The sequence below is a fragment of the Aplidium turbinatum genome, chromosome 14 (assembly GCF_918807975.1).
Source record: "Aplidium turbinatum chromosome 14, kaAplTurb1.1, whole genome shotgun sequence".
Lineage (NCBI taxonomy): Eukaryota > Metazoa > Chordata > Ascidiacea > Aplousobranchia > Polyclinidae > Aplidium > Aplidium turbinatum.
In genome coordinates this window covers 11,348,929-11,409,876 of record NC_137485.1, presented here as the reverse complement: position 1 = coordinate 11,409,876, position 60,948 = coordinate 11,348,929, and the positions used below count along the sequence as shown (strand labels likewise).

General features: G+C 36.9%; 2 protein-coding genes across 2 annotated transcripts; both read right to left on the bottom strand.

The window, feature by feature from the left end:
* Positions 1-928: 928 nt before the first annotated feature.
* On the bottom strand, positions 929-27,384 carry LOC145783007 (WASH complex subunit 4-like). The gene is made up of 26 exons (XM_082594763.1): positions 27,287-27,384; positions 22,764-22,903; positions 22,052-22,217; positions 21,626-21,779; positions 21,034-21,180; positions 20,599-20,719; positions 20,189-20,306; positions 19,798-19,925; positions 19,330-19,490; positions 12,868-12,982; positions 12,167-12,400; positions 11,569-11,715; positions 11,070-11,261; positions 10,451-10,592; positions 9,435-9,578; positions 8,989-9,113; positions 8,694-8,798; positions 8,019-8,123; positions 7,554-7,643; positions 7,060-7,213; positions 4,954-5,090; positions 4,650-4,814; positions 4,268-4,364; positions 3,787-4,001; positions 2,890-2,983; positions 929-1,713 (listed from the first exon to the last, which is right to left on the bottom strand). Exons 1-26 carry the CDS (start codon positions 27,342-27,344, stop codon positions 1,670-1,672), a joined length of 3,498 nt encoding a protein of 1,165 aa, XP_082450889.1. The 5' UTR covers positions 27,345-27,384; the 3' UTR covers positions 929-1,669.
* Positions 27,385-42,021: 14,637 nt separating this feature from the next.
* On the bottom strand, positions 42,022-50,891 carry LOC145783429 (uncharacterized). Its single transcript, XM_082595304.1, has 9 exons — positions 50,245-50,891; positions 49,479-49,649; positions 48,183-48,324; positions 47,498-47,666; positions 46,468-46,620; positions 44,735-44,992; positions 43,985-44,123; positions 42,697-42,840; positions 42,022-42,261 (listed from the first exon to the last, which is right to left on the bottom strand). The coding sequence occupies exons 1-9, from the start codon at positions 50,831-50,833 to the stop codon at positions 42,200-42,202; spliced, it is 1,827 nt and encodes a 608-aa protein (XP_082451430.1). The 5' UTR covers positions 50,834-50,891; the 3' UTR covers positions 42,022-42,199.
* Positions 50,892-60,948: the final 10,057 nt, after the last annotated feature.

The following is a 60,948-nucleotide window of genomic DNA, read 5'->3' as shown; positions in this document are numbered from 1 at the left end:
TGACGCCTAACATAAGTAAAATTGCGAATTCTGAGAGTACCTTCAGCCAGGAATTTTCTAAACATTTCAGAACCCATAGGCCTAAAGTGAATTAAAGCTTAAAAGGCTTTATACAAAATTGGGTTGTAATACCACACTTTTCAAGTAGCCAACTGTACACAAAACTCTTTCGTGAATGCATGCAATTGTAAACATGTACTAGGCCTAATCTAGTCATCTTTTAGTCGGCAGCAGTGGCCGAGTGGTTAGCGCGTTGGGCTCACAGTCGAGAGCCTGCGTGTTCGACTCCAGCCACCCGCACCTGCTGTTGTTTCTCTGGGCAAGAAACTTTACGACAATTGCCTCTACCCAGTGATCGATTTCGAGTAATGGGTAGTTCCAAATTAAAGTCATAAGCAGAGTAGACAACCGGAAACAGACATTGTCGTCGGCTGCAGCGTGGGTCAGGTGTACGTCGGAAGGCGTACACCGATGCATAGCGCTCAAGTCCGCTTTCCCGCAATGCAGGATAAAGATAAACAAACAAACAAACAAACAAACAAACAAATCTTCGCTCCAAGGCAGCAAAAATGTTTCAGTAGAATGGACATCCCCAGTCCCCACTACATTGTTGATTTTTGTGCGTGTCTGAACCGCTCTGGGTTTTGCAACCAGACGCGAAACATGGTTCTCAAATCAGGATGGGAACGCGGGGTCAGATGTTAGGTGAAATGATTTAGTTCACGAAAGTTCGCAATCTGAACCCTTCCCATCCCTTAACTGCGTAGGCTATGTATTTTATGGACAGCCCTTAATTTCATTTCCACCTGAAGAAAAACTTACCAAACAAGCCTAAAATGTCAAGTCACCTTCGCTGTCATCTGTCTCAAATAACTGATTAAATTTGTAGAATATATATATTTGTTTTGAAGTTATTTTAGTTGGGACTAATCAATGTGTAGCTTTTCGATATGAGCAAAGCACGACAAATCTTGAACAATGAACATAGTCGATAGAGAAATGTAAAATAATAATTGCACATCACATGAAAATCACAAAAAAAACAGTCAAAACAGAAAAACCGACAACAATATGGTAATACAGCAACAATAATGTATTTCAAATGGAGCGCGACTCTATTACTTTTATGCTAAATGAAAGGTTGTAGAGACACAGCAGTGAAGATGATTATTATCAATTGAATTGAATTTTCGAACAGATAATACAAATGCAAAGAATATAGAACTAGGTGGATGTTTAAATATCACATTCTTGCTTGTCTTTGCCCTTGCCAGCAATACATTCCTGCCAAGCTATAAAACTCAATAGGCCTATGTCAGATCTGACAAGCACCCTGCTCCAAGGGGTCTATAATTAAAAAAATAATAAAATCGTAGGCCTACTGGTCACGCATGCGACATGAAAAAGATCCGTCCAAAACTAAGACTCTCTTCAAGCGCATATCTATCACTAACTCATAATAAAAATAATTACACAGGAAAAAAGCAAAGGTAGAACAAAATGTCGGCCAATCACTTATCAAAACTATGTAATCGGCCACCCCACTAGCGGGGACAAAACCGAGTTTGGATGATGATACCAATGAGATTGACAAATAAGAAAATCATCAGCAATTAGTGAGACTCGTTGAATCGCGCAGAATCGTAGCTGAAGAAAACGCTATCAAACTTTATGTAGAAGCAGCAACTTCAGAAGAATCATCGTTGGATTTTCCTGAAATAAAAAACGAAAATATTTCAATAAAAGTACACTTGGAGAATGAGCCCCATTGAGTTGAACGACCTTAGTCGCCTTCTGCATTGCGCTGCGCTTTGACCGACGCCATCTGCTCACCAGAGCTCCGCCGAAGCATCTTCGCAGGGTGAAACAGGATGCGCAGATGGGAAATGACTGCAACAGTCACAGCACTCGCTGCCCAGTGTCCGGGGACTTTCCCTCCAGTTGCAGGATCATGTCCCAGCAACTAGAACAGCAGAACTTCCAAGTGTACCAAACATTGCTGTCCGCTACTTAATAATAGAGTGTGGAAAATTTTTTTTTCATTTGTGGTACCAAAAGAGTTAGAAATTACACATTTCAAAACTCTTGGTAATTTGTTTTTTTTACATGTGGTTGTACTTGTACATTGCAAATAGTAATGATTCTACTCTTATCAAAAAGATTTTCAGCTCCTAGGTCACGTCACCTGTGTGGTATCGCCACGAAACAGACCATGCATGCTTATTGCTTATAACAGCTTAACCGTAAGGCTGGTATAACGAGGGGAAAGACTAGAACATCACACGTCCAGGGCGAAAGAGAAAATTGAATTGAGTCCTGTCTTTGTCATGAGTTACCAAGGGGGATGGGGGGGCTTATATACCAGTCCCAGGTATAACCTGTCCCCCCCACACCCCCATGGTAACTCATGACAAAGACAGGACTCAATTCAATTTTCTCTTTCGCCCTGGGCGTGTGATGTTCTAGTCGTAACCATAACGAGGCACAGAAGCAGGTAACTTCTAACTTGACAACAATATATTTTTCATAACACCTTTTTAAAAGACAAAAATATAGCTGCAAAAATCCGACAGCCACTCCCTTCTTTAGCATCACATGCATGAGAGGATTAATTTATTACCAATAACAGAAAACTTTTATACCATAAAACGATATAACATTATACTGACGGCCACAATATCCTTTTAAAAGTTAAATTACACGAAACAGATTGATTAAAATGTACCGTACCGTACTTTATGATGACACTGAAACAGTCATAGGAAAGGATTGACTCTAAGATATGAAAAGTGATATTGAATAGTTCCATGCCAGGGTGCAACCTGGGCTAAGAATGGCTGTTGACAACCAATCGATCAAGATGATGTTTAAACTCTCATGCATTCTCACCGTCGCTTTCTTGGTTAGCTTCTTCTTTGGCCGACTGATCGGCTCGGAAGAAAATACGAGCGCTACTCAAGGAGTAGTAAAGAAGATCAAACTCCTGAAACCATACCAGCAATTGTGAGTATCAGTGTAACAATCTAAGTGGTTCATGCCAAGACAAAATACAAATTATTTTAACTGAATAACAACCTTTGAATGGTATTTTTTAAACATAAAATAGGCTGCTAAAATGAAAAGTTTTAATGACTTAGTTATTACAATATTACACATATCATGGTATTGAACTACACATGATAGAAATGTACAAGTTTAGTAAAATACAATAAATATTATCTTTCTTGCCTCCGGATAATACTGTATCCTTAAAAGATTATTTCACAAACACATGAAACAAACAAACACATAGCTTTGAACATTCAGCATGGACTAACGGTACAAAATTGCGGGGCGCGGGCACTACGCCATCTATACCAAAACAAGCCACGGTGAAAGACACCAAAGTCCACGATATGTCGGTCTACTGCACAATATTTAAAAAAAATCGGGCCAATCTTGTTGAGGCTCGTCAGCATGACGCAGTCAGCCTGAGAGTAAGCAAGCTAAGTAAAATACTTTATCAAAAAAATCAATCGGACGTACAGCGACGCGTCTAAAGGGCGTCGGTTCAATGTCGCTCAAGAGCATGCGGCTGTCATTGGGCACGCCTGAAGGTGGACACGAAGATTAGCTTTCTTGACTTTCCGTCCAGTTAAACCAAATCTTTAACCGCCAGGCTTAAGCCTGGATTCTACCTAAGAGTCTGAAATAATTTTTTTCATATTGGATGAACAGGCATGATATGTACCTGGCATCTTATTGCACGTAATACACACGACAAGCATTTTTGATTGTAAATTATACCCGCTGGTAAATGTTGATCCTTTTCAAGGCAAGTGCTTTCGTCTGCTGCAGTTTTTCTTCTTCAGCCACACTGGTGCCTCGTTTGGACTTTGGATCGGAGCTAGTGGTTTGCTGACTTCGAATATCAACTTCATATTTTCTACGGACACTTTGGAACCAGTGCAGCGAATCAAACTGAGCATATTGATCAAGTAGCTTGAGAATATAAGCCAAGCCTGCGAAAATAAATAACAAGTTGGCTTAATTCAAAGATTGAAGTATGTGACACCAAACCTGCACTATTTGAGTGCTGCTAATCCACGAACCATTTCTTACATTTCCATGAAACAACATTTTTTTTATACTACAACAGGGAAAATTTTAAATCTTAATTGAGCGGTGAAAATAGAGCATAAAAGCATGGACATAAGGATTTCACAATCAAATAAAGCCCAACAGAAACAATGGTTAAATTGTAGTAATTAATTATCCACTCACTTACCCATCGCAAAACCGTCGTCAGTGAAAGACGCACCTACTTTGTTCTTCTTGCTCATTTTCTCCTTGCAACTGATGATGTACTCCACAAAATTCAGCGTCTTCAGGAAACAATCAGCAAACGTTAACAATACATTAAGTTTCGCTTTCAGCAGCATAATCGTTGTTTACTTCACAAATCTAGATACAAACGACATGTTTTGGTGATGCAGGTTCGTTATAGCACATGGCAAGCGAACTGTGTTCCGAAAGCGAGTGCAAACCGCTACTACCACAGCAAATCCGCAACCAGGTTAATCGTTAGTATCTACATTTATGAAGTAAACGTTAACAAGCTAAGATTACAAGAAACAATAAAGTTGCATTTTAATGGCATGATTTCGCACCAAAGCTGGAATGATGATGTAGAAGTTGCGCAAATGCATGTTCTTTGGGTTGCGAAACTCAGGGCCAAAGACGTCCACCAACATGTGCAGATAGTCCGAGCCCTCCGCAGAGTTCTTCACCAGAGAGCTGATGACGGAGTCGAATTGGGAAAACGACACATTCACCTTGAAAAATTACAAAACAAAAGTTTAGAACATCGAAATAAATGATGCAGAAGATTTTTAGTGAAGTGTCTATGAGTAGTGAAAGTGCTGCACTTTCGTAAGTTTCTGGTTTTAATGTTTTGTTTATTAGCTAACTCACTTCAGAACTCAAATTCTCTTCTTTGGCCAACTCTTCAAAGTTTACAATTTCGTCGAGATCCGGTACAAACCGGATTGCGTTGCTGCAGCAATGTAAGCCGCCCGACCTAACCATTCGAATGTAGCCCATGGCGTTGCCTGCAATGTAATCACAAACGTCAAGTCGTTTTTACCTAAACTTGCTACATTTTAAATCAACACTTCCAATAGCTCATTTAATTTAAAAACTAAATATCAAACTGAGTAGATTTCAAAGTTGAAACTAACTATATCTTAGACGGATGGATGGTCATTTTATTTTTGTTTGGATGCGAAACGCCGAAACATACATAAAACAAAAACTGACAGTGTGCATCCAATGAGAGAGTGCGAAAGACCGTAGCCCTGAAGGCGTAGGAGGTCTTCGAGTCTGCACTCTCTCATTCAAATAGTTACACAAAAGAAAGTATTGCGTTGTTAATATTGTTGCAAATTGACACAAAAAAGAAGAAGGAAGGAAGAACAGAAAAAAACAAAACAAATACAGATACTACAAACAATAATAACAATTAACATAGTCAGGTAGTGGATGTCGTTTTTATAGCTCTTGATTATTGAAGAAGTGTATTTTGCACATTTTACTGAAATATTTGAAGCCTTTGTTCATGTTTTTTTTTCATATTTTGAGGTAAACTGTCCCATACCTTGATTCCCATGCATTTTAAACTTTTTTGAAATAATTGGGTATTTGCTAGTTTAGTATAAAGTGAATTGGAACTTGAACGTCGGGTGTTATACGAATGAATAGATGATACATGTGTAAATTAAGACCTAGATGAAATAGATCATTGGCTTAATTCAGACCTGACGTGGGTCAACGAATGCATTGATTTTCGGTTAGAAGAATATGCTAAAATTATCCAATAAGTTTAAAAGATACAGTGGGTTACATGTGAGTAATTTTTGCTCAGTGTTCATTTTGAGAGTTGAAGTGTCAGAAGGCTTGACAATTCTTTGAAAAAGGCTTGTGAAGACAAAAAACGTCGAGAACTACTTGAAAAATAAAATAATCGTTCATTGGAAGAATTGTTTGTTACTCCTGAGAGCTTTAGCTTTGAAGTAGCAAAACATCTTAGTGACTATCTTACCCATAGGCGCCGACTTTTATTTTTGCACGGGGTGGCGGATAGCACAATATGGCAACCTAAAAACTTTCAACCTGCATGTTCTTGTTTGATTTTTACTAAGCGTGTTTCGTAGATGCAATTGTCTTTTCACACCTGATTTGTAGCTCGACAATTTACAAAGCAACTTTAAAACAAGCACAGGAGGTATGTCGTGAATTTTATTGTTACGTTGCTGCTCTGACACTTAACATTTGGCAAAAGTATTTTTGCGAACAGCAGCTCTGTCAATCCAACTGGTAATCAACTGGTCAAGTTGTAACCGTGAAGCTTCAGCTTGATAATCATTAAAAATTAGGACGTGGTTCAATCGCTGTTGCGCCATGGTAGATCGCAAGTAGGTTTTTATGCGCGTGAGTGCACTAAACGATCGCTCCGCCTCGCAGGTGGTGGAAGGCAACGATAAGTATATTTTCACAATGCAGACCACGTTTGGAAGCATTAATGAAATTGTTACATTGCTTGCAAATAGATCAAGCAGTTGCGACAATCATATGGACTCTATGCTGTAGATTAAAATTTTTCAAAAAAGATTTTTGAGGGAGGGAAAATCTTATCTTATTGATTAATAAATCCCATTGTAAACCTAACAAATGTAACAATGACTTATGACAAGTAACAAATAAAACGATCGCAACAACAACAAGGAAAAAACTCGTAGCCACGTGTTGCGTAATCTTCACGTAGCTTGCTTGATGTTACGCGAGTATCATGCTTGTGACAAAAACAATCATTTTCTTCGCAATACTGTATTGGTTCACCTCTTGCTTTACGTTGACTTGAAGCGAAAACCAATGATCAAAAAAAGATTTAAACGTCCGTTCAAATTATATTTGTTTGCAGTAAGTAATGTAACCTAAACGGGGTGGCCGCCACCCCGTCACAGCGGTTACGGGGTGGCGTGGCCACCCCGTAACCCCGTAAGTCGGCACCAGTGATCTTACCGATATGAGACACAAGCAGTCGAAACTGATCAAGATAGCTGCTACCATCTTGCGACAAGCCAAGCTTCCGAATACCTCGGTTGAACTTATCGGCTTTCTCGTAAGGATAGAGTTGGTTGAGGGCTTCCCTGTTCTCTTTGAAGTCACGAATGTCCTGCCAGTGCACGATAAACTAATTTAAAACACAAATATATTGTGTTTTATAAACAAAATTGATACGTGACACAGTTGATTGCGGAGTGGCGCCCCTTCGACTATAGCCCTTGATTTTTCTCATGTAAAAACAGTATGCTGGTGTCGAGAGAAATGCCTACCGCCATTCGTAGGGCTATGGCCTGCTGAACTGATACAAGAGAAGAATTCAATAATGGACATTTGAAAAGTTGCTGATTTCCTTTCTTAGTTTTTTTTTCTTGGATTTATTTTCGTTTTCAATTCTTACTTTATTTCAGTTTTTTTGTCCTATTATCTTACTTTAATAACAAGAAGCTTACTTTGATCAAGCGAGACTTGATGTGTTCGTCGAAGAGAAATTGAGAAAAAATGTAGAATTTCTTTTTCAGAAATTGAAACGTGAAGTTGACCTGTGCCGTGCCAATATAAGTCAAAATTAATGTCAATGATGATGGATGATGAGTGTCAATAATACTTGCCACACTTCTTCAAACGAAATATGAGATAGTTAAAAAAAAACAACAATAAAGTTTCATAAAACTGATATTTTTATTCGGAATCTTGCTATTCTGCCTAACTTTCATAAACCTTTTAAACAGAATAGCAGAGATTCAGAAAAGAAATACCAAAAATCAACTATCCGAAAAATGTTATGCAGAACAGCAAAATTTCATATTACCAATATCAAAAATTGACCGTTAGAAAACTGAGGCAGACTTGCAAAGCTTTACTTGGTCAAAATATGTCCACTTCACGAAGATAACAAGACTTCTGTAGTGACTTACAGTTGTGTTCATGATCCCAGTGCCATGGGTTCGGATGGAGTTGGCAATATGGCGGATGTTGATGGTGTTCAAATGCTTGTTGTTGCTGGAGCTCTCAACAAAAATCTATTAAAAGAAATGCAGATGCACATCAGTGGCAACACGCATGAGGAATTTGCATAGTGCAGCGAGATGTGAAGAAATAAACAGAAGGCTTTGCAAGACCCTAGGCCAGTTCGTCGGAACAAAGGCATTAATCAAATTGCAGTTTAAATACATTTTTAAAGTTAAACAATACTTCAGAAAACTATTCCCTTCCCTATGGTAGTTTTTTCTTCGATAAAGCCTCGTTTCGGTGAATTTAGAAAGAACAAATACTTCGGTGAAATGTCCGGTTACAGTCGAACAAAAAGCGAGATTGTATGAAGCAGAGTTTGTTAAGTTAATGTTGCGATACACAATTCATTTCAAAAGTGCTTCGTTTGAGCATTGAAGTTGACATTGCACCAAAAATATAGGCATTCGTTTGCCGTTATTTTGCAAGTTTTAAAACTACTTTGTGCAGTACGCATAGTGCGTTAGCCAACGCGCATTACAAACAAGCAAAATGAAAGTTGTTGAAATTGATTGCATTCATCGTAAACTTAGGTCTATTTGCATCTCAAGACTCAGTAGCGTTCAGTACACATTTGTTACCTGGTTGTTGAGGTTGTAAAGGTACTTGGAAACAAACACGTGAATATTTCTCATGATCTCCAGCACATCAAGACCTTGTTCCAATTGTTGGTTGGGTAAATGGACCTGAAGTTGGTTACAGCGGTACAATAAAAACCAATGTTTTATGTGTGAATTGGCAAATCAAAAATTTACATCGATGCATTGCTAAGAGACTTCATGGGCGGCGTATTAAAAATGGTTTTGAAATCTTTTAGAAAACTGAACTAACGACAAAAAGTAGCTAAAACATAAAGCAAACGCAGTGAAATGAGACCTCTTGCATTTCCAGTTGATATTTCTGAGCAGCAAGATTCCGCATCTGTCCATATGTCCGCCAATCGTGCAATGCGACCGTTGTGAGGTTGTAGAAGGTTTGATCCAAGTAGTGAGTTACATAACCTGGTTAAAATGAGACGCCCGTCACTGTTAAATGTAACTCGAATGCTTTATTTATTCTGAGCGTTATAGCTCCATTGTGCATTAATTTTTATTCCTGTTCTTGGTAATGATTAGCGAAAGTGGATGATAGACCTGCCGACAGCTATTCGCACTTTTGAAAAAAGTATCAAAGGCTTAAAATCATGCGTTTTATGATCTTTATAAACTTTGCTGTTCAATTCCATTGTAGGTAACTGCGGCTGGCATTCCTTGAATTGACAAGGTGACGTTTCAAAGCGAAATCTGAGACAAAGCTCCATTCAATGCAAAGCGGCGTTCTACCTCTAACATCGATGAAGTTTGACAGGAATCGGATCGGAGGAATGGCAAGAAGTTGTCGGAGTGACTTGATACCAATCTTAAATGGGTTGCGATCATCCAGCTTCAAGTGTGTGTGGACCGATAACCTCAAATCCATTTCAATTTCTACAAGTAAAACATAAATGTTATCAAACGATGAGTTACATCTCTTCGTAAGATGTCGTAATCGGATTACAAAAACGCGTATTACCAAAATAAAGGTAAAAGCGTCTACAACGGAGCACTGAAAAGCAAAAAGAATACGTTCTAGCGGAAAAAAAATTCTTAACAGGGATGACTTTTTGGTTCATTGCACAAAATAAACAGTTAAACACCTGGCTACTTTGTCGTCCTGATTACTAGGCAATATTTCAAGCTTTACTTGCAATAAAGAATTAGACTAATTATGCCGGATGTACAGCTAAGGTCTTTTCGGTTTTTAAATAAAATGAAAGGTAAAATTAAAGCCAAGAATTCTAACATTCTCAAAATAAACGCAAGACATTGTGTAAATAAGTGGCGGTGGCGGTCCACGACAATATGACGCGGTCCGAATAACTTTAACCTGAATGCCATCATACTAGAAAACTACAATTCTGTTCTTACTAGCCGCAAGAGTCCCACCTCCTCCCTGTTGTTCATGGAATAGCGCCGTATGAAATTAATAGAGGTAAGCCAGACTTACCCTGAGTTTGCCAATATCCTGAGTCCTGACAGACTGTTCCAATTATTATAATTGTTTTACTTTAGACATGCAATGATGGAAGTAAAAAATACAAATTAACTGTTGGAATCTATGTAACATTGCTTTGATTAAAGTTAGAGATTTAATTTTGCTATACTTGCATGAACAACGCACGAACAAAAGCTACAAGAAACAACCAAGCATCGCGGCATTCAGGTATGCCCAGACTGCAAAATCCATAATACGAAACTTTGTTGTCTGGGTAGTGGCTAACGAATCGCGTAATGAAGGCTTGCGTCAAAGAGGTAGTTACCCTTGCAGATCTTGTCCAACAGATTCTGCTTCAAGCAAGTCTGCATTTCATCCTGGTAACTTTTCACGAGCAGTTGTGGAGACGAGAGATGCTTCACTCGCTTCAACTGGGCAACGCAATCTTCCAGTGCAGAAAAGATGTACTGAAGTAATTGTAAAACACAGTTCGCTAAAACTTCTATGCTTTCGTATATATAATGGATAATTCAAACTTACATTCAATTTTACATGGGTGAAAGGTTTGATCTTTTAAGGTATGTTTATTGTAGATTAATGTACTGATGGAAGCAACACTTGCGATTTAGCCTCTTGCGGAAGTCAGTCGTTTCTGATAGACGGTACGTCAGAATAAGACACTTTGTAATAGTTTAGCTAACTTTACCCCAAAAGAGTATCATATTATTGAATTAGTGTGATACTCTCAATTTTTTTCATTGGTATTTGTCTATATGTTCTTTCGTACAGAAACACAACAGAGCCAGAACCAATCCCGAAGATACAATCCGGCCACGATTAAAAAAGTTAGAAAATACAGAGCGCGTTTATGTTGCCCCTGCTCCCACTTATGTGACTATGCTGGACATGACAATAACAAAACATATAGTTAATGAAAAAATTACATGCAATCTTGAAGCATCTGCAGGGTCGTGTAGCAAGCCGTCCAAGTAGTTGGCAAACAGCGCTTTATGCCAATACAAGGAAGATTGGTCGGAAGCGAGAATTGAAGCCTCTAACATGCCGACGGTACCGATGGTTTGCAGCCGCTCCAACTTGGTTAGAATGGTTATCAGTTCGTCTTCGCGGAGTACTTTCTAGAAAATAAAATTTCACATTAAATTTACAGCTTTACATATTACATATTAATGTAATAATGACTGGGCTGGATACAGCTTTGCGAAATTAACCCTTTTAACAACAATTTAATGACTTCACCAATAAATTTAATTGAGTATCACTTTTAGGTACCACAGCGTGTTATTTTTTTCAACAAGCTCAAAGACTACCATCATGCTATAACCAAGACAATTTCAATACAGTTAAACGCAGAAATCGATGAACAGAACCGTACAAAAACCTTTAAGGCGAGAATAGGCATAGGGCACGAATATGGTCCCTTACCGCCTGGTTAGCAACAGAGAGAGCAAGCTTTGAGACTATCAATCTCTGGCTAGTTGGAGGACCATTGACGCATTGTTCGCACAAGACGAGTGCAGATAATATGTCAAGCCGACGTTCGCTGTATTTCTTGTCAGTAACAACCTTCCTCTGTAAAAAGTTAAAAAAAGGTGTAAGATCTTATAAGGAAAAACTGGACGTGTCCCGCACCTGTTGGTTCGTAGACGTTTTACCATAGTTTAAAATTCTAGTTAACAGTTTAACTTATAAATATTTAATTTAACTAAAGCTTTAATAGATAACAATTTTAATCATCATTATTAAGTTGATGATTAAAATTGTAATAAACAATTTTAATTCTAGTTAACAATGCTAGTTTAAAATTAGTCTTACATATACTAAAGACCAAAATAAGCATAGAGTGGACATCAAGCGATGCAGTAAAAAGATGGCGGGATGACATTGAAGATTGGCATCACCTGAATGAGAACAACGAAAAACAGAACGGTGTGGAAACGTATGTGGATGCCATCTTCCAGCAGTGGCCTGATGAGTTGATGATAATACTAAAAACTATATTACATGAGCAAACAACAGTCACCTTTGCCCCTTGTAGAATGTTTAGTATTTGATATTGTATGTGCTGAATGATGTGCAGGCTACTCTCAGCAACGGACACTGAATGACGGTAAAAACATTCCACTACGGACTTCGCTAGCGCCATCATGCGGAAGAGCGAAAGCACTTCGTTGGTGGTCATGGGCTTGTTGGTATTGGCGTGCAAATTCATAACCGTTTCAATCGTATGACGTAGACCGTGTGCGAGGGAAATCCCCTGAAATCAAAACAAGAATCAGACGATTGAAGAAAAACCAGTTCAAACTAGAAAAAAGCAGTTCTTTATCCAAGTCAAGGTTTTAAACCACTGAGACATGATCATGTTTAAACAGACAGTTTAACGTTTTCGGAAGTTGTTGCCAATCAATGCTGTTGGTCTAAGTTCTGCTGAATGGAAACTGGTGCTGTTCTATAAGCGTGCTGTTGCTTAACCAGGGCTGTGGAGTCGGAGGGATTTTGGTGTCTGTAGTCAGCCAATTATAAATCGAGCAGTCAGAGCGGTATATTTTTCGCTTGACCCCACAGCCCTGTGCTTAACTACTAACTCCAAACGTTAAACAGCCGCTTCTTGTATGGTACTGGTATTGCACCCATGGGACATTGTTGGTATGTAATATATCATCAATGTAAACACGCGAGGTATACTGGATATATTGACAACATAAACAACACACAGTTCCATACTTCTCTAAATGTTTTGGCCTTTTCTGCTAAGTGCTCCAAAGATTGGTCTCGTTTTGGACAAGAAACCATCTTCACAAGCCAATTGTTGACAGCTCCATAATAGCTCTGGCACTCTCTATCAAAGTATGGAGAAGCCCATCAAACGCAAAAGTGCAAAACCCAAATTAAGCAAGGCTACTTTGAAGGGTGTATGACCGTATCTAGTGTCTGAACTCCAACGATCATATACGATAACAATTAGTGAATAAATGTACTTAATTACTTATTGATTTGTCGTCGAACAAAAATAAATACATCATGTGCAATAGGGTGGTCCTTAAAAATTTTTTTTTTGAAAATTGAATGGGCTACCCCTGATTATTGTTACATATGATGAAAAAACACCTACAAAAAAATTTCATCCGAATCGGAAAAAATTTAGAACGTGCTACCGCACATTAAAAATCTGGAAAATTCAAGAAATTTTGCAATTTTCTTGATTTTTTTAGAAAATATTTTAATGCCGCTAATGGATAATAAATGCTCAAACACAACTTTATATGACAGATGAAAGGTCTTAAACACTATTTAAACCTATTTGGGGATCACTGGGTAATGATATGAGCTTGCTGGCGGACTTTGAAAATCGTGGAAAATTCAAGGAATTTGGCGATTTTTATGAATTTTTAGAAGTTTTTTTAATGGCACAAGCTAACAGCAATAGGTTCAAATGCAAATTTATGTGATATAAATTTTATTATTTCTCCAGGAAAAGGTGTACTTTAAGCATTAGCATTGTATTGAATTCTTCAAATTTATGACTTCAAAGACAGTTGGTCGTCATCAAGATGAGATATGGCTTGTAGGCAACTACAAACGTTGTCTCACTGGAGTGAAGCTGCTATCAAAAAAAGAAGGTTAGAGAGAGTTCCTCTGCACCATCTGACATGGTATTAGATTTCTGGAAAAGAGCGAAAATTCCTTGCAAATTGAAAAAAAAAATTGATTGTTACTATTGAAAAACTTGTGAACAACTGGCAGAAACTGAAGAAAAATAAAGAAAACAAAGCAAAACGTTCAAATACTGCAAAAAACAAGAAAACTAAATTTTCTGAAGACTTAGACAGATTGTTTGATATAGCACATCCAAATGCCTTGGAACTAATGCAAATTCAAGAAGACTGTGAGTTTTTAATTACTCAAAGAGAGAAAGGGCGAAGAGATACCATGGCTGAAAAAGATATGACTTTGGCCCGTAAAGAAGATCGAGTAAGCGCAGAGACGCAGAATCAAATAGGACATTTAGAGAATCAGAGACGAGCGGGTGAGGCTTATCAGTGAGTATCATCACGGCTTCTAGTGAATATGTACCTGAAAATGATACAACTTTTACTCCTAATTCACTGAAATTGGATCATCTGTCCTCACCTAAACAAAAAAGAGCACGAATGTCTTTTGTAACCCCGACAATGGTTGCTACTTTAGATCGCACAAAAGTGAGTGACCGCTCTGCTACATATGTCTTTGCTGAAACAGCAAAGAGCCTTGGATATGAAATAGACAACTTCACCATCAACGAGTCTTCAATACGGCGAGACAGAATACAATGGAGGGAGAGTATGGCAAGTAGCATCAAAAAAAAGTTTTCTCCTCATGTGCCATTGACAATCCATTGGGATGGAAAACTTCTGTGCAATATCACAGGTAAAGACACTGTGGACAGACTGCCAGCATTCGTTCAGTATTTAATCCCGTTACAACAATTGGCAGTCTGTCCACAGTGTTTTTACCTGTGATATTGCACAGAAGTTTTCCATCCCAATGGATTGTCAATGGCACATAAGGAGAAAACTTTTCATACTCTCCCTCCATTGTATTCTGTCTTGCCGTATTGAAGACTTGTTGATGGTGAAGTTGTCTATTTCATATCCAAGGCTCTTTGCTGTTTCAGCAAGGAAATATGTAGCAGAGAGATCACACACTTTTGTGCAATCTAAAGTAGCAGCCATTGTCGGGGTTACAGGAGACATTCGTCCTCTCTTTTGTTTTGGTGAGGACAGATGATCCAATTTCAGTGAATTAGGAGTAAAAGTTGTATCATTTTCAGGTACATATTCACTAGAAGCCGTGATGATACTCACTGATAAGCCTCACCCGCTCGTCTCTGATTCTCTAAATGTCCTATTTGATTCTGCGTCTCTGCGCTTACTCGATCTTCTTTACGGGCCAAAGTCATATCTTTTTCAGCCATGGTATCTCTTCGCCCTTTCTCTCTTTGAGTAATTAAAAACTCACAGTCTTCTTGAATTTGCATTAGTTCCAAGGCATTTGGATGTGCTATATCAAACAATCTGTCTAAGTTTTCAGAAAATTTAGTTTCCTTGTTTTTTGCAGTATTTGAACGTTTTGCTTTGTTTTCTTTATTTTTCTTCAGTTTCTGCCAGTTGTTCACAAGTTTTTCAATAGTAACAATCAATTTTTTTTTTCAATTTGCAAGGAATTTTCGCTCTTTTCCAGAAATCTAATACCATGTCAGATGGTGCAGAGGAACTCTCTCTAACCTTCCTTTTTTTTCAACACAATGCAAGTAGAAATAAACTAGCAGAACTGCTCTTTTTGATGGCAGCTTCGCTCCAGTGAGACAACGTTTGTAGTTGCCTACGAGCCATATCTCATCTTGATGACGACCAACTGTCTTTGAAGTCATAAATTTGAAGAATTCAATACAATGCTAATGCTTAAAGTAGGCTACACCTTTTCCTGGAGAAATAATAAAATTTATATCACATAAATTTGCATTTGAGCCTATTGCTGTTAGCTTGTGCCATTAAAAAAAATTCATAAAAATCGCCAAATTCCTTGAATTTTCCACGATTTTTAAAGTCCGCCAGCAAGCTTATATCATTACCCAGTGATCTCAAAATAGGTTTAAATAGTGTTTAAGACCTTTCATCTGTCATATAAAGTTGTGTTTGAGCATTTGTTATCCATTAGCGGCATTAAAATATTTTCTAAAAAAATCATGAAAATTGCAAAATTTCTTGAATTTTCCAGATTTTTAATGTGCGGTAGCACGTTCTAAATTTTTTCCGATTCGGATGAAATTTTTTTGTAGGTGTTTTTTCATCATATGTAAAAATAATCAGGGGTAGCCCGTTCAATTTTCAAAAAAAAAAAATTTTAAGGACCACCCTAATGTGCAAACGTACACACAATATCATGAACAAAGAATGGACGACAAAGTAATTGCGTTGAATGACATCATTCAAACAAAACAAATCGTCGGTCGTCAGTTGCCAACGCCAAGTGGTGGAAGTCCTGCAGGAATAGGCTACTCGAAAGGTTCGAAAAGTATTGGGAGAAAGCGGTTATGCTCTTGGTAAGGCGATTAATGACGTGGTTCAAGGTGCACAAGAAGATTGACTTCCTCATCTTTGACATCTTATCTTCTATTTAATTAAATATTCAACCGCCGGGTGGCAGCCAAGATGAGCAAAAAACATACAACTGAGGAAATTAGAAGTTTTTTAGGTAGAGCTGTGGGTTTGACTGAAGACCAGAATTCAACAATAAACTATAACTAAAGAAAATATTAATAACCATAAATAAATTACTTGAATTACCAAAGTTATACACAATATTGATTGAGGATGTTCGGTAACCACGAAAAATATAAAACAAACTAACTGCTAGGTCATTTTTAAAAAAATACTGTTTTAGCACCACAAATGAAAAATATATTTTCGGTATTGTTTTTTTTTCAAGAAAGAAACAGCAACGTTTGGTACACTTGGAAGTTCTGCTGTTCTAGTTGCTGGGACATGATTAGAGATGTAAAAAAACGTTTTTTTTTGTTTTTAAAAAAAACGAGCTCGTTTTTTTTTTGTTTTTTATCGTTTTTTTTGTTTGTTTTACCTATTTTTTTATTAAATGTCACAATATGCAGCAATTAGGGTAAACTCATTGCAATAGCGTCTCTTTCAACAAAAAAATAGTCTCATAACTCGTATAACATCTTTCAAATGAGACAATATGTCTCTCAAGTCTCAACACACGAGCCATAAAGGTTTCTCATCGTCTCAAATAGTAACACAGTGTCCTATGGTTGGCACATCTCAAGTATTGTCTGTAATTTGGTTCAGCCAGTTGTTAAATGCAGTACCACACTCGTGTACAGTTTCGAAGCCACCTGGGATTTTGGTTAATGGGCATGTTACGTTAGGACCAGGTGGTCAGGGTCCTGTTTCTCTACTTCACAAAGGCACTTTTCACCAGCACACCACACCATTACCAGTACAACGTCAAGAGATTGTTCCAGTTGATGTGCATTTGGTGCAAACGTGATGAAAATCACACAAGCGGTTCTCGAGTTATAAGTGAAATAACCTTAGCCACTAAGTGGCTTTATAGATAAGGAGCAATAGAAAAACGGCCATATCTCAAGAACCGCTCAACATATTTACATAAGTTTTAGCTCTACCCCCATGTTTTATGGGGTGGGCTATCTGTTTATAAATATTAAAACAAATTTTGGCTACTACTTTTTGAGCTAAAAAGAAATTAACCTCTTGTCGTTACGCACCAATAAAACCATGGTGCGTAAATTAAAAAAAAAAATAATTGGGTAGAAGAAAGATTGATGACAAGTTTGGCAAAAGCAGTGTAGTGCTAAAGTCTCAACTTTTAGCCCAAATCACATTTAAATGTAGTGAAAGATGGAAACGTTTTGATGTTTTTTTATTTTCCCTGAAGAGATTCAATAATCCTTTGTGACGTCATAGTCATGTTTGTTTTCCCTTAATCACACCATTGTGCTGTCATAGACATGTTTAAAAGAAGTATGGTTATTGGTTGCACTTAATCCATCCAATTTGAACTAGTTTGCAGAACTTTGAGACTTTAGCACTTTTTTTGTTTTTGCCTAACTTTTCGTCAATCTTTCCTCTGCCCAATAAAAATTTTAAATTAAAGTTTGCATCATGGTTTTATTGGTGCGTAACGACAAGAGGTCAATTTCTTTTTATCTCAAAAAACAGTAGGCCTAGTTCTCAAATGAAATAAGTTTTCATCTTTGATGTTTGTTTTGTATCTTTATCCTGCATTGTGGGAATATGGGTAAAACTTTATTCTTGTCAGGAAAAGCATTATAAAGCATTTATTCACTATGTGAACACTGAGCAGTGCTGAAAAACTCCACTTTAAAGGAAAAATTTCTTCATTCAAGGTTGGTAGAATGGTAGTTACTAGCAATAGTCAACATGGGTGGTGGGCATTTGAAAGGAACATTAACCTAAACCTTTTCTGACAAATGCACTAACTTTTGACAGCTAAAAATATCAGTGATAAGGTCTCTTGCATTATATGTCCCAAATAATCTGCAAGAAGCATCAATGACGAAGTGTCCAATCCAAGATCTTACAACACACGAAAAGAATACTTCTGTTTCAACATTTATAAAGCATATACATCGTTGGCAAGCTATCAGTTACAAAAAATGTTTAAACAAGCTATTGGCAATAGCTTGCATTAGTAAATTACCACGTCCACAAACAAGGTAAATGTGTGTACTGAATACTGCCACCTTGTTTTGTCAAAATTTCGTCAACCCATTGAGTGTGTACAAGAATAACCAGTACCACAGTATACTAACATCATAGGCTAACTTCCATAAAAGGAAAAAGAAATTAACTCATCTACATTATGTCATGTATCAAATTTCATTAATTCAATGTTTGTCAGGTCTACTGCCACAAACATGCCAGAGAATGAAGAAGAAAGCGAAACAACATAGGCCCTCATAGGACTATGCAAGAACATATGCTGCCAAACACAAACACTTAGGAATTTCAGCACACCAATAAAACTATTTTTAGTAATTTAATGTTTTTCAAGAGCACTATAATGAAACTAAGCTGTAAATTGCAAAAAAATTGCAACTTTTTCAGAAAAATATGAAAAAAAACAAAAAAAACCAAAAAACGAGTGTTTTTTTTGAAAAAAAACACGTTTTTTTAAAAAAAAAACGGTTCGTTTTTTTTGCATTTACATCTCTAGACATGATCCTGCAACTGGAGGGAAAGTCCCCGGACACTGGGCAGCGAGTGCCTTGACTGTTGCAGTCATTTCCCATCTGTGCAGCCTGTTTCACCCTGCGAAGATGCTTCGGCGGAGCTCTGGTGAGCAGATGGTGTCGGTCAAAGAGCAGAGCAATGCAGAAGGCGACTGAGGTCGTTCAACTCAATGGGGCTCATTCTCCAAGTGTACTTTTGATGATGGAAAAGACTGTTACTATGGAAACTCTGGAAAAATTTTCAACCATAAAAAAGTAGGTTTGTTCTCTGGCTAGACCTCCAAAAATTTTTGAAATGACTTCAACGGCTTTGAAGTTTTTCAAATTGGAATAGAATTCCTTATCTGGCAACACACATGGCGAAAGGCGCGCAAATATTGCTAGTTCTTTTTGATATTATCGACTGTTTGTACCTTGGCACAACTTGAGCTTTGCTCGAAAGCCACACACCACGAGATTGGGCAGCTTGTTCCTTCATTCTGCTGTCTACCGCTTTGCTGGTTGATGGCATCTTTTTGGCAAGAAATTCGTCAGGAAACAGGGTCACGTGACCAGTCAAGCAAATGCATGGAAGCTGAATACACATTTACTGGTAAGAAATAGACGAATCTTGCACGAAATCTAGGTTTGAAATAATATCAAACACATTAAATAACAATGGCGTAGGCAATTTAAAGTATTAGAGAACAACTACACGCCCAGTCAAGGCGGTGCTAGAGAGAAGTTCAATTACGGATCCAAAGAATGCAGTGTTCTGTACTCCAGAAGTGAAGTTCTGCATTCAAAGTAAATGCACGACACAAAGTCGAAATAATATACCATCATAATGAAATATATCTAATAAAAACATATTCCTTTTAAAGCCATATTGACATTGTCACCTTCTTTTGAACATCCCACAATTGTCTAAAAAGTTTTCTATCTAGCGAGTGGAAGATGTTGTAATGTAGCGCAAACAGCGCACACAAACCGACGTACTCCAGACGCTGATTGGCCTCTGATGACTCGCCTAGAAGTTAAAAAATTTGGTCCAGAAAGATTTGCAACTTATAAAATAAATTCAAACAACTGTGGATTCAATATCTTAAATAACTAATAACATCTAAAAACGTAGAATCAATGTAAAAAACAGCGGAATTTGGTAGCTGGAACGATGCAATTTAAAGACATTTGGTTTATAACAAAACAAAAATCATTTGTGGTCACACCTTTTTTACCCAATTTGACTAAAAATACTATATGAATCACTGCAGAAAGTAAGGCATAAAGTACCGATTTTTGGCTCTATTGTGGAGAAGAGGTTCTTCATATTGTAGCTAAACTCCTCCGCAAAGAAAGTATTTTTCGACACAGGAATACCAGCGTCATCAAAATCTTGGTCAAAACAACTCTAAAGACAAAATCATTTAAATTGTGTAATCATCAATAGCAAATTCAGTTTATTCACGGTGTGTTATATCCCAAGTAAAAGGAACAGCTGTCCGCAGCACATCCCCTGTGCAGTGTGCACCTCAAGTATCAAAATTTTGTCTGTGACCTTCATTTGTTTGTTTGCTCTTATTATGCAGCGTTTGTGAGATGTTCATACTAGGGAGGCCGTTTGCAACATCTATTTTTAGCGCAGTCAGGTTAAGTCAGATCAAAACAGTAGAGCTGGTAAAACAACATTTTTTAATACTTACATACAACATTCTGCTATTGATCAGTTGCTTTTCCAGATGGTTTAAAAGCTTTTCCAATGATTTCAACTTGTCTGGAGCAACTCCAAAGTTCTCTGGGCTATGGTGCACTGATTTCATCATTCTAAAAATAAAAAAAATTATTAAAATGAGAGTAAACTAATTATAATATATAGTTGACGAATAAGTGGGATAATACATTAAAATCTTCTCATAAGCAATCAGTTTCATTACTTTCGTAGCAATTTCTAACATAATGCGAATGCGATGCAAAGTCTTAACGTCATGTCGATTATGACAAAGAAAATGAAGTAAAATACTTAATTATCATGAAAGACAGTTGTGATAGAAAAAGTTGCATTTTATGCGTTGCATTCTTCTGTGAAACAGATAAAAACACTTGCAAGTGCCATTCAAACAAGGAATACCACGACTTACAGTTTATAAGCAGCCCAATCATCATGCAGAAACGAATTGCTTGCAACAATTTCATCCAAAGTGACCACCACTCTCAGTAAAATACAAATATGTTCAAATACGGGAGTGAAATGGACATACGTGCTGTCAATCACCTTCGGCATTGTTCTGAAAAGAATATGTAAGTAATAAATCTATGTTTATCGTAAAATGGTAATTGGCACCAATAGTAATTTAATAAACCTTGTTATGATAACTTGCATTCAACTAACCTTATATTTGCTTTACGCCTAGCCTACTGCAAAGGCTTTGTTAAGAAAAACAGCTTACTGATGACCTTTCAACTGTGTTTTCAAACAAGTATACACATTCTTTAAAATATGCTCTACATAACATTTGCTAACTGTCTTCTGCAGCTGACTTTACTAGCAGCACTACAAACTTTCGCAATTTAAAAAAGATCAACATGTTTAACGCAGAACCAACTATCACTCTTCCAGTGTCGTCAGAATAAGGCAATCGCTGCAAGCCTTCATATCCCCTTGTTTAGATATCCCTGGCTAGAACTAAAAATATCAATTTATGATTAAAGATGGAACGCTATGCCACTTACTTGTTATGGAGGGCAGCCAGTTGTTGTATCACATTCTTGAAAACTTCCCTGCAACGCTGAATAAAGCAAGATAGCTTCTGGAGCAAGGGAAGCATTCGGCCCATTTGTAGCTGTCTACTTCCATCCAACTTTTGCTCACCATCCTCAGTTCCAACTAAAAACAGCATCCTTGTACTATTTCACTTTGGCAAAGTTATTGTTTATGGTATTTGATGTACTAAAATAAAATTAAAATACAAATTATCACTAATCCAAATTCTTTGGCACAACATATTCTGGTCTGCAAAGTTAAAGCAATATTATCATCAGGCATGATTTAAAGTAATGTTGAACCGTGAGGTTGAAGTTTACATACTTTAATCGAACCTTCACACATGTGGCTAAAAATAAAAAAGCACATTGTGTCATATATATACAGACTTTTACCTCCTTCTCCATAAAACATTAAAGGACAATAAAAGTCCACTTTAGCCTCTTTTTCCAGTTTAACAATTTCAGAACATAATGCAGATAAAGCAATCAAAACCTTATTCAAAATTCGATTGTCTGTTCGAATCAAATCAGGTAGAGACACCTTTTCCACAGGAGCAGTCTGCAAGCACAAATCTCAATTGAAAAGTACATTCCATCATTCACGATACCTTCAATGAAACTTTTTCAATGGAATTGCTCAAAATAAGCTTGGATATCAAAACTAATTTTCCACCTACTTGATGACAACTTTAATCTCTCTTGACAGAAACATTGCCAAGTGAACAAACAATCTGATTTATGCATGTAAGCTTGTGCAATGACTTTACACGAAATAGCGATTCATATGGCAGTCTCAAAATGACATGCCACACAATACACAAAAAGATTAATTCTGTTTTCAAACTAAACATTAATTACAATAATGTGCATTTTCATATAGCTTTGTATCTATCACAGATATGCATTGATCTCAGTGCTTTACAACGCAGACTACGTCAGAGCAGCTGTATAGATGCACAGTCAAATACATTGCATGATGCACTGTATGTCAAGCCTTTATTGTGTGAATATGGATAGGCAGCCAAGAACCTTTCAGGCTTCATAAAAAATAAAAAGCACAAAATGAGCAAATAGCTACGAAGTACCAAATCTATTATTTCGTTACTTGTATTGTGATTGAATTCAATCTTTTATCCCATAACTTTGCTTCATCACATCCTAAGGCATCTTCAATGTCAGACAATTGTTGTGCATAGTCTCCAGTAAACTTTACATAATTCTTTAGTTGAAGTTCACCAACTAGTTCTGTTACAATACAAGAAATAAAATCAAAAAGATAATTACATATCTACAGATACCACATAGCAATACACACACACAGCAATTAGTCATAGCTGAAGGTGTATATATATATTTAGTATCTATTCTAGAATTTTTGTTACCAACAAGCAGTCATCCCTGCAAGCAGTGGTGCCAACGTTTAGTTTTCATGCTTGAATGGTTGTTACATAAATCTGCACTCATTCTGCAGGCAACCCTTTAGTTACTTATAAAATAATAGATTTGTTGTAGAATATGATGACTGTATGTATACGGTCAACTGTTCTAATTATGTTAAATACCATTGGGCTGGTTTTTAGAAGCCTACCAACAATTGTGTAACATATAATGCTGGAACTGGTGTACAAGTCTCCGCCTTGGACAAAAATACAATGACATCATAGATTGGAATCGACCAAAAATATAGAGTGAAACAGCTGTTTTGTGTCTTGACTACTTAACTCTGCTTTAGGCTACTATTTTCTAACTCTAACCAAAACCCTCACCTAACACTAAAAATTAGAGTTAGAAAATAGTGAAGTAAAGGGAGTGTATTCATAAACAGCTTTTGATTGGTTGAATGCTGTTCAGTGTTCACACACTTCATCCTATGTATCTTGGATTCTTGGTTGATTCCAATCTTTGACATATAGGCTATATCGCTCACCTAGAACCGAACTATGTTATGTCCGTTTTTCAAGTTTTGAGAAAAACAGAAAAATAGATTTTGAATTGGGTTTTTGTAAATTATCTCCCGATATATATGCAATATTTTATACCAGTGTGACTAGTAATATCTTGCTGGTTGTTGGGCATCATTTATGATACTTTTTAACCACTAGGGTGAGCAATATAGTGTTTTTTTAAGTATCGGACGGACTTAACATTGTTTGGTTTTGAAAATTCTAACTGGTAATTTCATAAAATAACGGACATAGCATATTTATAAAATCGAATGAAGTATTGTAACCACTGTTTTTACATTGAAACAATTTTAGATGGAGCTATAAATTGAGATGGAAGCATCCAGGTAGCAGTTGTAAACTTTTTTACAGTGTAGAACCATGATTTCCTGTTTTGGTACTACACAATCTTTTCACTTGTGTGATATTATGTTCAATTGTTTCTTTGCCATACTCTTACACATCTTCTGCAATAGTGCTATAAAATGTGCCAGGTCTTATTTGGACTTTGGTACATGGCCTCCACAAAAAACCTAGCTAGTAAATAGCTGAAAGATTTATTGCTCAAGGCCGCAATCACGTTTGTTAGATAAAACCATAACTGAGATTTCTGAATATCAAATTTAGCTGCCTAATCACCAACTTTCATCAGACTTTGAAATAATTTCCAACAGCTCAACTAAATTAACATCTGGACATTAAAAAACATCCCAATCATAACACTGTAAGTTATTAAACAATACTGTGTTTACTAAATTAGTTGATCTGACAACCTTAATCATTGTCACAAACCAGTGATGCATTCATGAAACTAGAATTCAAGGAATGGTTAAATAAAATCTCTATGCTAATTTCTAACAGTATCTACAGAACGAACAAACAACATAATGAAATTATAATTAATATGAAATTATAATTATTGTTGTTCGTTATTTGTGCATTTGCAGTTTGTGTATTATTTTGTTGTTTTGTTTTGGATATGGACAGCTTTGTCTGATGCAAATAAATTATTATTATTATAAGGAAAGATAAGAACTCTGCAACCTAAATATCAGCAAAATTGATACTTAGTGTCTCAGAATTTTCAACAGTTCTTTTGAGTACTGTAGTCAAGATGAGTCCAGCTGAAACAAAAGCAAAACTAGCATTGGTGTTCACTGTTCAGCTACTTCTGGAATGTCTGCATAAAAGTGGTGGTGGTGTGGAGGAATGAGGTTTTTTTGCATAATTTTATCAAATCGGCTTTTTTGTCCTTTTTTACTGCCAGCTGTGATTTGCAACATTTGGGTAGTTCCACAACGGCAATGAAAATTCAGTTGCAAGTCGTCTGCTGCTCTGTCGACTTGATTTTATGAAGTCTATCTCACTGAAAGACGACTCTGAATATTTGTACTTGAAGTATAGCTTGACTGGATTTACCTAGCAAAACTTTAATTGCATAATCTTGGTCCACAGTATTTTTTCACCGTCAGAATCAGTGAGCAAGTCTTTTAGGCGCAGACAGTTAGGCGTTGGACCGTTGGTCAAATAGGCGACAACACTGGCATCAGGATATTTAGGTGCGGAGCACTGTGGCACCCGTTCATTTACATGCTATTCTTAGAAAAGTCTGCAGATTGTATCAGCTTGGCAGGTAGGGCAATGCTTTTCACACAAAATGTTATATTGAAAAAAAAATATGTTGTTTCGTTAATGCGCGTGCATTTATTTGTGGTTAGTCATGGCTTCAGTGAGTGAAGCTGCTGTATCTGGCAATGCTTTAGTAAAAAATATACCGTAGGCTATATTCAAGCGGGTGGTAGGCTTGAGTGAAGAATAACTTAGTTTTTCGTCAAAACTCCGACTAGGTTTTTCCAAACCTGAGCTGATACAATCTGCAGACTTTACTAGGAATAGCACCTAAATGAGTGGACGCCACAGTGCTGTGCACCTAAATATCCTGATGCCACAGTGTGCGCACCTATTTGACCGGCGCTTAACTGTCTGCGCCTAAAAGACGTGGACCCCAGAATCAAAAGTTGAGCCTCGAATGATATGTGAGTATTGTGGTGAATCATTCACAAATTTTTTGAAGTCAACAACTTGGCTAAAATCAGTGATTGTCACTATGATAGGATTGGTTTTAAATGACCCATAGCAACCAGCCTTACACAGCCTGTGTCATCCCTGAGCGACACAATGTCAAAAATAAGCTGAGAATTTATCATCAATACATCAACCAGAAGATCACCTTTTCACAACATGTATTATGTCCAGCATTTTCAATCAGTCAAAAGTAGCAACTAGTTTAAGTCCAACATACTATGTTATGTCCAGACACAGTTAATAGGTTGACATTATGTTAAGTCCAGGGAAGGACATAGCACAGTTCTGTTTGAAAATTTTGAAATTTCTGCTGGACTTAACATAGGCTAAAAGCTAAAATAATTGACATAAGAGAAATCTGAGCATGCCATCAGATAGAGCTATGTCCAAAACCCAAGAAAAGTTGAAAAAGTGATTTTTGCAAAAATTGGACATAACATAGTTCGGTTCTAGGTGAGCGATATATTCACATTATAGCATTTAAGACCACAGTGGAGAGACTCCACTGGAGACTTGTACACCAGCTTTGAAATGCTTTCATTTTGTCAGTATGTTTGACACAGATAGGAGTGAAATTTAACATAGGTAGGTGGGGTGGCCTAATTAGATTGCCTTTTTAATTCAATTCATGCCTTTCAATGCTGGCTCGAAGACATTTCATTGCAGGAATTGCAAAAGAAAATTAAACCAAAACTATTCAAAGAAAATGTTTTTACTAAAAAAATTATTTATTGGTGTAAAGCATTTGCAATTTCAATAGCATTCAAAACTTAGTGTTTTTTAAAGGCAGTGGCTATTTGACCGGCTCCGGTCTTTGAATCTGAAACACTATTTGACCGGTCATGACGTCACTACATAAGCGCTTTTTTCTTTTTCTCTTTCAAAGCAACAGACGAGAAGCGCCGATATAAGTTCTAACTTCAACACGTGTTCTTCAACTCAGTCCGTGGCGCGTGCGATACATCTCCGGCTGCCAATCTAGAGGGGATGAGTTCGATACCATCCGGAAGCATTCTTTTTTTTTTTTATCAAAATTTTGACCCGAAGCGCATTTTTGTGGTCAATTTTTAATTTGAGTAGCCTACAGCCCATTTTTTATGTCTTTTCAAATGAGAACTATTAACTAACTTGGACTGTAGGCTACTCAAATTAAAAATTGACCACAAAAATGCGCTTCGGGTCAAAATTTAGATAAAAAAAAAAGAATGCTTCCGGATGGTATCGAACTCATCCCCTCTAGATTGGCAGCCGGAGACGTATCGCACGCGCCACAGACTGAGTTGAAGAATACGTGTTGAATTTAGAACTTATCTCGGCACTTCTCGTCTTTTGCTTTGAAAGAGAAAAAGAATAAAGTGCTTATGCAGTGACGTCATGACCGGTCAAATAGTGTTCAGATTCAAAGACCGGAGCCGGTCAAATAGCCACTGCCTTTTTTAAAGTCTCTGTTTTTGACAAAAGAAACACTACGATAAGCTATTACTATAAAATGGACAAAAATGCCGCTGGCATCAGGGTTAATATATATTTTTTAAAACTAAAAAGTAATTAACTGTTTAACTATACTGGTGTAATGGAAGTGGCTAGTGAGATGACATACTTGCAGAGCTGTCATCGATACGGTCATAAGTTCCATCTTGAGGTAAGTTTCCACTCATTTTCAAACTCTAGGTCAATAAACAACCTGAAACTACAAACTGATAATTTTTTTAAGTTATGATCAATATCACAAAATTAATTGCATCAATATTATGATAAACTAAATTTAACTTTTTAGTTAATATTTACTGGCATTTCAAGCAAGAGCCAAATCACTTTATGTTGAGTCTGAATCAAGGGGTAATTCCGGACAGAATTTCCGTTTTCGGATTACCATTGCTCACGTGTTGCTTTTAAATCGACCCCAATGCAAATTTAAGACATTCACGCATATGTTAATAGTATGCTACAGCAATTTTCTAAAATTATTTTAAGATGGCCACAAGATGAGGCCTACATTTCCAGTGCCTAACTGTCCGGAATTACCCCGTCTGTGGGGTAATTCCGGACATGCACACCTTTAATGCAAAAAACGGAATTTCCCCGTAGCCTTACCGTTACAGGTAATTCCGGACAGCACAGAAACTTTATTTTTTCAGTTTTTCACCACATTTGGCACTCGAATACTAAATTATATATATATAAAAAAAGAACATTTTGCTCACTCTGAAAAAGATTGTGTTTGAATGTTTTTTTATCCTCTGACTGCGGAAGTCACTTTATGAACGCATTAATGTATTTTGTTTGCATTATGTTGTTTACTTACTTTGTTATTTTGTATTTGGGTCAGATGCATCAATTTTGTACCCTGTAGTCTCCAGAACGCATTTTTGCAGTTTTGGTATTTCTTAAGGTTTCAGTCTACTTTTTTAGGCTTTAAGTTACAGTTTAGATATGTGCCCCCCCTATGTAATGCTAATTTTCAATGGAAATTGTTAACTTCTTAGCAAAAATTTTGGATTTATCACAAAATTGCCCACTTTTTTTGGATTTTTCACGTTTTTACTTCTGTAATTCCCTTGTGATTTTTCACAGGCAAATACTGCAGTGCTAAACTGACTTTTATTTAACACTGTGCAGCTTTAGCTACATTTTAATGTTGAAATGACACTGGCTTTACAATTTTGGCCTTGTATTTTTCTCAATTTTACGAATCTGCAATTTTGGCTCCACTATGTTGTAGTCTCCAGAACGACCCATGGTACTACTCTACCAATGCCTACTCTGTGCTCCTGTTTGGATGTAGAATGATGCAAATTTATATATAAACAAACCTACAAAACAAAAAAACAGATTTACTAAAAAGTGTGATAATAGTTCACTCTTCTATGGAAGCTATTTAGCCTGGCTCCAAAATTGTGTAGTCTCCAGAACAAACTTTAACAAAAAATGTAAGCTTCCCTGTTTAAAATGGCAAACATTCTTCCAGTATGTGATGGACTAGTATGCTCACTTAGCAGGATTTCATAGAGAGGACTCGGAATAAATAAAAGATTAGGAATTTCTTTCTTATTGAATTTGTCTGTAGTCTCCAGAACACTGTAGTCTCCAGAACTTTTTTTTTTTCTTTTTTTGTTGTAAAACTAGTAAGCACTCCTTTGTACAGTTATTTTTACATGTAATGTTACTATAAAAGTTGCTCATAAGAAATGATACCTGTTGAAGCATTCTGTAACCTATTTTTGATCTTAGAGAACATAGATACAGTTAAAGTTGTTAAATTTTAATTTAGCTGTGATTGTGAGGTGCTTTTTACGCATATTTGATTGGCAATGGCTCCATATGAAAAAAGTATTGCTATTACTATTGCTAGCATATGATTTATTACTACCTTGAGGTCAAACAATACATGACTTTGGCTGAAGTATCAGAATATTTAGGTACATTATCGCACAACTGCAGTAAACCTGCTAGAAACTGATAAAATAGGTATACTCACACTGATATTTAATTTTCAGTATAAAAACATGATATTTTTTGGGGGCAGTCTTTTGATTTAGTTGGTAGAGAAGTATCTCAAGACTTTTAAATCAAAATTTTATGACACCAAGCATTCTGAATTTTTTCTCCGTTCTGGAGACTACAGGTACAAAATTGATGCATCTGACCCATTTACGTGTGCATTTATTCTTTATAGCCTACTTCTGTTTTGAAATAAAATATACTGATAATATGATTAGAACAGGAATTACCCCAGGCTGTCCGGAATTACCCCATGTCCGGAATTACCCCATGTCCGGAATTACCCCATTATACCCTACTGTAATTGCATTGCATTTTGCCTGAACTCCATGATACTATCGCAACAAAAAAATTACAAACATGATCCAGGTCTCTTCAAATGCTTATTGTAAAGCATGTAAAGCATCATTGGGTTTGATAGAGATCAAGAATATATACCAATGATGTTGTGCCTTAAAGATGTCATGCAGAACATGTCAACCTGTTTTATCACAAAAGCTTGAAATTACAAAGTGGCTATTTTGTCATATGCTTGTTGCCAAGGTTGCGATTAAAAAGTATTGTTTCGTGGCATGTATTGCAAGAGATAGGATTAAGGTTGAGGTTCGATTGAGAGTAACGGTTAGGGCTAAGATAAATGTTAAACTTTTTTCTCTGCACTCGATTCTTCAAAATTTGCAAATCACAAGTTTTTATGTTTGATAACTTGACGCTAAATGACATTTTTCTCAAATTATTGCAAAACTCCTTATCTGGCAACACTTCTGTGGGACAAATAGCCACAACCTTGAAATTATGTCCACATAGGCCTACAAAAGTTTGTCTGCTGCATACCTAAGTGGCAGGGTTGTTGGTATTTTACCCGACCCAAAAAAACCCGGGTGAGTTTTTTTAATAAAACCCACTTAAAAAAACCCAAAAAAACCCATAAAAAAACCCAGAGCATCATATTTGTCCAGTTTTTATTGGAAAATTAAAAAAATTTACAAAAACACTACAAGGCACTTACAACAAACTTTAAATTAGGACTTAAGGATGTGATTGTGCAGTAATTTCCAAGAATAAACTGAAAACGCAGTGGATATTGCACAGTACACAAAAATCAAGTAATGCCACTTTGTGTATACTACACTAAAACTCATTTCTGCAAGAAGGCCTTATAGTTAAATTGGTGAAAGTACTACTCTACTGTAGTCTGTATATATGATGTGAAATGCAATTTAGGAGGCTATTTACCAATTACAGATTCTGGATTCTAACGCATGGCTGTTTCAGAGCATTTGCCTAATTGGCCACGCAATCGCTCAATTGCTCATCCATTACTATATATAATATATATATAAATGATAAAAAATATTTAAACATGATGGCATAAATGCTCCTTGCCTTCAAATCTAAACAAATGATGCAATAATGTGATTTCTACCACAGTAGCATCAACTTGGTATAGAAATCAGTGGATGATGCAACATCCAACTTGATCTTGAAACTAATGGATGATGCAACATTCAAGCAACAACAGCCCTAGTGCATTATTTTATTGAGTTATGCAAGCATGTACTGTGAGTGAAAGGCACTTCACTCGTAAAAAGTAGTTTTGAGGTGAAATAAGCATGAATCTACCTTTTTTTGCATCTATTTTAAAAAAACCCAATAAAACCCAAAAAAACCCGGGTTTTTTTAAAAAAACCCGGGCGGGTTGGGCTTTTTTAAAAAAACCCGGGTTTTTCTCAACCCTGCTAAGTGGTGAGAACCCTGGTTCAACACCGCTCAAGAGCATATGCCTGTGCATTTTTATTTCGCAAAACACTTAAAGGCATGATATCGACTGCAGAGTGGCAACCCCTTTGACAATGGTCCTTGATTTCTCTTATGCTTATGAACAGTAAGTTGCTCTATAGAAAAAAATGCCGATGGCCCTTCATAGGGCTATGGCCTACCGAACAACTATGGCACCTACAATAAAAATCCTTAACTTTTATTCATTTTCTTACTCTTCTTCACATTTCAGTAGGCCTATCTTCTCCGATGCCCTTATCAGTATAAATAGCAATCAATGCGAAATAAGCTATTAATTTTTTTTTTGTGAAGTGAAACCAACTGATTATGCAATTAGTTTTTGGTAAGTCAATGACAAAAAATACCAGGGTAATAATAGCCTCAATAGTGTTGCAAGATAAGGAATTCTGCCCTAATTTGAGAAAAGTTTAAAGCTGATGAAAACAAAAACTTGTATTTTGGAATTTTTTTTAGTCCTGGGCAAAGATCAAAACCCTAATCTTATTCCTAACTCTAACCCTTCCTAACTTTGGCAACACTTGATTGTAACCATGGCATTAAGTGTGGAAAAATAGCCACTACCAAAAATAAAGCAAATTGTAAGTTTAATGCAAACTAAGTATATATAGTATGGTAGGTTGATAAAGTGAATGTCATCTGAGACACCGAGACCTAACCCTGGCACGCCGTCAGCAAGAAGCGGTTGACTTGATCACATCGAAATAAGTTGAGAATTAAAATAGGCAGTGGCTATTTGACCGGCTCCGGTCTTTGAATCTGAAACACTATTTGACCGGTCATGACGTCACTATACAGGCACTTTTTTCTCTTTCAGAGGAAAAGACGAGAAGCGCCTATATAAGTACTAAATATGAAAGTTTTATTCAACATGTTCTGTGGCGCGTGCGATACGTCTTCGGCTCCCACTCTAGAGGGAATGAGATCGATACTACCCGGAAGCAACTTTTGAAAAGGTACCATTAAAAAATCCCCTTTCAACTTTGTTTGGTAATTACAGAAGAAAAAGGAGACATGACAGTGGTGGGAATCAAACCCACGTCAATGTAATGACTACCATCGCCCTAACCCAATGCGCCAAGCCAGGCGATGGTGAATCGAAGACTAAATTTAGCTAGGAATTACGTTTTCGTTTGTTGCTCAAAGGGGATTTTTTTATGGTACCTTTTACAAAGTTGCTACCCGGAAGCGTTCTTTTTCTTTTTTTTTCTTTTAACTAAATTTTGACCCGAAGTGCATTTTTGTAGTCAATTTTTAATTTGAGTTGCCTACAGCGCTATTTTTTATGTCTTTTCAAATGTGAGTAATATTAATAAAGTTAGAGTGTTTTTAATTTGCTGGGATTTGAGAATTTTTCTGGGTAATTTTCCGTTCGTCATAAGAGGATGTTAATAATGGTAATGGTATGTAAATGTAATGCGTCGTTCGGCAAACACAGCCACATCCTCTTATGACGAACGGACAATTACCCAGAGAAATTCTCAAATTTCAGCAAATTAAAAAAACTCTAACTTTATTACTCACATTTGAAAAGACATAAAAAATTGCGCTGTAGGTAACTCAAATTAAAAATTGACTACAAAAATGCACTTCGGGTCAAAATTTAGTTAGAAAAAAAAAGAAGAAAAAGAACGCTTCCGGGTAGTATCAAACTCATTTCCTCTAGAGTGGGAGCCGGAGACGTATCGCAAGCGCCACAGAACGTGTTGAATAAAACTGTCAAATTTAGTACTTACCGGTATATAAGCGCTTCTCGTCTTTTGCTCTGAAAAAGAAAAAAAGTGCCTGTATAGTGACGTCATGACCGGTCAAATAGTGTTTCAGATTCAAAGACCGGAGCCGGTCAAATAGCCACTGCCATTAAAATACATGAGGCTGGTTGCACTTTATTTTAATTCTCAACTTAGTATGGTAGGTAAAATAAAAGGAATGCGAGCCTCAGACTGCTAGTTTTCAACAAGTTAAGGCCTGCCCCACTTCCTCCTACAAAAGATGTTCACTGATCAACGGATCTAAAACTTGCAAAATCTAAAGATGAGCGGAGACTGCGGAGTCACATATTTTTGACTCCAATCATGTATACAGTAGCAAGAATAGATCCCGAAGCCGTCTGAAAATATACTTACAATTACAAAATGCCAACTCCGACTCCTATTATAGCCTACCGGTACTATATAATATAAAAGTTTCTGGAAAAATTCTTGGAATTTTGTTTTTCTTGTTTTTCAAAAATTCGCAATCCTGCTCCGGAATATTTCAGATCCTGTTTCCAAACTCACCAAAAACTCCGTATCCGCTTTGTGTGTGGTTTGCGGACAATCTCCGCAAAGATCATGGAATGGATTAAAAAGTTTTTTTCGGCAGACCAAAGATGCAACACGGAGTATGAAATTATTCACGATGGTGTACCAGATTTTATTCTTTACATGAAATGAGTTTTTTGATTAATTGATTGAGTAAAGGGAGTTTTATCCTCGGACTCAGAAAGCTTGTTTGAAAGCTTGATCCTGGCGGTTTTCAAACTGGTAGACGCTTTGAATCACTGAGTCGCAGGCCCGGTCACCGAATTTGACAGAGTAGCCTTAAGTTTCCGATTGTTGAAGTGTTGTTTTCTGTGAATTATTCCATCCCCTATGTGCCACAGAATGAAGATTGGAGACCTGTCCTTGATGGGTGTGGTAAAAACTGTAACTTTGGAAAGTTTTCCGCCCGAACCAGCTACCGCTGCCGGTGAGAAGGGTAAGATATTTTTTTTTATAAACCTATGATACTGCTGATCAGCATCCCCACCCATACACAGCCGTCAGTGGGACGGCAACACTCCTGGGCATGATTGAATGGCAAGGAGTGACCGGGACACGAGGTCTTCACTATTGATTCGTTTATTGACTTACTTTAACTCATTAACTGAATAGCGCTAAACGACAGAATCCAACAAGAACCCCAAATGAACACACCAGAAAACAAACGATTCCACCATCAGAACTCAGTAGCCTACAATACGCTGTCGTCTTAGGCTACATGATTAGCTTGACTTCAGAAATTTAGAATTCTTCTGAGTAATAGCCAGAGGTGGGCAAAGTTACTTTCAAAAGTAACTGAGTTACAGTTACCGGTACAGTTACTTGGCCAAAATAGTAACTGAGTTACCGTTACAGTTACCGATTTCAAAAATGTAACTAGTTACAGTTACTAGTTACAGTTACTAGTTACTTTCAGTCAGGCCCGCAACCAGCAAATATTTTCGGGGGGGCATTTAATTTTTATCAAAGAACAAACATTAAAATGATGCATTGTGACATTTTTATGTTAATGTCCACGCCCATTGATAAGGGACAAGAGTGTGTGGCACTACCATGTTACGGTTCAGTGGTCATAACTTATGTCAATCACGTTTTTGTTTAGTACAGCATTAAAGGAAACTAGCCTTTGTAACCTTTTCTCATTTAGCTATGACTACCCAAGGAAGAAAATTACGATAATACAGTAATGTGTTCAGTCGATTACAAATAAAATACAACATCTGTAGGCTAATGTGGGCAAATGCCCCCATTTCGGGGGGGCAAATGCCCCCAATGCCCCCCTGATTGCGGGCTTGCTTTCAGTTACTCATAAATCTCAACATAAACGCTGTAATCCAAATTTAAACAAACAATTATTTGCGGGAGGCGCATCCATTCTCCTCAACATTTATTAGATGTATCACGCACACTGTGGTGCAAATTCTTTTCTAGTTACGCAGTTGCCTTTTCCTAATGTAATTTGTTTTCCGTCTGTCTGTTTTCCACACTATTGCTTATAATCGTTGCGTGTTTCTTGATGCTTATAGTCAGTTAGTTAGTTACTTTCAAAAAGTTTAAATTTATTGCAATTTATACATATTTTCAGATTCCTGATGAGGGCTTAAGTTAAGCCGAAAACGTTTGACTGTTAAACTACCGTACTTGTAAATATGTAAAATATTTTGTTGTAATGCTCAACCCTGTGGTATTGTTGTGTTTTGCCTGTCTTTGGTACGAAAAAGCAAACTCTCTCCCGAAACTATATTCTCTTTAAATGCTCGAAACAAAGGAAATATTTGTTTTCCCTGCTATGACTCGAAGTTACGTAGACATAGACTTCCGATTTTGAATAGAGAAAGCAATGATGTAATAAGGTTGCGAACAGTGAACGTAACACCGAGACTCCGGGTCCTAAATACTCCAAAACTACGGCTCCTGTACACCTCTGGCAGCTATACGACAAGCATGAACTGAGCTATCAAGTGTTGCCAAACACTTTTGCTAAACATTGCATAGAAAGTCACATATTGATCAATCACCAAAAGCAATTAATTTAGCCAAATCGGTTCTCAAAAATCGCCAAAAAAGAGCCAAATCGCCAAACCATAAATATGAAGCCAAACGTCTTAAAAAATCGCCAGATTTCTGGATTTTGGCGATGAATTCGCCAATATGGCAATCCTGCTCCATAAGATCACAAAACAAGAGCGCCGCGTATAAGCAGTGCTGCTCCGATACAGCAGAAGAATGCATTATTGCGCAACGCGCAGCAAACACGCATAAAGCGTGACACAAACATGTGCAGAGAAATGGACGGCAATTAGAAACAGAAATTTCAATACAAAAGTAACTTGTAACTGTAACTGCTGAAAAAGTGCTAAAATAGGAACTAGTTACCGCGTTTCGTTACTTTTGGAAAATAGTAACGAAGTTACCGTTACAGTTACTCAAAAAGTAACTAGTTACAGTAACTAGTTACTTTTGTAACTAGTTACTGCCCACCTCTGGATAGCCTAGCCTACTGAGTAAAACTGAATAACCTACCGCTAAGTCAGACTATAAGTGACAAAAGTGAGTCAGGAATCATGGTTATAGTTGCTTAAAAAGAATCCTAGTCTTGATTGCGAAAGCGCTACTGTGAGCATTGCAAACGCTGTGCACAACCATACAATGTAACATATAGCAGCAAATCTACGTGTCTATGAAGCACTAGTCAGAATGCGATTAGGCATTCTTCCGAAAATTCATTGCTTACCGCAATTCCATAAATTTCTAAGCGAGACTCAGAATTGCGTTAAGAGCCGTGGTAGCCTATTTGTAGCCTACAAATCAAGTAGATTCCAGCGCACCTGACGTAAGAGAGAGTGCTCGGCCCTACAAACCATGTGATTGCAGTTATTGCGATCGTTGTTGCACTCAGTTCAATAATTGATCTTTAGCCTACGCACTGTAAACTTTTTGTTAATTACAAAAGAAAAAAGAATAGGCTAATAGCTTTGATGGAAATCAAAACCACAAATGACTACCGGTAGGCTTCATCTTACTACATCGAAATTACTACTTCCCTTGCCAGTGGCGCACCCAGAAAAAAATTTGGGGGGAGGGCAAATTCAGAAATGTCGGCCGAGTGATTTGCGACAATAGTGACAATAGGCCAATGCCCAGCCCATCCCTTTGATTAATCTTGAAAGGCACTCACGCCCACAACTCATCGGTTGCCGATATATCAAGATTCGTTCTCTCAATCAGATTAGAAGTTGGCCTAGTGGACCCCATGCTACTATATAGCACCGCCACCATCAGCATCCTCATCTCTACGTCCACTCTCGCAATCTTCTATAGATCTTGACTTTTTTTGTCTATGACTAAACTAAAGTCTTAGACGCCTTCGTCTCTCTGCTCAAATGTCCTATACAGTTTTACATGTCCGTGTGATTTGGCATTGACGTACGGTACATCGGTATGTCCACCAGACATTTGACCACAATCGAGAGTAGCCTACGGGAGCATCTGAACTTTAGGGAGTTAAAGAAAAGTGCCATCAAAGACCATATCATTGAGTGTTCTTTTTGCACAGATCGAAAATTCTCCAGTCACTCATTTAAAATGTTACGCAAAGGCAAATCCCAATTTGACACCAAAATTCCGGAAGCGCGACTTTTCCTAATGTAATTTTACCTTCAAGAAGTTGAAATTTATTGCGTTTTTATAAATATTCTTAGGTTCCCGATGAGGGCTTCAGTTAAGCTGAAAACGTTAGACTGTTAAAACTATTTGTAAATATGTAAAATATATTGTTATAATGCTCAGCTCTGTTGTATTGTTGTGTCTTATTCATATCTAACCTGTAAGCAAAGGTATAAATGGAGAACATACAAAAGCTTTATTTTTGGTGGCGGATTTGGGGGAGGGGGGCTTGAGCTCCATTAGCCCCATGCTGGGTGCGCTACAGTCCCTTGCCCTAATTCTCAAACCACTGGGTTACGCTTCCGATGGCTAACCGTTTGTTTGATTTCGTTTCTATCACAAAATTTTCAAGAAGATTGCTCACAGTACCACGTGTAGGACCTATACCAATGACCTGTGTTGCTCAAGCGCACACCTCGAGAGTCGAACCAACGCGGCTTAGTATTTTTGGTGCACACCCGAGTTCTCGCAAAACCACACATGGTGTGCACATCTCACATGCGGTTGCTCAAAATGTCCCAATTATGCTGTTTTATAGCAGTAGACCTACAAGCGTGTTTACTGATAGGCCTAAGTCTGTTAGCTGTCATCATTCTTGTCTGTAGTCTACTTGTTATATGGAATCCAGGAAGAGCTGTTGTTAAATCGGTGATGAGATCTCCTCCTCTTGGCAAGTCTGCATGCGAGTGTTGGTTCCATTTGGAATGAGAATCAAAATTGTTGCAGGCTAACTGGAAATTTTATGGTTGAGTTTTCTTGATTTTTAAATAGCTTATTGGTTTTGGGGTTTGTGTTATTATTTTTGTAAAGAGTTTATTTTTTGGTAGAAGATGCAGTTTTTTATTGATCATCTTCACTGTTGCGGCTTTTCTTCTATTGTCAAGTGGGGTTACATCAGGCTACTCATAGTAGAAAAACATCGGTAGGTTAGTGGTATAGATTTTCATTTGCTGGATACCACCCAGCAAGCCCAACTGGGGCCCAATGAAAATTAAAGTGGATACCTGGGCTTGCGGACATACCATGTGAGTTGTTTATGGGTCACAAATGGGTTAACACAAGTCCAGTTTTTCATATTTGTCTAATTAATTACCCCAAACCGAGCCCCATCTCCTAGTTTCAACTTTATATTATATTTTTTAACTTGAAAAAGAAAGCAGGAAATATTAGCACTAGCCTAATGGGGTTAAATCTGGGTATAGCCCAGTTAATTTGGAGTAGCCCAAATCATCTAAACATGGGACATGGCAGATGGGTTGCCCAAGATTAAAATAATGTTTTTACAAACCAAAAATATTTGCATTGGCTCTATAAAAACAACTTTGTCAGTGTTGTTTTTATACTGCCAATGATTATTATTGCGAGATGTAGCCTATGCGAGAGCTCATGAGGATTCAGTTTGGGCAGCCCATTTGCACAACAACATTTTACAAAATTCAGACTACTGCTCAAGCTGCTGATTTTTCTACATAGTTCAGAATATTAGTAATTTAAATTAATGCACCATTTGTTATAATGACAACATAGATATTTTTATGCATTTTCCTTTTTCACCTTCTCTTTAACTACAAAGAAAAGCTGCTTTCATTACCTCAGAACGACAAGTTTTTTGGAGTGTGTTTCAGTGACGTATCGCATCCGTTTGTGATCCAGATCGCAAAGGACATCAATTTGACACCACTCGAAAGGTTTTTTTCAAACATTTTCAAACTGGACTGCCCAGTTTGGTAGGAGCTTGACCCCGCGGACAAATACAACTGGGATTAAGTCGGGCAGCCCAATTGGGGCCTGATAACTTATATAGTGCCGTTTGGTACCTCGATAGGCCCCAGTTGTCATTGCTGGCTGAGATATGATCCGCATTGATGTATTGTAGGTTATTGAGTTGCAGGAACTCCGAGGGGAATTCGGGGAACTTTTCCTTCTAGCATAACACTGTTAAGGAAAAACGAGTCTTTTTTCGTCTTTTTTTCACTTCTGAGGAAGGCCCATATTTTTACTAACATACCTACGGTACGAAAGTAAACATGTAGCCCACCACCTTAATTTTGGGTTTTGTAACTGTAGCCTACTAACTGCAGACATATAGCCTACCAGTACACGTAAACTAAGTTATAGGCCTATTCAGGCACGCTTCAAGCCTTTAAATGTTTTGCCACATTTTTTGTTTCATTGGTGTATGTAGCCTATCTTTTTGTCCCGGACGCAGTAATGACTGAAAGTAAAACGAGGATTTGTAGATGATACTTTTTTTCGAACAAAAACAATTTATTCTCGTGTTGATGCAGGCCATTATTGACTTTTTCAAGACAAAAAATCTGATCCTGTGCTGTTTTCTATATCACTGGACAGTTTATTTTGTTTGTTAGTTTCAGTTTGAAAACCGGTGCTGCTTTGACTAGGCGTGTATAGCCTAAGGTAACCTACTCTTTTTGCTTTACAAATGAACCCTGAATTCAAAAACTGCGTTGGTCAGATAGCCTAGCCATGGACTTCTAAATAGTAGCATCTGGACTGGAAACTCAGTGGGCAACATGAGGCCAAACAGTTGGTACAACAGTGGATCAACAGTGGGCCAACAGCCAAATAACTAACCCTGTTGGCCCACTGTTCGCCCACTGTTGTACCAACTGTTTGGCCTCATGTTGCCCACTGAGTTTCCAGTCCAGATGCTACTATTTAGAAGTCCATGGCCTAGCCTACACCAGAGGTGACCAATTTTTCATCGTTTGTGACTCATAGACAAGAAAATTTCATATTTAGGCCTATTAGCGGTGAACCGGTAGATGACAATTTCAATAAGCAACATTTTTCTTGCCGCACTTTTAGTGTAAGCTTAATGGATTTACAATCATCACACATTTACCATCGTCAACACTGAGCGATAAGCTACAGGCTATTCATAGTTGGAATTAATTTAGTTCTTTAAAATAAAACACGAAAAGAATCTTTCACAACTAAATTAGCCTACTGAAAATTTCTTTAAATGAGTCAGTGAGCTGTTTCAAATCATTTGTTCGTCAGCTTGTTCAAGCATAGCCTAGCTAGCTAATATCTCGTCAAAGACAGCTCTAAGCAATCGTCCAACCGGCGTTCGGTTCGTAATGAAATGCAATCTTAACGCAACTTATAAAAACGTCTTTGTATTCTACTGATAAAATAAAATATTATTACTAATCCACAGGAGAAACCGACAAAATACCGCGTACAACATTGTGGACAGTGGGTGACATTAACAATTTACATTGCATTACCAACTCAACCAACAAATTTGTAACGAAAAGTGTTGCGCTCTTAGCAGCAGTGGCTCCGAGAGGGGGGGGAAGTCGGGCCAGTTTCCCCCCTAGCAAAACATTGTAAAGGAAAAACGAGTAGTTTTTTGTTTTTGCACTTTTGAGGGGGCCCATTTTTAGTACGGTACTAAAGTAAAAATGTACCAACTAAATAATCAACAAATTCTTAAATGAAGTGCGTAGTTCCAAGTATTTCTCAATCATTGTAAATGTCACTCTCGATGCTTCTCATCAAGAACAAATTATTTTCGTGTTAAGGTAGGCGATGTTAACAGCTTCAAGACGTAAAATCTGAAGCTGAAATGATTTCTGTATCACTGAACGGTTTCTATTGTATTGATAGTTTCAACTTGAAAACTGGTGCTGTTTTAGCTAAGCGGGAACTATTTTTGCTTGACAACTGAACCTTAACTTCAAAATCTGCGTTGGCCAGGCATAGGATGTTGTATCCAACATACGTTATCTGGGAAAGTTAAAGGTATCAGTCCAAGCACGATTAAAGAAAGTAAATCCTGTATAGTTTTTGTTTATGAATCATCACCATCATCAGTCATCATCTCCGTCTGCAGCAAATTGCGCATCAACATGAGTTGTTTGCTTCCAAGAGTGGCGATTTTGAGCCAGCTCGCCCAGTGTCGCCAAGTTGAGTCCGGTCCATGATTGGATGTTGTCTTGCCATCGTTTTGGTTGTCTGCCAGGTTTTCTTTTTTCTTCTACTTTTCTTTCTGTGCAAACTTTGCTGATTCCGAATTGTGATCTTTTAGTGTAGCCGAACAGTTTTAAAACTTTTGATTTTATTATTGCTGCAATTGAATGTAATTTTGTCATAGTTAAAAGATCTTCTGTTTTCTTGTGGTCAAGTAGCCTTTTGGTGGTCATGCTTTTCATGATGTGATTTTGGAAGGTAGTAGTGTATCAAATGTATCAACAAACTCAAACATATCGTCGATGAGTTTGAAGTTCCATGAAAATTTCATCGTATGTCTGTTGTGCAGTTGCGGGCACGTGGGACAAATTTAAACCATTTGTAGGCTACAACAATGACATTTTGGATGAGTTGGTACTTTTGACAGAAAGCCACACAGCAACTTTCAGCTGCAAACCAGAACGAACCACCCCATAATCTCTACACAAGGAATCATTGATTGCAACTTTCGAAAGGTTTTTTCAAATAGTTTTGTTATCATTTTTTTGTGTTCCGGTAGCTACCTCCAACGGTTGCGCTTTGAGAACGTGGTTTTAGCAGCTACTGAAATTTGTAAAGAATTGTTTGCGCTCCAGTAGGCCTAGGCCTAGGATTGAAAAGCCTAACTATACTATACATGTTGTGCATCAATTCAGATGTCGCAAAATTTTATCATTTGATGCTGTGATTTGTAACTTTGAATTGCAAAAAGTCCAGAAAGGGTTGAATTAAATCAGGGATGTCCAAAGTCCAGCCCGCGGGCCAACTCCGACCCACGAGACGTTTTTGTATGGCCCGCGCCTGTTGTTATACAATGTGTTATTTTTGGCCTGCAGAGTGCATACACACAAAAATCATATAAATTCAACTTGCAGTTTTCAGAAAAATTATTGTGGCTGTTGGCCCGCGAACACTTATTATCAAATCTGGCTCGCGTGGGGAAAAAGTTTGGACACTCCTGAATTAAATGTTTGGTTGAACTATTTTCGTTGCCTGTATGGTGTGTTTACGAAGCTTTCTAGACAAAATAGTTTGCCTCAATGGCATTTTTGCTGCAAGTGTAATCCAGTGATTATTGATAATTTTTACATTGAACGAAGTTTTTTTCATGCTGAAGAAAGTAGGCTAATTTCAGCTTAACACGAACATGCAACGCAAGATACAAATTAGATGTATATTTGCTAAAAAATAATTATGGGGCCCAATTTTCGTATTGTTTCCCGACCAGTGCTGACTTCTCTCGGAGGCCCTGCTTAGCAGAAGCAACATCAATGCATCTTCCAACTATTCTTCATGGGCAAACGCGCTTCACTACAACCAGTCAAAGCATCTGCAATAAACATAAAACATGCGAAGTAAATAGGTAAGTTACGCATCAGGGGCGTAGCCACGAGGGAGGGGAGCTTGATGGAACAACCGTTCCCACAAAATATTATCCATCCGAACCCCAGAATATGTTTTAGTATTATTAAAATATTTTAATGACATTTTACTGCGGTAGGCGTACCGGTAGGCTACATGTTGAATGACGTTTCATAAATGTTATGTTTAGTTTCACTCTGCTATACTGTTAAACAAAACAAAAAATATTTGCCACTCCCTCAACAATTGTTCTTACTCTCCTAAAATTTTATTTCTAAATACGTTACTAGTAAATAAACATGGCACGCATGCTACTAAAACGTAGCTTATCAACCTTATAAAATTATCTTGAAAGGCTGCATATGCTAACGTATCCTATCAAACATAGAAAAAATATTCTAACCGTAATTTAAACTTTTTTTGCAGTGGGAGATCCATCCTCTTTTGTAGAGAAAAAAAGTACCAACTCCAACAACAAGAAAAGCACCAAACGTCACAAGAACTCCAATTACCACCTTTGAGGTTTGTCTCTTAGAAGTATCATGAACTGTAAAAGACGTTCCTGAGTAGCCTACTGTTACCTTGAGAACTAGAGAGTGAGTATTGTTAGATATGTTGAAAACACCGCTCACTTCAACCTATGGGGTGTAATAAATTGGGTGGGCATAATTGCTGCAGGAAAGGCGGCTGAGAGAAAGGAACTGACCACCCTACCCTTTTTAGTGCCGAAGGCTTAGTAGCCTACAATGAGAACCCTATCTTTCCATACCTGACACTTGAATCAAGTATGGGACCATCTTTACCTATTGTTAGACTAGCCTAAGCTGCGCTGCAGTGCAGCGCAGGATTAATTCATACAAACAAGGTATTTTCGAACAATGAAAGAAGGAAATATAATTAGAGTTAGCCAATTAATTGATTTGGGTAGAATAATACTGCTTTCTGCTAATAATGCTGCTTTGTTCTAAAAAAACAAACAATTGGGGGTGTTGCAACCCCTGCAGTCCTTATGAACGAGCCGCCACTGGCTACAGCAGAGGTCGGAAACCGTTTAGGTATGAGAGCAATGAAAGCTACATTTTTAGAAATGTATTTTCGTAAAAGCCATATAGGCTAATGCTTTAACACTTGATACAACTAACGTGTAGTAGCGGTTGGTAAGTTGTAAAAGTGTCTTCGCTGAAGCCGAGAAAAACAGCGAGAGTCTGTGCAATGCATCCTTCACCAGAAAAATGTCGGCTGCATAGTCGAGTGGTGAGAACACTGGAACGGCAATCGAAAGGGCGCCGGTTCGACACCGCTCAAGAGCATGCGGCTGTGTCTGTGGCAGGACACTTAAAGGCATGCCTGAAGGTGGACACGAAAATTGGCTTCCTTGCCTTCCCGTCCACTTAATCTAAATCTTCAACCGCCGGGCGTAAGCGTGGATACGACAAACAAAAATTAAAAAAATTACATTTAACTTGGTCCATTGTGAGCGTATTTTCAGCTCTAAATTATAATGAAATGTTAAGATAAACATTCGCAATTTGAACTTTAGAAGATTTGATTTTTCTGCGAGCCAGATGACGTCATCACAAGAGCTATGCATGGCTCGCGAGGCATGGGTTCCCGACCCCTGGGCTACATGAAAGTTGAATTTGTAATGATAAGCTACCCATTTCACATATGCATTCTACAACAAAACTTACTTGGGTGGAAGATTTCTTCAAGTATAACTTTATTACTTGCACTTCCAAATTTATTCTTAGCCATGCATGTGTAAATTCCATAGTCGTTTGGCTTTACCACTTTAATGAAAAGTGTTCCATTTCGTAAATTTTTGGAATGCTGTAAAGTACAGTGTCACTAATTGGTTCTATTTAGAATGAGATGCACCCTTAAAATAAATTAGTTTATGAGAGTGTCAGAAAATTTGTTAACCGTACGGTAGTCTACTTGCACTATAGGCCCACTGCTTCATAGTTCTTCGTACGGTACATATGTGCCCATGATCGGAACAAACGTTAAGGTTTCAAAGTAGACGGAGAGATTCATCATTTTACCCACCTGAGCTAAGAACTAAATTTGCGAGGCCGCAAAACTTTTTTTTTTGAAACTGCCTATACCGCATGAAGCACAGCAGTGTTATTAGATTAGGCTTGTACGAAACAAAGATATTTCGAAATTTCAAAATACTTTGTTTACAAACAAAATTCCTTAAAATGTATCCGTTTCGACATGCTTTTCTAGAGAGGAATTTCGTTTTTGAGTGTCAATTCATTTCGTTTTGTTATCCATTCGAAACGCACCAGAATCTCAAAATAAACAAAAATTTACTTTTTGAACTGATCTTGCATCGTTAAAGTGTAGGTCTACATTTCCTCCGCTTGCTTCCATTGAGGATACTCTGTTATAGACCATTATCGTTGACATAGTGATGATAAATGTATACACACTACCTTACTTTCTTCTGCAGCTTTTCCACTTGGCAACCTCCATGTTGCTTTTGGTGAAGGGACCCCCTGTTCAGGAGAGCAAGGAAGCCAAGCCCTGCTTCCTACCTTTGCTGTTACTGACACCAACTTCTGCTCGTCAGAAAACAAAGGAGCTTCACAAATAAATCTCCTTGGTGGAAGAACCACGATATCTGTGCCATTGTATTTGATAGGGTCGCTGCACTTTCCTTTGAGAGTGAAATGTTCTCGAATTTTAATTTCCTGTAAAATAAGAAAAATTAATACGAAGATTTTTTTGTCTTGATTTGTTCGAAACATTCAGAAAATTATTAGTTTTTGACGTCACAAAACTATTCTTTTATCAAACATCTTGCCATAAAAGTTCATCACCCTAAGTGAGTTGAAATTAAATCCCAAACAAGTCAGCTGTTTGCATTGATACTTCAGAAAATGTGCATGCCATTTTTGAATAAACACTTTGCCTATATTCAGACTCTATAGCCGCAAGAGATGGCGGGGCAGAGGGGAATCGCTTCCCGCTGACAAAAAACGTCGCAAATTCGGGTAAAAATGTCCAGTCCTATTTGGGGAAATTAATCTTGCTATGATGTTTTATTAACGTCTCACCAGTTGAAAAACTTTCCGTAATTGGTGAGATACACTAAAATTTTCCAATAAATGTAAAATGTATTATCGATTTTGGAAACTATTGTATGTGGTATTGCAATCTGGGCAGAATGATAAATTTCAATTCCACAACTGCAAAAAGTAAGTGTAAAAGAGCACAGTTGGCGAACTGAGGTAAGCTTATTACATATAGGCCATTCATTCGGATATACACACTAGCCTACATTTTTTCATCGGCAGAATTTGGAAACCCTGCAGGGTTCTAATAACCTTATCATGTTTTTTGCTTTTTTTGTATCTTACTAATGTAGTATAGTTTGTAAAAATATTTGGGCAAAAATATCCAGTTATTGGATAAATCAATCTTATCATGAGTTATGCTATGCTCACAAAACTTAATTCAAATAGCACAAAATTGGCCAACAATTTTTAATAGATCAAAGATCTAAAATCTTAAAATAACGTGTGTTTCATTTCTTCTTGCCTTCAACCGCATTGCAGTATATCACTTTGTACTTTTTATTTTGGTAATTATATTTATATAACTTTGTAATTTTACATAAATAAATACATTCAATATGGTGTTGGTACTAAGATGACAGTGAAAGACCACAGGTTCAACGAAGTCAGGTGCCACTTCATGCAAATAAAAAAAAAACTACAAAAAGAAGAGGCAAAACGGCAAACAAACCAACAAAGTTAGATATAAGAACAGGCAGCGAGGTGGTGGTAGGCTAAACAAGATAGTAAGTACAATTGCCACACCTAGTTTTTGTATTGTTTAAAATGCTATTACTATAGCAAAATCAATTCTTAATAAATTACACTAAGAGGTTAAATTGTTGTGCAAATGCCAGCACTTGATGAATGGAAAATAACAGTTGTTTAAGAAAGTGCTTTTTTGGTTTGGAAACATCTACAGTAAAGGTATTGGTTTTAAGGTCCATGAAAATGGTGCTCCAGAGCTTTGCAGCTAAGTATTCAACTTTTTTTCTTGTCTGTGTTGGATTTACAATTTGTTGCGGTGATGAACTTCATTTAGATTTTTAAAATATTTGGAAAATTTATCAGGCAACATGTTGTGAGCAGATTTATATATAAAAACATACCTGCAGTGACTTCAACCATTTGATGTCGCAATCACAAATCAAATTGTTTCCACTCAGATCGAGAACGTTGAGTTTTGAAAGTGTAAATAAAACTGATTGTGATATCACCTCAATATGGTTGTGCGAAAGGTTTAGTAACCTTAAATTTTCCAACTGTAAAAATACTGTGATTAAAACTATCTTTATTATCTTAAAGAAAAGTTTTTTCTACGACAAGCGTTTTTGATTTGCATATAAGCCTAAATGGTACAACTCAAAATGTAAACAAATGTCATAAAAATAAATAACGCGTAATATGTTCATTCTATAATGCTAAATCGCTCGCTCGTTTTTTTTGGTTAAAAGTGGCTTAGGCTGGTTAAAAAGTAAGCTTACGAATAAGCTTCACGTATCTGGGCGACCATTGCAAGCATATCGTTTTATAAGTAAGGTGAGGTCTACGGTAGTTTTACATCAATATTATGAAGTACTCCAAAGCAACATAGCCTAGTTTTGCCATAGTGAAGCGCCCAATAGTAGGCTACATTAAATTATTGTGATACCAGCATGGTCTGAACCAGGGCTTTGGAGCAGGCGTAAATGTTAAATTGCTCCAGCTCCGGAGCTCTCTTTTATCATAAATTAGCTCCAGCTCCGGAGCTCATTGATACCACTGCTACGGCTTTAGCTCCGGCTCCATGACGTCAAAAAACTGAGGTTTAAGGATGAACGTCAGTCAGTAATAGTCAGTACCATTGGTTGCAGCTATGAACATGTGACTGCTCTGCTGTCAAATCCCCAGCATCGTGGTTAGTTGGAAAAGGTGGCGCCAAAGAGGCAATAATTCTTAATATTGTGAAGGGTTGCTGTTAAATTATGTGAAGTCAGCCAATAATAGTAGCATAGTATTTTATGACACACATCGGAGCCGGAGCTATTTTTCAAACAACTGGCTCCAGCTCCTGCTCCATTTGGATTTCAATGCTGCTTCTTTCTCACTAACATTAAATAAAAAAAATAGTAGGCCTAAAGTTATCAATAGTAAAACTACCTGCAAGAAAATATGGCTTGGCAAGTTTGTGATTTTATTTGCAGATAAATCCAAGCTTTTGAGTTTTGTAAGGAGTTGAAAAGGGCTTTCGTGCAACGAGTGAATACTGATGTTAGAAATATATAGATGTTCTAAGTTATGTAAGTCGTTAAAGTGTTCTCGTTCGATGCTGCAAAAATAAAATAAACTTTCAAATATTTTATATGGAACTGGGAATATATAGGCTATAGCATAGCAGTATAAGCCTATTTATAATTTAGTAGGCCTATAGAGTATTTTCTAAACCACATGAATAAATAAATTTGTAGCCTGCAGAAAGCATCGGCTACTGTACAAGTTTTCTGACTCTCATAAATAGTATAAAATACTCTTTACACTTCAGTCAATACGTTTGTGTATTGTAACCTATATTAGCCTACTAGGCATGAGAGAATACTAAAGAATGTAAACAAAAGCTGTATGAAAGGTGCAAAATGAAAACAAAATGAAGGTAGGCTGGACATGAAAGGTATAAAAGCAGAAAATATTCAAAACATTAAATTTTGTTATGAACGGCATTAATTATTGTGAAATTAAATGGAATACAATAATATGGATGTAAAAAAAAGAAAAAAAAGCAATGGCCTGTTTAGAGGCAGAGAACTAATTTAATGATATACGCTCACTACCATTTCAATTTTCATACCTTCCTATTTGTGGATTGTTACTGAGTTGAAATTCTTTTAAAGACGTCAAGCTTGAAAGAGCTTCAGAAGGCACGGTCTTCAGGTTGCAACGGTACAACGACAAGTACGTCAGAGACAACAACTCAGAAAATGCCGCTGAATCTGAATTTGCAATTGACTAAAATCGGTCACCTTGAAGGCAAACGCAGGTAGCCTACATATTGTAAGTTAGTGCATCTGAGCGATTTTGACCAGGAGTGTCCAAAGTGAGGCCCACAAGAAGAATGTGTGCGGCCTCGTCTAGCCTTAGTACCTACTTTTTGTGGCTTGACATAACATACTGTATGTTAGAGCAAACGCTAAAAAACATATCTTATCACCAATTTTAAGTAAAGATCATTTTAGCATAAGCAATCCAGACAAATGTCTGATGGGTAAAGACCTTGCAGAAGGAAAGTTAGAAGGCGATGTAATTACTTCGTATCTTAAATTGTTTGAAAAATGCGCAAACAAATGAAGATTGTTGATTTTTTTGTGGAATACTCAGCGGTTGGTGTTAGGTGAGATACGCTATACTGCTACACCATATTGAAATAAAGTCGTTGGCCTTAACTTTAATCTACACGACTGGTAGACTACTTTGACTTAAATATTAACAATAACTAGGGTCACTACAATCTAAAAGTTCTTCTTTACCTTTATCCCCTGTCAGTTGTACCAAGTGGCAGATTAACCTGTGGGAATTCAGAAAAAAATTTCCTGTTGAGTGTTTGCAGATCTATAGTAGACCATGGCTCTGTATACGAGGTGAAGACCTTTTTGTGATCAGAGTTTTTTCAACCAAAATACGTAGACATTTTTTGACGATTACAGAGAGCGTAAATTTTTGTGTTTTTAAAAAAATAGTGACAACTTTACATTTGAATTTCCTTTGCGACTGATTCTCTTTCTATTTCGCCTCTACTTGTAGCCCATGTGTGCACCAGGCTCTGAAGCAGGCAGGAAAGTCCTGATTCTCTAATTATTCCTTCTAACTAACCCTAATATTTTAGTATTTCCCCATCGACTAAGAACAGCTCTCGCACCCCCAGTTAAAAGCCCCTGTACTAAACTACGGTTACTTGTTATCTTATTTTTCAAATTTTATTATTCAATTCTTATTATTCAATTTTTATTTTGATAATTAATTGTTCATTCAATTGTTTATTCAATAATCTTCTTATTCAATTGCTTTTTTTTCATAATGGCTGATGTAGCCTACATGCTGAACTAAAACTAGACCAATACACAATAAGCTTAGCCTACATTTCACCAACCTATTCTTCTTAGCAACGGCCAGTCACCAATATGAAGCTTTTCAAGTTTTCTTAAGTGTTGAAACGAACTGGCTTTAATTTCCTTAACGGGAATGTTTAAGATTTCAAGCGATGTCAAGTTTTTTACATTTGTAAAAGCTTCGGTCGGAATTTCTTCGAACAAATTGTCCCCTGCAGAAATAAATAAAAAGAGTTGCTTCAGAAAAAAAAAAAACTATTTGCGAATCATAAAATTGTTTTTCAATTGAATGTGATTTTGTCACTAATCTACAAGGTTGTAAAAAGCAAAGATTTGCAGACAGTTGGTAACTTTTTATTACAGTTCAAACTTTTTAAATGAGTTTATGTTTAATTGCGCGCAAAATGCAACTGTGTTTTTAGATATGTTGCGGTACTTTTAATCTGTTTGTAAGTTTTGACAACAACAGACTAAATATTTTTTGACTTAATTTGTTTTTAAAAACGCTTTGATCTGTTCAGAAATAATATTTTTCTTATTCTTTGCTATAAAATTAAACTCATATAATTTTCACAAAGCTTTAATTTATACAGTACATCACATTTAAATTTAGGCTGCATGCTTTTTTCGTATTCAAACACTTTGATCAAAATAGTCATTTTATCTATTTTGCGCTGCAAAACAGATTATTGCATCTAAAACGTCAGCAGTTCTTTGATTAATTATAACATAAATCAAAAATGTGTTATTGCAAATAAAAAGTGCGCTTTGTAATACAAACAGCATAGCTTATATTTTAAAACTTGCCCAGTGTTAGATTTGCCAGATGATCCAAACCATAAAAAGAATTCGGTTGCAAATGGATGAGTAAATTTCCAAACAAATGCAAGACTTGTAAATTTTTCAAACCGGCAAATGCGTTGCTTTCAATTCTGCTTATTTGATTGCGGCTCAAATCGAGACTTTGAAGCTCTGTCAACCCAGCAAAGGTATTAGCTTTCAAGTCTGTTAATTGATTTCCGAACAACCATAGATTCTTCAAGTTTGTCAATTGGTGAAAGCTGTAAGCAGACATCTTTTTGATGATGTTGTCATATAAGAGTAGCGATTCCAACGTCGAGTTGATGGGAAGCTTTTCAAATGATTTCTCAGATAAACTGGTAAATACATTCTTTGGTAAACCCAACAGCTTTGTTCCATCTGGTAAAGGCAAGGGTACTCGAACAAGGTGTTTTTCTTCACAAATAACAAATTTCTCTGCGCCATCACAGACACATACGCTCGGGCATTGCTTTATTGGTTGATTTGTGAGATCAAGTGCGAAACTAAATCTGACTCCATTTGTTGCTACCAGAAAGACGACAATTTGAACTATTCGGGGATATAAAGTGTCCATCGCTTTTTGCTTGCGTAAATAAATCTTAGCGTTAGCTGTCAGCTTGGCCTACCTGAGCGATGCCCCTTTACTGAGCGTAACACTAATCTGCAGTAGAGATACAAACTTTTTGTCATGCAAAAGACTTGGTTTTAACTTGAAGACGTAGTTTAGAACTAACAGTTATTTAAAGCTATCTTTTTCGAACAGATTTCTTGTTTAGGCTGCTACTCATAAACCTGACCGAAGATTCAGGCATTAAAATAATCTGAAGCATTGGGGAAATAAATAATAATCAATTCTCCTGACTTGAATACAATGCACTTTAATGTTTCAAGTTAGGAATAAAAAAGTGTTTATACACAGTAGTCATACATATTATATTTCCAACCTTATACAATTTTCGTGATACTTTGATCCTAGTTTTCACAATAACCTATCACACTCACAAAAACCACTCGGGGCAAATCAATCATTTAAACTTAAAATTCCCTTTCTATTCTATACTATACGGTACTCAAGAAGTTTACATTTTCCAAGTTTGGTGTTGTCACACAACAAACTATTGTCAAAAGAATTTCACATCCTGTTGGTAGATGCCAACACGTTATCTTGCAAATATGTTATCAAAACTATTCTCGAATACGTTGTCTTACAATTGAACATAACATAGCTTTTGAAAGCTTTTGGAAATATCCGGTTTTGTTCTTTTATTACATTAGAGAAAAGTACTTCAAAACAGTGAGATAATCACATTTGAAGTATGTACTTTAGTAACGTGATGTAATAAATTCAAGAGCTCTTCCTCACTGCCATAACCACAGAAGTTCCAAACTAGAAATCAACATGTATTAGTTTATTTTTCAAATCAATAAAACGTTTTTCACCTTGTGACATGAGGGGTTTGTTTTGAATATTTTTTTCATGCGATCTTGACCGAGATGGCTTGGATTCACGCAATTCACTTATCCAACAGTTTAACTTTGAAGCTGATTCGAATTTCTCTTTTAGGCATTATCTGAGGGTAGAAATCATTAGAAAAACCACCACAGCTTAAATATTGTTTTGTTTTTTAGTACCATGTTTTTTCGGAAACCAACGTTAATTGCAAGGCTAACGTTCCTGATAGAATATTCCACTTTGACCCTTTACGAAGACAATATGTAAAAGCGTTGTCAGTAGGATGATGACCTAAAACCAAAGAATGCCCCTGTTTAACTCAGCTCTTCCTTAGTAGTGCCATAGCACTAGGTCAAAAACTAACGCCGTGCTGGATAGAACTCAAAAGTTTTACAAAGTTAGGCCTTCAATGCTTCTTTTTGTTCTTTTACCACCCGTAAAACTCACCACCAGGATGTTGACAAGATGAGTCTTTCAGTGCTGATATTGGTTAAACATAATAATTTTTATACTCGTCAACTAACAACTAACCAGGAATTCTCAAGTTTTCTTGGTTTGTGGTCTCTTTTATAAACTTTAAGCATTTGTGTTTCTTACGTGTTTTTACTTCTCATTTAATTTCCGTTTGTTATTTAATAATAAAAAAGTCAAAAACAAAAGCCAAAAAATAAATACAGTCCACGTCCAAAAAAATTAAACAAATACAGTCAGTTTGCGTTATATTGGCTTAGCCAGTGCAAAGTTTGTTTCTGTAGTCAATTAAATAGATTTTTCATATTCGACCCTGTCTTGGACTGAGTCAGGCAAATGTCATTGCATACTTCGAGACGATTTCAGGGTTTTGCTTTTATGGACGTCAAATCAGATCCAGCTTCACAAAAGTAGGTAGGTTATAATCGCAAACTAAACAAAATTACGAAAGCCTTCTTGCTGAGCAGTAGATATGAATCATGAAGAGATGATCCAAGTGTTGGATTCTTAAATGCCAGCGTCATTGCATTCGAAACTTTGAACTATGCCAACTAGGCTACTCTGTTTCGCTAGAACTGAGTGAATTTCAATGTTAAACCGTTCTCTGTGCTATGAGACAATGAGACATGCAATAATGCAAGGGTGTGTCGTCAAACAAGATCGACTCATCACCAAAGATTTTTAAGATGTTCTGTGGTGCAGTTGCAAGTTTTGATGTTAGCTTGACACAAAGGCGAATTATGAAATCCCTTATCAAAAATCACACAGTACAGTTTAACTGGCGAATAAGTTATATCGTGACATTTGAGCTTTGCGACATCACGACAAAGCTACCTAGTTAACCCATTAGTGCCCGCACGTCCTTACAAGGACGTGAAAAGTGGGCATTTTAGATTCCGAATTGCTTTCTTCAGATTGCTAATTTTTTTCAACTTTTTTTTTCTTCGGTTAGAATACCATTATAGCTATAGAAACAGCGCAAGAGCGTTTTCATAAATAAGTTTTAGTGTTCACTCGGCAACGTTCAATGTGGACCTTTTGTAAAATATGGAGCCAGCACATGATACAAGAACTGTGACCTGCAAAATCGAGGTATGTAAAATTGTTTTTAATCAACTTTGTGTTTTGATAAATCTATTAATATGTATTGCTATGTGCCCAAAGCGAAATAATTTATTTTTCTCTTATTATTTTTTCTGAATACAAGTTAGAAGTTAGGTGAGTCCCTGTAGGGACGCTTGGGCACTGGCGCGGACGCTTTGTGTCAACTGTAGACATATAGGCAGGTTCGCCTAATGCTATAGGATTTCGTATGTTTTCATTTCTGGGCAAAAACAAACGTTATTTGTAACGCGCTGATATTCAATTTGCAAAACTGGGCGTTTTAGTTCGAGTAGTAGGTTAGGTTAGGTCATCACTTTCGTACGCGGACGGTGGTGCTTTGGGATCTAGGAGTAGGCGCTTTCACAGTTTTTTTACTGTAAATTGAGGTCTTGTTATAAATATTTATGTATCTTTAATTTGCCTTTATTTTTAAAAGTTCATGCATAAGTAATTTTTTTCACTATTTATAGGAAAATTCATTTCACTGTTCAAGAAATTTTGGAAGAGGCTCCACCCAAGGAGCCCACAGATATTGTAATTTTTTCCTCCTGATGAATCCGGCAACGTGAGCGATGAGGACAGTGAAAATGAAGATGAGGGTGTCAAAAACGTGAACAATGTCGGAAAAGAAATCCTGAACCAGAAAGGCGAAATAGTGATTCATCACAATAAAGATACTCAGGACATGGATTTTGTTGAAGATAAGGAGAGGCATACATTTGATAAAGATGAGACAGAGCCGCTACCGGAACCATCCAAAGCCAACCCATTGCGTTGGAACCCAAGAAGAAACGTAAAGAAAGTACAACACAAGAAAGTGGGTCAGTTGCGTTACATGACCTGGAAGAAGAACTATCGTACAACCAGCCTGCCAAGAGAAAGTTTACAGAATTACCCAAACTAATTGGAAAAGTCACACCTGCAACTAAAAAGAGGAAGGGCGTCCATGAAAAACTGTATCTCCTAACTCATCATCGAGTAAAGAAGAGTTATTAGAAAAGAAGAAAAGAAGAAGAAAAGAAGAATAGAAGAAAAGATACTACCTGTACGCGTCAGAAACAAAGATAGGATCCAGTCAACAGCCAAAAATCAACCGAGGAAAAAAATTCCTCCTTTTTCTGAAGCTGAAAAACCATGATAATTTACCCATTGATCCTGATAATGTGAAAACGCCGTATGATGTTATGAAACTCTTTATCTCTGACTGATGGTTTTGTGAACAAAGTAGTGAGAGAGACTCAGAGGTATGCAGCACAACAAAACCAATTGGCCTTCCAGTCAAAGATGGATAATTCCTTAATAAGAGCAAGTCATGCAATAATGTTTATGATAGGATACATCACCCCTTTCACACGCAGGATGTATTGGGAGAGGAGAGATGATACAAGCAATGTGATGGCAAGAAGAGCTATGTCAATGAATATTTTTGATGAGGTAATGCGCTATAGCCATTTTTCCAACTTAAACCACTCTAAAGACTACTCATTTTGAAAAATTACCCTTCTTTTTGAGACTGAATGAGAGAGCAGCCAAATTTGTAGAAAAAAAAAATGAGTGCGTAGCTGTAGACGAATCAATGATCCGTTATTCTGGCCCCCCACCCTTTCAAGTAAATCATAAAGGGCAAACCAACAAGATTTGGGTTCAAAATTTGGTCTATGTGCAGTGTGCACTCCCTCTGGAAAGCTTATCCACTGTGTCCCTACGCTAGAGCAAAAACAAACATATTCAAGTATGGATTGAGTCAGGGGGCCTGACGTTGTTTATGGCCTTATGAAAAGTGCTCGACTGATTCCTGGTTCGAAGGTTGTGTGCGACAATCGTTTCAAGAGCCTGGATTTGATAGATCGATTGTCTTAGAAAGGGATAGGTATTTTGGGGACAATGAGGTGAAATCGAATAAACAATCTATCTTTACCATCAAAGAAAAATACCAATGATATGAAGAAGGGAGATATGAAGCAACTTTACCTTGGAGATGATCAAACCATTGTTGTTGGAAAGATTGGAAAGATTCTTGAACACGGTACTGTCTTTCAGTTATAGTAGGTAATCATTTTATCAAATTTTAGATACTCTCGTGATGCAGTAATGAAAATGGATGTGGATCAGCCTTACTTACTCAAGATCTACAGTAACAACATGGTAGGTGTGGGACTGTTGGACAATCTCAGTTCCTGTTATTCCATCCGCTCAAGAAACCGCAACTGGTACAGGGGTGTGTACAATTGGATTCCAAATATCAGTATAGTGCAAGCTTGGAGGTTTTATAGAAAAAATTGGTGCAATCACGGAAGAAAGAGAGATATGGAAAAGATTAGCCTCCTTGACTTTATCCGATCATGCGTAGAAATGACAGTTATGATCAATGGAATCAAGACATTTCTCTCTTACCATCGACACATGCACTTGTCAACCGTGAAGAGATCAGAAGGGATCAGGGCAATCACCTGATCATCAAGACAGACAAAAAAGGTGTCTGCAAACACTGTCACAAATGAACGTCAATATAAAGATGCCGTCGGTATTATATTCGACTGCACCCAGATTGCTTTGAAATGTATCATAACTGAAAGGAATTTGTAATATTATCTGTTTAGATCGAGTTTCGTTTGTTCGTTTCTCAATAAATCTAATGAAAAAACGATGCATTTTTATTAGAAATTCATTTTTAACTCATCTCAGGGCAGCAGTATTGCATTTTCTGACTTCAAAAATTCCATTACCGGAAAATGCTAATTTCTTTTATTTTACATCAAGCCTTCGTACGAATGCCCAAGCGTCCATAGAGGGACGTACCATTTTCTGCATTCCTGGTACAGATATCAGAAAATTTTCTTTTGAATATTTATATTCAACCCATAAGGACCTTACATGAAACTTTTTGTAAAAATATTCCGACTAGGACGATGACCGGGCACTAATGGGTTAAGACCTTTGCTCGAGGTCTCCCGAAGAACGCTTTGTGGTCCCCTGGAGGGGGGGGGGGCGAGGACCTCATTTTTGAAATCCTGAATTCACCTATGAGTACCAGCAACGTGTACAGGCACATTATCGTAGGTTGCAAAAATGTTTAATCACTAAATAAACAGTAGCCTATAAAAATGTTGTACCTGTATACTTCAGAGGCAAAATTTTGAAAGTAAAATTGACAGCCAAGCAGCCCATAACCACGTTTCTGAAAAGTTCTATGTTTGATAAAAACTGAATCAGTTTGATTCATCAATGCAAGCATCTGCCTGGGAAAATGGAATTTATATTGAAGATAAAGGCACCAAGCTATAAGCAAACTAGAACAAAATTTTCTTCATCGCTTTGTTGTTTTTACACAGTCATATGTTCAAATAATTCCAACTACAACATTTCTTTGAAGTAGGCCTATGTTTTTATAGGCAGATTTATCAAGCTTATTCACTCTTTTCACAACCTTTTTCTGTATGAAAAAACAGTCGGCGAGTTTATGACTTTCTGTTATTTTGCATCGATTAAAATTAAAAGCACATGGTTTTTGCTTTCGCTTTCTGAACGTCATTAACTCACCAACGCCCATCGACTCTTTTTTGTGAACAAGTTTTATGATCAGAAAAAAAAACATGCGGCCTATAAACTATAATTTGTTTTAGTATCTAAATTCTTGATAGACCAAGGGTTCTTAACCAGAGGTAAATTTACTTCTTGAAAATATACTGTATTTGACTTACCAAGAAGGATATTTGATACAGAAGAAAAGAAAAACATCACGTTATAAATGCTCGCAATATGATCTGAAAAAGTTGGTATAGGGTTAAACTTATTCGTATTTTTAGACAGTCGTTAAAAGGTAAACCAGAATAAAAGGCTAAAAATCCCTACTCTAAAAACTAAACTGACTCCTCTTAAAGCAATGAGTTGAAGCGTTTCAGGTGATTGCGAATTTTCGATGTTTACCAAATCTTCTTTTTATTAAATCGGGTGATTATTCATTTTCAGACATTACCCTTTCATTCTTCATTTTCATCACGTCATCCAATTTCCAATGTCATTCACTCTCATCAACTCGCGTGGGGCCGGTCTTTAAACTGCAGTATTAATACTATGCGTTGCATGTGGCCTTAAAATTATTAAGCCTCGACTAGATTTTTGTAGTTCAATTTTTTTTCTCCATACATAAAAAAATAAAAAAATTAGCGACAAACTAATAATAAAAAATTAGCGACAAACTAATTTCCCATTGCTGTAGGCCTATTAGGTTTTCACCGATACCTGTCGAAGCGATGTTTTTTCCACTCAGGAAATATTTTGCATTACTTTCAAAACCTTCATAGCCTAGTCGTTCTCCTGCAGCATTAGTAAGAGTAAATGAACTGCTAAACCACCATCATCAATATCAAATGAATCGGGCCTTTCAAAATAAACCGGCATCATCAACGTATAGATGTATATAGGCTACAATGTGCTGCGCTTCGTGAGATCTGGCTCAAAGGAACTGGTCTTTGAAAATGAAAATCTCTATTATCATAAAAAATATTAACCATTTTGTTTAATATTCTTCAAAGAAATTTTCCTGCTAGTTTATGTATAATCTCAAAGGTCTTTGTAACTAATGAAACCACATCTGACGAGAATTACAATTTGAAAATTTCTTTTGCTGGGGTATCAAGAAATAGAACTATAGCTTGCTGTGCCGTATTCTTATTTTTACGTTGTGGCGCTTTTCTCTTGGATTGTTGGGCTTGGAATATTTCTTGACTGCTTTGACATATGTATCACAGTGTTTGCAAATGTTGATCATTATATGATCGCATTAGCATGATTATTTTATGCATATTACGCTGGCGCATGTAGCTTAATTTGCAAGTTTTTGTATTTTTTTTTGTGACATCCACCGCCGGGTAAAGCACAGCAAAATTCATACATGCAATGTAAATGACATGTATTTACAATGCAATTGGTCTAAAATTATTACTTTTTAATCACACCTTGTTCGTTGGCCTATCTTAAGCATCACAACGTTTTGCACAGTTTTTATTGATTTACAGTTAGGCCTACACAAAGCTTTTTGTCGAAGGCATGCACCTACCCAGCTGAAACACAGAAAATTCATGAACATAATTTTGAACATAAGTGTTGTTATTAAGCCCTAAAAGATATAAATACAACATAATATTAATGGTACCCGGTCATTTGGTCGACAGGACGTTTGGTCGACAGGACGTTAGGTAGACAGAACGATTCATTTTAGGGTTAGGGTTAGTTAACTAACATTAACCCTAATCTAACCCTAACTTTAACCCTAACCCTAAAATGAATCTTTCTATCGACCTAACGTCCTGTCGACCAAATGTCCTGTCGACCAAACGTCCTGTCGACCAAACGACCGTACACCAATAATAATACCACTAAGCACACAATAAAATACACTTTACTTGGAATAAACCGCCGGCACCACAGGGAGGGCTGCTCCTACCTGGCATGCGCTGACACAGAAGGCCAAGCCCTGCCTGTTTACATTCATTTAACGTTTGCAGAGGTTGATTTAATGTAAAAAAGTCGGATATTGCAGTTTGGGTACAAGTCGTGCTCATAATTATTTATCATCAACTTTCAAATCAAATCGTTTTTCGTCGAACTACATTTGTGCTTGTTAATCTATGTTGCGTTGCAAGTAATAATTGAAGCAATACTGAGTTTTTGCAATAAAAACACAAGATTTGGCTACATTGACAACTTCAAAATTCACTATTTCTACAGACTACAATATTACAATTTGTAGCCAACGCAGTAAACTATAGAAATCATATCACAGTTGTTGAAGTGTGTCGACAACAAATTTGAACAAGTTAAATAACTCTGTTTTGTTTCCAAACACAAAAATGTTTCATCTGTGTAATGATAACTACGAGCACCAAACACTCTCGTTAAAACAATTGTCGTTTTCATTCTTCAGTTTTCAAAACCAGTGACGTAGCTAGAAAGAAAGTTTTAGTTGGGCAAAAGCAAATGTTAAGGAGAAAAACGTCACTCAACATGAATTACAATAGTATTAAAACGTTTCCATAGTATAAATATAAAACATATACATTTTTTTTTTAATTTAAGGGGCTACGTCTCTGTTTAACATTATACCTTGTATTTTAAATATGACTTTAGTGCTAAAAAAAGTTTAAAAACGAGTACAACAAATGCTGGTACGCATATGGTAAAATGCCCTCTGCGAAACATTATTTCAATCAGTAGGCCTATGAGATACAACTAAATAGAAAGCTGCCACAAAATTGAGCTGTTTACGCGTAGGTTTGGTTTATACATTATACTGCTACGACAAATATTTATGAGTTCGTGTGTAACTTGATACAGACATTCAAGTAGACACATCTACAGGTACATCATTTTGCAACTTCATCTTTAAGTGTTTGTACCAAGGGAATAGAATGGTCTTCCACTGAGCATTCCCTAACTGTAACAAAAGAAATTCAGCAAAAAGTATTGATCTTAAAAATATGATCATCAAGAAAATATTATTCTTCGTTCTGAAAGACAGTGTGACAGACCCAATACAATCTAAAAGAGCGCTAACAACAGCAATTACAAAGTTTCTTTTCGCCATTTCCATCAAACTCTTCTTTTTTGATGACGATTTTATATCTTTTGAACTTGAAGTTCCAACGCCAGACCTGTTCTTAATTATCGGATAAGCAAACAAGAGAGAAGAGATGATATGAAATAAAATAGCGTTGATTCCCAGGACAGAACCCAAAGCTTTACGGACACTTATACCTTTAGCCACGTAGCAATTGTTGTTGCCATCATGTATGAAATGCACAAACACCTTCGTTAGAATTGCATATACAAATGGAATCCCTGCAGCTAAGAAGAATGACACTCTGCTCACAAATCGTGTGAATGGTGATGTCAGATGCTTCATCAATTTGTTTATATAAAAAGATCTTTGGCGAGACCAAATTGTAGAGTACATTGATATAAAAGCCAAATTAACATGAGCTTCTTTGATATGTTTGAATACATCACAACTCGGAAGTAAATCGACATCCAACAAAATATTGCTTAAAAACTCTAACACTGCACTTCCTGCTAACAGAATTGATGCCAAGTAACCTAAAACTCTTGGTAGATTGTTAAAACTTTGTTTGGTTATTTTCCATTTTTTAAAGACGTTGGCTGCAGACTTCTGTGATCTGCGCACTTTTGTCTCATGAATGCTCAACACTACAACAAAGTAGGAAAATATACCAACGTCGATGATCTGCGCATAGAACAAATCAGTGAACAAGTATCTGATAGACTGCGATTCGTTGGATGAGTTGACTCGAGACAACGGCAGCAAAGTTTTCAAAAAAGCGGTTGAAACTTCTGTCATTTTGATGACCGAATTGCAAGACTTTGACTTTGAGTAACTCGACGTAGTGCTGTTAGTTCAGACCAAAGTTACTAATGAATCTTAAAATGCTTTGTGCGAGGTTTTTAAAACATGTGTCATTACAAGGTCAAAACGAGTATTTCTTCCACAAAGTTATTGGTTTTAGGCTAATTGTAGTTGTCAGCTTAAAGAGCTAATTACCTTTGTGTCATTTAAGTGCATTAATCAGCTACGATCTACTGTGGTTTGTTAATGACAACGTCGTTCAAAAAAACAACAAGGCTACTTAAAAACAATTTAAACT

Coding starts and splice junctions, on each gene's coding strand:
- LOC145783007 (XM_082594763.1), bottom strand. CDS start 27,344: ATGAGTGGAAACTTACCTCAAGATGGAACTTATGACCGTATCGATGAC. Junction 21,181..21,625: donor CTGGCTGCCCTCCATAACAA/GTAAGTGGCATA, acceptor TATTCTTTTCAG/AACAATGCCGAAGGTGATTG. Junction 1,714..2,889: donor AGCTAACCAAGAAAGCGACG/GTGAGAATGCAT, acceptor TTTTTATTTCAG/GAAAATCCAACGATGATTCT.
- LOC145783429 (XM_082595304.1), bottom strand. CDS start 50,833: ATGGACACTTTATATCCCCGAATAGTTCAAATTGTCGTCTTTCTGGTA. Junction 49,650..50,244: donor TCTGGCAAATCTAACACTGG/GCAAGTTTTAAA, acceptor TTATTTCTGCAG/GGGACAATTTGTTCGAAGAA. Junction 47,667..48,182: donor AACAATCCACAAATAGGAAG/GTATGAAAATTG, acceptor TTATTTTTGCAG/CATCGAACGAGAACACTTTA.